Source organism: Bidens hawaiensis, unplaced genomic scaffold, assembly GCF_021521415.1.
Source record: "Bidens hawaiensis isolate Kalapana, Puna unplaced genomic scaffold, B.hawaiensis_p1.1 tig00009479_1, whole genome shotgun sequence".
NCBI lineage: Eukaryota > Viridiplantae > Streptophyta > Magnoliopsida > Asterales > Asteraceae > Bidens > Bidens hawaiensis.
The window spans coordinates 863,725-935,813 of NW_027491704.1; the positions used below are offsets into that span (position 1 = coordinate 863,725).

The 72,089-nt window shown below is 37.7% G+C and overlaps 1 protein-coding gene and 1 pseudogene across 2 annotated transcripts; both read left to right on the top strand.

The window, feature by feature from the left end:
• Positions 1-22,369: 22,369 nt before the first annotated feature.
• On the top strand, positions 22,370-52,767 carry LOC143532593 (myosin-9-like; annotated as a pseudogene). The gene is made up of 41 exons (XR_013135202.1): positions 22,370-22,522; positions 22,660-22,803; positions 23,097-23,242; positions 23,321-23,477; positions 23,577-23,635; positions 24,292-24,451; positions 24,527-24,676; positions 24,757-24,893; positions 24,964-25,110; positions 26,262-26,363; positions 26,445-26,502; positions 26,595-26,696; positions 27,710-27,747; positions 27,907-28,033; positions 28,266-28,436; positions 28,625-28,756; positions 28,844-28,953; positions 29,787-29,847; positions 30,274-30,451; positions 31,418-31,623; positions 31,723-31,842; positions 32,536-32,634; positions 32,807-32,911; positions 34,009-34,113; positions 43,762-43,863; positions 44,175-44,321; positions 44,528-44,677; positions 44,895-45,044; positions 45,272-45,391; positions 46,288-46,407; positions 46,615-46,761; positions 46,969-47,115; positions 48,349-48,411; positions 49,017-49,115; positions 49,948-50,088; positions 50,372-50,467; positions 50,539-50,649; positions 51,253-51,360; positions 51,470-51,609; positions 52,236-52,420; positions 52,503-52,767. The product of XR_013135202.1 is annotated as a myosin-9-like (transcript).
• A 2,780-nt stretch (positions 52,768-55,547) lies between these two features.
• On the top strand, positions 55,548-56,121 carry LOC143532579 (uncharacterized). Its single transcript, XM_077027598.1, has one exon. The coding sequence runs from the start codon at positions 55,570-55,572 to the stop codon at positions 56,119-56,121; it is 552 nt and encodes a 183-aa protein (XP_076883713.1). The 5' UTR covers positions 55,548-55,569.
• The last annotated feature ends 15,968 nt before the right edge of the window (positions 56,122-72,089 follow it).

Sequence of the window (72,089 nt, forward strand, 5' to 3'; positions counted from 1 at the left end):
ATCTTCAAAGGGTCTAACCCCTCGTGGGAAACAGCTATCCAACCCCCAGGTTACCAGTAATCTGCCCGGGGTCCGGTTAGTGTTTCTTCACCCTCCAAATCAATTATACTGGTGTTTCCGTATAATATGAAGATTGGCATATGAGGGCCGCAAGGATTGCACTTTGGTGATCATACTTTGGAACTGAGAACTGTGGTGGTCCAAGGTTTCTTGGTGGTTCGCCAAGGCTTCTTACACCTATTGCCGGAACTTGACATCTTTTTATCACAAGTGTTCATGCGAAAGAGCGACTCTCGCTCGTACCAATTGATACAAAACAAATTGGCAATCAGCAGAATTAGAAGATACGAAATATATGTTAAGAGACTTATGTTTAATTCATAAATCATAATTCATTTAGTGGATTTTTTTTAAATAGGAAAAAGAAAGAAAAGAGAGAGAGTTCAAATGGTTTTTAGCTTTTTGGTTTTTAAATGATCCGTCATTTAAAACAACAGACCATGAGAAGCGTCCATATGTTTGTTAGTGATTGTCAGGTGACTTGGAGGTGTCAAACATGTCCCGTCAACAAAGGACGGAATCAGTTTGAATATGCTAGGAACACATATCAAAAAGCTAGTACATCATTGGTTCTATTCCATACGAGACACGGGTTTTAAAGCTAGTTTTGTATAAATGAGCAGAATTTGTCGGGCCTAATTTTCTAATCTTTAGATTTTTCTGTAACTCAAATTCTACTAATTCAGTTGTTGCTTATACGGTGATCGTGGGACTAAACGTTTTTACACATATGATATGACCTATTCAAGTTCCAACCATCGGTCCATCTCTACCAAATTGAAGATTACGAATATTCTGAGTCAAGTCAAACATACGATGTCTGACTACCTAAAGCTATAAATAACCTTCTCTTCTTCATCCAAATTATTCATCAAGCCCTAATACTTTAACCCTTTCCCCCTTTTTATTTATTATTTTGGTTCATTGCATACTTGACGCACCATAAACATGAGACACGGAACCAAAAGTATGACCATAATTACATTGTTTCTACTTATTTTCTTAAATTTCCAACCAAATGGAGCATGCAGGCTTCTTGATGGAGAACTTGAAGAGACCTGGAGGAAGAGAGGAAATCTATTGTTGACATCTCTACAACATCGCCCTGTTCGATCACCCGGAAGCGGATGCGGTAACACAGGAAATGGCGGCAACCCTTGTGTCGGTTCCAGGAAGGTAGCCGGTCGCCATGTTTATGGTGCTAACCCGCCACCAATGACTCTTTCTGCTTCGGTTGATCACTGAGACCTGTCGATGGCGATGAGTACATAGGATTGACAACCTTACAATTCACAAAACTCTATTTTTCCCAACAATTGGTTGCCATTTTTCTTGTTCTTGTCGATTCTTTAACTCTTTATCATTAATCGGGTGTATATTTAGCTCATGTTTTGTTTAATTATTAACAGACAGTTAATAGTTATGCATGATTCCATTCTTCCAGTTCTTGTTAAAGTTATATACAGTTTGACTAATATGGAGGGTTTTTCTTTCTTTCTTTTTTTTTTTTTTTTAATAAATGCACACCAATTCAAGATTCACAATGCAAGAGAAAAGTTTACAAAACAAATTAAGGGCTTTTAATTAGTGACATATTCATCGTATATCTCTTGATAAAAACGGATCTAGTCAGTAATACATTTTATTTCCTGAAAATTCACTGATAGATTAACCATGCATGCGTTGTTCGTTCACCTAACGGGTTTTCAATGTGAAATTTGACAACTATACTTCGTAAAGTAACTAGTTGTTAATACAAGCGCGCCTACGGTTTAACAAGATAGAAGGGAGTGAGCTCTTTTATTAAGTTCAAGAGTATTACAACTTTGTTAATGTATTGTTTCATCTTATAAAAATTCAAATTAATTATGTGAAAACAAGTTATTTAGGTGTTGATAACACATATGACATACATTACTAATGAATAAAATACTTTGCTCCAAATACATTATCATGTACTAGGTTACAATTTTAATAGATATAATATAGTTCTTTGTGATGCCTTAAAAGAATTGGTATATATAATTATGTCTTATGCCTAGCGCAGGAAATCCAAGAACACCAATATCCCGCATACGTTAAATTCATTTTGGGTACATTTCCATCAACGCATATGTTAAATTCATTTTGGGTACATTTCCATCAACGCAAGTGTCGTTAACGGGACACATATGCAATATTTAATTTCAAGCTAGACCACAAATTTCAGCATAATAGTTAGCATTAAATTAACGAAGAGGGTGTACAGTCAGTGACGGATTTAGAATTTTTTTTTATCTGGTTCGCTATTTTAAGATGCTCTAAATATATAAGAACGCGTATAAAAAAATTGGGTCGGGTTGACAATTCGGATTGGTTTAACGGTTCGGGTCAAGTAAATGCTCCACTACGGTTCGAAAAACACCTGGTTCGCTAAAAAAGTCGCTATTAAATGCTCCACTACGGTTCGAAAAACACCTGGTTCGCTTGACCCGGTACTCAATTAAATAAATCCGTCCCTGTGTACAGTACATGTAATCAAACAAAAAGATGGAACAATGACCAGTTGAATTAAAGAATTGATTTAATGAAAAATTATCAACAGATTTTGTATTGTCCTTGGCTAAAACTATATGGCTTCATGGAAACTACTCTTGTCAAGCCTTTCCACCATAAGATGAAAGACTATTCAAGCTGTGATGGTGGAGAGGTGCCACCGCACCACGACCAACTTTCCGGGATCCGACACAATCATTACCACCGTTACCCGTCCAATTGCAACCATTTCCTGGTGGATTCATTGCACCATGTGGTTGCGACGATAACAAAAGGTTCCCGTTCTTCATCCAAGCTTCTTCAAACTCTCCATTAAAGTGTCTGCTCGCTTCAGTCAGTTTCAAATTTATGCACAACAAAACCAGAGATGCAATTAGGGCTAAGTTTATGGTTTCTTGTCTCATACTTCTTGTGAACCTTCAAATGCAAGAAAATAATGGGGCTGCAAAATGGTGTGAAGGTTAAAAGGGTAATTTCTGTAGGGTTTTAATTAATTGATGGATTATTGCATGCATGAAGGGGAGATATGGGGATATTTATAGAGTAAGTTGGTGATAAGGTTGGTTAACTTTGACTTGGATATTTCTTATTTTATAGTGGCTATTGGTATGAGACGTATGAGAGAACAGTCAACAAATATGGATTTGACTACTAGTAACCATTTGCAACATATCCTACCCTTAGAAATATTATAATAATATTCAATCTTTCAAAAATAAGTACATGAAAAGGAATTGGTCTATTTCCAACGATGTTACGCCGTCGTTAATCAAACTATTTGTGTTTGTTATTAAATTGAAAAGTGAACCTATGATTAGCACCACTGACTTCAAACACTGAATTAGAAAAAACAACATGGGTCAAGCCAGGCGCGAAGGTTAGTTTTGATGTATAGTGTCTTTATAATATAAAAACACGTAAATTTATTCTTTTTTTTTTTAAACTTTGAGTCCGGCACCGAATTTATGAAAATTTTTATACCCATTAAGTTTCCACCAATTAATTCAGTGTTTTCATCCAAGCTTTGTTGCTGGGTCGTCGATCATATCTTAATATATATAAATGAACTTTTAAAAGTTTTCTGGTTGCTTCATACATTTTCTTAAGCTACCGGATTGTTTTATTTGTGAATATAGCTTTACATGCATTAATTTGACCCGAATTTACGGGTATATGTCTTACCAAACCCCAATAGTGTTTAAACGGGTTATAACATCTTATTAAACTAAAAATTAATCTCGCCAAATATTTGATATGAAAATCTTATAAAATAGAGATATACTAAAAATTAATATCTATTTTTTTAAAGATATTATTTATAATTAAGAAACAATTTTATAGTAAAAAAAATAAATGGGTCATAAGTCTCACCAAACCCAGATAGTTTTTAAATTAGGTTATAACATTTCATTTATTTATGAAACACTTTCATCATCAATTTCTAAGTATATTATTAACTTCCTTGTAATAAATAAAATTAAAATCTAAAAAATATATAAATTAAAACGTATAATGCAAAGCAACCCCGTAATAAGAGAAATAAAAGCTAGTGTGTAAATATGGTTAGAAAATATGTACAAAAGGTTGGAGAATTTTTATACACCAACTAATTATTTCTATTAGCGATGATTTGGGGGGGGAGGGTATTTATTAGGGGAAAATTCTCAAAATAGACAATTATGAAAACAGATTTCTAGTTTAGGTGTTATTTGTAAAAAATTCCAGAAACAAATATTATAAATTAGGCGTAACGAGTAGTTTGTAGCAACCAATTAGAACCTGACACGTGTCCTTAAACTAACCGTAGCGAGCACGTTCACTAATCATTTACTCGTCACGACTAAATAAGTTTCATCCCTCGTAATCAACGCAGTAATTCATAAGTCATTTAGTCACGACAAGTAGATTATAAGGTTAAACTAGTTGCGACGAGTTAACTACTAATAAACTACTCGTGTAAGGAATGTAAACCGGGCAAACTAGTCGTCACAACTAAAGGACTTATGAATTACTCGTGGGCGTTGATTACGAGGCATGAAACTTATCTAGTCGTGACAAGTAAATAATTAGTAAACATGCTCGTTACGGTTAGTTTAAGGACACACAACAAGTTTTAATTGGTTCTACAACCTACTCGTCACGACTAGTTGATAATACCTATTTCTAAATATTTTTTCAAATAATATCTAAAACTATAAATTAATTTTCATAGGTACTTATTTTAGGAATTTTCCCCATTTATTTGAGGGTTAAATTTTATTATTATTAAAATGGTTTTGGTCAACTAATTATTACTATGACTTTTTTAATTATATAACATTTAGATGCGTTTGTAGGTGGATTTCCACGTATCTTTGATGCAAGACAGTCGTCACAACCCAAGATTACTTAAACGAGGTGCCAAAGTCTTGATAAAATTTTACTTACGGGTTTCTTTGTAGTTCTTCATTGTTGTGAATGCTAATATTTTGACCATTTTATAATATTATATACTTGCAATTAAGCAACTTGTGTGATAATTAATGCTGGAGTTTAAAAAAACAAAAAAAATATTTTAAGGGCAGGAATATAGTAGAAAGCACCGATTATCAAATTACTATACGTGAGAAAACAGGAAAATTGTGTGACAAAAAATAGGGTTTTTCAATCACTTTGTCTAAGATAAAATAAATTTCTTTCCTACTCAACTACCAATAAAACAAAAAATAAACAACTTTGTCAAAAATTATTTCTTCGTTATATCTGCTATGTACATGATAATACAAGTTGCATTGGGAATACGTCAGACATTCCAACGCAAAATTATAACTTTGTAATCTTTTTAATATGTTAATATAAATCATTTGACAAAGTACATTAGAAATGTGTTGGAATTCCGACATAACAGATTAAATTTGTAATTTTATGAAATTTCCGACACAACAGATTAATTTTGTAATTTTATTTTATAATGTTAAACTAAATCATAATACAAACCAAGTCAGAAAAGTGTTGGAATTTCCGACACAACATTTCAACTGCATACTTTTGTTTTTGTTAATGCGGTAAGGTAAATAGCAATATATATTGTGTCAGAAATGTGTCACAAAACTAAAACTTATACCATATTTATACATGTACAGATATATCATTTTAAATTTTCTTTTTTTAAATATGATAATTATAATTATAAGAAATTATTAAAAGGTGTCCGTGAGTGCAGAATATTACGACAAAATAATACGTTGGATTGTGTTATAATCTGCATCTGATTTGTGTCACAAACAAAATTCCAACAAGGGTTTTCCCAACATTCACATCGCGTTGGAAATGCATCGGAACAGGTTGCTTGTGATGCATTTCCGACGCAATTTGATGTAACAAACATATAAGTTTTCTATTAAAACCAATCTACAGCCCAAATAACTAAGCCCTTGTTTTTTAAGTTGTGGGTCTTTTTTGAAAAAGCTAATCTTGATATAACTGAAATTCTGCTAGCCGTGGTTTTTGTTGTAGATCAAGCACGACTATTTTAATCATTTTTCCTATTTCTTAGTTTTCGTGCCTTTCATTATTCCAAACACAAATTTTTGAGGATCAATATATAGTTCATTCATTTCAGCTTCGATATGTGCATGGCTATCTCTTTCATTGCAAAGCTCTCACGTATTAGAGCATTCTCAAATCCGTTCTCTAAAATTATGTGAGGGAGATTTGCAAATTATATGATATGGTTATGAGTGGGTGTAAGTAGAGGAGAGAGAAAATTTATATGGGAAATTTAAATTTGAGGTTTCATTGTAGATACTGTATAATTTTTTAATATTTTTATAAAGTGGTTGTGAGTGAAAGAGGGAGAAAATATGATGATAAAAGTATAAAAAATATTATTTAATTAAAAAGAAAAGAAAAAATACAATATTTTTTAATATAATTATATGATATATGGTAGGGAACGGACTGGAATGCTCTTAGTTGCCTAGTTGGTCACAAACAGGGGAGATAATAATTATACTAAAATATTTACATATAATTATTTCTGTCTAAATTTACTGAAAACCACATTTTTCACTTGTTTCATTTAGTGAAGGAAATCAATTTCTCTCTCTCTCCAAAAAGTTTTAGAAAACAAAATATAATCTCCCTTTATGGTCTACGATGATTTTTATATATGTTTTTAGCTATTTAAATCTTCAATCTAAGGAATTTAACTGCTCCGTTGAAGATCACTGACGACACAATTTGACTGTAAATTCATTATTCTAGCTAGTAGCTACCAGTATTTTACAACATATATACTGTGGGCATTTATCATATTCTATTATATAATTTAACTAAAATCATACTTTTTAAAATTCCTCTCTCTTTTTAAAGAATCACACTCACATTCCATGCTCTATTTTTATTATCTGTCTACTTATTATTTTTTTATTTATTTTTTTGTTATTATACACGATCACATAATTGGATGGATCAGTGAAGTATAGTAGTTTTATATATGAATAGTTAGTATAATAGTGTGTTACTATAACAGTTTTTTTTTAAAATAATTCAGAAGCCTTTTATTTAAAACTTTAAAGATAGGAGAGGGATGTCAATGCTCTAATAGTTATCATGATCACAACATAAACCACGAGTTTTGCGAGTGGAAAACCGAATCATGAGTTTTCTTTTATCAAATAATGCATCAAACAAATTGGTAGATGATGTAATTATTGAGGAAAAACAAGAAACAAATTGATAAGAATTTTGCATGCCTATAGAGGTGTTAACGTCTAATGCATGCAAGACAAGGCCAAAGTATCAGGCTTCATTTGCCAATGTTATATGGTACGCATGTTTAACCGGTAGTGATGGTGGCCGGGCAATAGCTCTACGGCGATGTAGACTAGCAACCTTGTTGGAATCGATACAAGGATTACCGCAGCCGCCTGTGTTGCAACATCCATTTCCTGGTGGTCTAACCGAGCGGTGCCCAAGAGGCGGGACGTGACCGCCACTTTGTAGAGACGATAAGAGAAGGTTTCCTGTCTTCATCCAAGCTTCTTCATATCCTCCTTTAAGGAGTCTACAACCTACATTTGGTACGAAACTTGTGGAGATCAAAATAAACAATACAATTATGGCTAAGGTTTTGATATTTGGTATCATCATATTTATTTTGTTGCGCTATTAAATGAGAAGAAAGTTGATGAACAGAGATTTATTTTGATGATTTGCATGAAGAAGTGGAAGTCTCTAATTTATAGGGTGAGTTGCTTGCTCCAAATGTGATTCGACTTTGACTAAGACTTGGAATTTGGAACGTTTCTTGCATTTAGGGTGACTAAATTGAATGTATCGTCGTGTATAACGAAATAGGAATTCAATATATACACTGGTCATATGTGTGCGGTGAAATTATTTATTAACTAAGTTATTGTTTAATTTTTTATTTCCAACATCAGTTATATATGTTTAATACGTTCAAATCATGTTTTTTTTTTTTTAATTCACAAAATAAGAGAGTGTGAATACTCCGAAAAATCAATATAAATATTGGTTGTTTTTTATGATAAATATCTCTTAACCTAATTTACGTACTACGTTTATTAATACCCCTCAAATTGTAAAATATGCATGATGATTTTTTTGCCGGCAAGATTGGTGGCCTATACATCCAGATGATTTTCTAGGGCAACCCTACGACATGTCTTAAATATGCATGTGGTCGGAATAGGTGGTTGGGTTAGAAGATTTTTCTTGTAGTGACTATTTTTATATGTTAATTCTCTAAGCATGTCTTAAATGCATGTTTAAAAACTTTAGTATACAATAATCAGTTAATTGACTTTTTCGTTTATACTTATGAAGTCGTGGGACTTTAATATTTAAAAAAGTATATATATACTGGTTTTCTAACAATGTCAAATAATAAATAACGTACTCAAATTAGTTGTATTTGATGTATTCATTAATTATTAAAAATATAAGTAATGTCATTACGTACTTTACTAACAAGAAAACATTAACAATCTAATGACATACCTAACCAAATCATAATACTAATTGTCTAATTATCAACCATACGTAATCTCTTATACATTTGCAAAGCCTAGCCATTACTTACTAAAATTACATTTTAAAAGACTTGGAACTGTTGGAAGGCATGTAAATATTCCATTTGATTTCTATCATCAATGCATTTCCTTTCTTTAACTTTTTCGAACATCGTTTGGAACTATCTTCAATATCCAAGTGACTCATCCAGAAACACTATTAATAAGGAAATTCATCATTGTGAGAAAACTCTATTGAGTTAAGTTTTAAACATAAGACCTTAAGATCTCAAGTTCTAACTATCACCTTCATGTAATTTAACCAAAAGGCTAACTATCAGAGGCGGAGCTTCCTTAGGGCCAGAAGGGGCCTTGCACTTTATGCCAAGCAACCCAATTTACTTTCGCCTCCTCCTCCGACCCACCCCAAAAAAACACTCTTCGAATCTTATCAAGTTTTTCTAACACCCCCTCGGGAGCCTTATATAGTGAGAAATAGTATGTGGGTAAAGAATTGAGAACCGACTTTATTACCGTAAGTCTCCCTCCGAAAGATAACTTCTTAGATTTCCATATGGCCAATCTCTTTCTAAATAACTCCACCACCGGATCCCATGAGGCCACCACATTCATGTTTGCACCGACTTGTAGTCCAAGATATTTAAATGGAAGAGGACCCGTCTTACACCCAATCATACTTGCCGTAGCCAACCTTTCCGAAGCGTCTACACGTATCCCATAAATCCAACTTTTTATGGGATTAATTTTTAACCCGGACACCAGGAAAAAACACCTTAGAATTCTGCGCAGATTCATTGCACTTTCAGCATCCCATTCGCCAACAAATACAACATCATCCGTGTATAAAAAATGATTTACTACCGGTCCGGCCGTCCCACACTTTAAACCTCTAAAAATTCCGACATTGCATGCTCGTTTCATAATACATGTTAACGCTTCCATTGCTAAAACAAAAAGAAATGGTGACAAAGGATCACCTTGCCGAAGTCCCCGATAGCACGAAAATTCCGGCGTAGGGGAACCGTTCACAAGCACCGAAGACGTGCCATCCATCAAGATTGCCAATACCCATTTCCTCCATTTACACGGAAACTTCATTTGCTCAAGAACCGAATCCAAGTACTTCCAATTCAACGAGTCATATGCCTTTTCAATGTCAACTTTGAAAAACATGCCCTGTTTTTTCGCCTTTTTCAACCATGCCACTATTTCATTCAAAATTAATGGCCCGTCAAGGATACTCCTATTAGCTAAAAATGTCGATTGCTCGACCGACACCAACTTTCCGCTCACCTTCTTTAACCGACTTACCAGAACCTTTGAGATGACTTTGTTTATGCAACCAATGAGACTAATTGGTCTAAAGTTTCCTAAGCTCACCGGATCCTTTACCTTCGGTATTAAAGCGATAAAAGAAGCAAGAACACCGTTGCTTATCCTCCCCATTGAATAGAACTCGTTAAAAATATTTATAAAATCTCCTTGAAAACAATTCCAGCACCTTTTAAGGAATCTAAAATTATATCCATCCGGCCCGGGCGATCGGTCACCTTCGCAATCCCATACCGTGTTTTTAATTTCCAAGAGTGAGAATGGACCTACCAAATCATCCGCCTCTGCATCATTCAACGAACCGATCCCGACACAAACAATCTTGGGTCGCTCCAATAATGGTTCAACAAATCTATTGGCAAAGTGCTCGAAAACTTCCCCTTTTACCAACACCGGATTCGATACCCACACCCTGTGGACCATCAACCCATGTATCCTATTCGAAGACAAATTCATATTGAGAATACCATGAAAATAAGATGTATTATCATCTCCATCCATGGCCCATCTAACCCTTGCCTTTTGGTGTAGATCTTTCTGCTTCACTAGATCAAATGTCTCTACTACAGCCACACATTCTGCCCGCATCTCCAGCTCCCGTTGTGAAAGCGGCCTTTGCTCGGCAACCGTATCCAATTCCAAAATCAATCGCTTCCTTTCTTCATAATCACCGTTTACCTCCCTCTTTCTCCTCTCCAACCAACTCTTAATTCTGATTTTTAGCCACCGAAGTTTAGTGAGTAACGCCAAATCAGTTGGGCCGTTAAATCTGAACCGAGCACATTGTGTTTCCACAAATTCGATATAACCTGGTATCTCCAACCAGCTGTTAAAAAACCTAAAAGGAATATGGCCATAATTAACCGACACCATACCAAGAATTAGCGGCCGATGATCCGAACATCCTTTAACAAGAACATTCAATGACGCGAGCGGCCACATATTCATGAAATCTTTAAAAACTAGAAACCGATCAATTTTACTAAATTTGTCACCTCTATCAGACATGTATGTAAACGCCCCACCTCCCATACTATATTCACATAACCCCGCTTGGTTTATAAACCTGTTGACAGCATCAGCATTTGAGGCGACAAACTCGGAATTCAATCGCTCCGAAGCCTCTCGCACCTCATTAAAGTCACCCGCGAACATACATAATCCAGTAGCCGACCTTCTCATCTGTAATAATTCCCCCCATAACCTCCTTCTTTCTGTAGGATCATTTGGTGCATAAATATTAAATACATTTATTTTTACCCATGTAGCTTTAATCATGCCGTTAACCAACATATACCTCTTGTGTTTGTACACCCTAGTTTTGGCAAAAATCGTTGGGTCCCAGACACACATTAATCCTCCCAATCTACCCACCGCATCTACTTTGTCGGATTCAAAAATCGTTTTGCCCCATACCTAATTGACGCAAAAAAAAAAGAAGAATCCCGCAACTTAGTTTCTTGTATTGCTAAAAAATGTGTACCATGACATGTCTTTAAACCCCGAATCCACTCCATTTTCTTGGATTCGTTTATCCCCCGAATATTTATTGATAAGATATTCATTGACAACCGACCGATCCTCTTTCCTCCTGAATTGTAACCCGAACCAACTCCACATGTTGTTCTAACTCAACCCCAATAAAATGTCCCACTTGGATTGTCTTCTCAACCTCATCCTCAATCCCCTCCCTAGCAATCGAGTCCGGCGCCACCATCCCCACTCCTTTAGGAGTTAGTTCTTTGTTTTCATCTATCTCCGCCCCCAAAGTTACTCCCCTCGAATCCTCTTCACACTCTAATGGCGAAGGATTTACGACTACACCACATCTACACCTCTTTGTTCAGAAGGAGAGTTATGTCCTTCATTGGTTTCATTCCCATCCAGATCTGGAAAAGACCTCTGTGACCAAAATTTTCATTCCTAAAGTCTAATCCAGACCCACTAGCATTACACTCACCAACCAAATCTATAACTGGGCTTGTGGACCCAGGTGTTCTTAACCTCCTGGGCCTTTTCCTTGATAATGTTAGTCTATTTTGGTCCACTTCATCTACAGGCTCACTAGCCATACAGAACTCAGCATTCAGCCTATCAGATTGTGTTTTGGAAGGTGTGTGCACACCAGCCGACTCCACTCCAATTTTTCCCACGCCCGACGCGATCTCATCACCAACCCCATGCAAACTCTCATTCCGAGGAACCAAGTGCTAGCTCACTTTATATGTAAGTTCTTCTCTCTTAGCGACAATCCTAATGTCTAACACATGTAAAAGTTGTATTTATATAAGGTTATTGTTATTGGTTGCTCACCATCGTTCTAGATTATTCGTCACATCAACACCACTTCAACTAATTTTCCTTCATTATTCAAACAAATCACTCAGCTAATGTTATACTTCATCTTCACTACTCTCCAATTTCTATTTTTTATTATACAATCTATAATTATAATATTTAAACTTATAATAATAATAATAATATTTATAAAATATAATATAATGCTTAAATTAAAAAAGTGGAAATTAGGGGTGTGCAAGAAATCGAAAAAATTGATCCCGAACAGAAAAAACCGAAAAATCCAAACCGAACCAAAACAAAAACTGACGATTTGGTTTTATGTTTTTGTAAAACCAAACATATGGTTCGATTTTGGTTTTGCATTTATAAAACCCGAAAAACCTAACCAAACGAATTTCTAGATTTTTATTTTTTATTTTTAGTAATTTACAAGAAATATAATATTCACTTATTTAATAATCAACATAATTATTTATACCTAAATTCATTATTTTTAGCTTAAAACTTTCAAGTTCAAATGGTAAAAGCCGAAACCATAACGAAAATCGAAAAATCAGAACCGAAAAAAACCTAAACGAACAGTTTCAAAATCCAAAACGTTTGATTTTAGCCCAAAACCGCACCATGCACATCCTTAGTGGAAATGAGAAAAATGCAAATCATAAACTTAAAATACTATAAATAAAAAACAAAAAAAAAGCATAAATAACTTTAAAAAAACTAGATGGGTTATATTTTTTTGGTGATTTTTCTCTCCAACATCAATGCCACGTCGAGGTCAGTTCTGGCAAGATGGTCGATATTCCGCGGTTATGATACCGAAATCTTTTCGCCCGACTCCTTTAAACGAATTTTTGCTCATTTGATCTTTGTCGTCTCGTTGCTTAGTTTCTCCTTCAACTTTATCTTCTCGATTTGCAGGTCTTTGAAGTTTGTGAATTCATTCTTCATAACATCCAATTTGGTGTTAAACCACCATAACTTGCTAATTATATCCCTCCAGCTTTCGTTTACGAAGAAATTTTTGCGATACACCGGTCTCTGTAGAATTTCATGAAATTTTATTGTTATACTCTCCCAAAAGCACGGTCCCGATTTAGCGTTACCTAATAAAATATACACTTTTTATAAACTATAAATAGTATTTAGAATATAAACAATGTTAACGTACTATAACTAATATTTAAAATATAAACAAGAAAAACAATACCCATTTTTTGAATTCAAGCTTTCACGTTTTCTTTGATCAGTGTACACATAAGGCATTTCTCTCTTCGAATGATTCAATGTGTTCCTTATCTGCCCACTTTCTCGTCTTTTTTTCTTTGCGAGTTGGGTTTGCGGTACAAACAATGTTTTAAATTTAAAGCTCATAACTTATACAATTGTTCAAACCCTAGTTTCTATTCCCTAAACAAATAATTTAAAATAATAAAACCAATGTCAAATGAGTGATTCACTGAATCACTTACCTAAAGTTGAAAGTTTATCCGTAATCCGATCGACGAAGGGGCGTTGTATGTATTTGACAAATGTTGATTACCTTAATTGATAAAGTTCCTTATTAAAAAAAATACACCTTTGTCAAGTTAAAATTTATAATATCACAATTTCGTCCAAATCTCTGCATTGACTCTTGCACCATACGTATGTTGTTTATACTTTACAGGCCACGTTCCCTTTCTGATGATTTTTCACATACCCCCTACCTGCCCACCCCAATTGTCTCAGATCGTCTTTCAATTGCAGTTGCCTCCAGTTCAGAGGGAGAGTGGTTGACCAATTGTTCAACCCTACACTTTTAGCTTCAGAAAAGAACATAAGATGTAGAGTGACATGGTGGTGATGTTGAGGGAGATCGTCATTGAATTCTTCACCATCGTTGGTGTGATGGTGGGCATGGTTGGGTGGGGCGCTGTAGTCACCGGCTATTGTTGTTGGGTTACATTTCGTAACCCTAAGTGGCGGTGGTCTGGTGACGGAAGACAAACTGTCGCCTATGGTGTCGGTATCGAGCACTTTAGCCGATCGTCATCATCATCACCCATCGTTGCCTGGCTCGATATCAAAACCCTAGGTGTCGATCTTGGTGGTGGCAATTCGGTAACGTTAATTCAATTATCTGAAGGGGTTAACGACATTAAAAACATAGGTTTGTTATTCAAGCGTTATAAATAGAGGGATGTTGGTCAGAGAAGGCGTTATCCAGCGTGAGTTGTTATATGATTTGGTCGTTTGGAATGCGATTGGTTCATGGTGCAACATCCCTAGACTATTTGTTTTTCATGTCAATGATTTGGTGGAAGTGCATAAGGTTTGTGGTGCGACGGGGAATAAAAGGTTGATTATTCATGGAATTGTCATCATTACTTGTTGGAGGATTTGGCGGGCTAGGAATGAAAAGATTTTTTCGGGCAAGAGCACTAACGTGGCAGAAATGGTTGCGGATATAAAATCTTTGGGTTTTCTTTGGTACAAAAATAGATCTAAGATAGGGGTGGTGGATTGGAAAAGTTGGTGTTTATTTGATGTAACGTGATTGTTGGTTTTGGTTTTTGGATTTCAGCGTCTTTCTCCGTCTTGGTGATAGTCGTTGGTTGTGTCTTTTTTTATTGAAAGTCAATTTTCAAAAAAAAAAAAAAAAAAAAAAATATGGCATACCATAACTAATATAACCAAACACAAGGTTTAAACAATTCGATTTCTGTTCATGAATTTAATAATCAAAAAATCAAAATACTCAAGTAATGAAGATTGCTTTAATTTGTTATTGAAATTTAAGACTTCAAATTTAGGGGTTTGATAAATTATTTAGAGTTAAAGTGCTATTTTGGTACTCGTGGTTTGTTTAATTGCGTAACTTTAGTACCGTTTTTAAATTTATTGCAAATGGCTACTTCATATTTTTCTAAACTTATCATTTTAGTACATTTTTTAACTCCGTCTATTTTTATTCGTTTAATCGGAGGCAAACTGGGAAATTTATTTTATTTATTGTTTCTTTCGAATTAAATATATACACCAGCTCTAACTTTCCCTAAATTCCCTAATTGATCAATGAAATGCCCTATTTCATGGAAATTGGCAAATGGTTTTTCACCATAGTGATAATACGAGTTGATTTAGCATAAAATGATACCTGGGTGATGTCGAATTAGTCACACCCCAAGCTAAGACGGAAATGTCGGGGTGCGAACTGTGATTCACAGCTTACAATGTACTATTATACAATATTAAATATGACAATATCTATTTAATTTATTTATTTCAATTTCAAATATGTGCAAAAGTTCCAAACATGACAAATATAATCCAAAATAATTAATACTTCCAAAACTAAAATAAAATAGAGCAAATATTATTTATGTTATTGTCTAAGGTCTTTCTATGCGTTCTTCATCATAGCTTCAAATCAATTGATAACCTGCATATGTATAGAAAATAAAAAGAGATTTGTCAACAACACATGTTGAGTGAGATAATTATCAATTTCGACACTAATAATAATATAAATAATAAATGATAAATACGCAAACAAAATAATGTGAGTAATAATCAATCAAACCATGAGCAAATAATATGTCAGTTGACGTTGCCTTATGAATTTAGCATTGGCTACTATGACTAGCATACAAATGTGATTGTCGGTTGACCATCGCCATGCGAATCGGGCTTTGGCTACTAATACTAGCATATAAATGTGATTGTCGGTTGACCATCGGCATGCGAACGGGCTTTGGCTACTAAGACGGCATATGATCATACTTACTACGATATATTATGATGAACCTCTCCGAATGCGATAACAAAAACACTTAAACAAATATCAATTAGCATTTAATTGAAATACACACAATATTTACGTTTGCGAGTTTGTGTATATATATGATATAAAAATATGAATTAGATACGCATATGTCCCATAAACATTTGAAAACAATAAAATAAAAAGGGGCATGATATCTCACCTTATTGCTTAGGCGAGTGTGCGAGAAATAAGAATAAGAATACGATAAAACGAACGAACCGTCCTTTAATGTGTTGATTGAGATAAACTGAACATACCTGAAACTTAGAAATAATAAACTATGATTAAAACCGAGAACATAGCCACTAGAATCGATCCAAATGGATGTCTAGAACTCCGGTTATGAGATATTTAACGTTGAAGCGAGCTGGTACTGACCAGAATCCGAACAGTGAGTTGGAAGTCGGGTTTTGCTCAGTAGCCTTAAAATCTCGAAACAGAAATAAAAGTTTTCTGGATCGAAAGGTGGTGGTCGACCAAAAGTGTGAGAAACTGATTGGTCAAAGTTGTTGACCAATATGCCCTTAAACGGGTTTGAATCGAATTGACCCGCCAATAACCCTCAATCTCATAAATTGATTGAGGGTTATTGACAAATGAGTAATAGTGAACAATTCATCAGTTAACAACTTACCCGAAAAATGCTTGAGTTGATGGGAAATCGAAGTCAAAGATCAGAAAATTATCAAAGTCAAACTACATCTTGTAAACTTCGAGACTTCGAGTATTATAGCAAAAACGAGGGTGTAAACATCAGTTGAATGGATGTGACAGCTGGGAGAGTAGTATTCAGTAGCATTCTAGGGTTTGGAGATGTGGTGTGATTATATAGGCAGAGATACAACTTGAAGAACAAGAAATTGACTCGTTTAGGCAACCGAATGACATATTGATGACAAAATCGGGTCTTGAGATCTCCAATATATCGATCAAATCACAAGGAATGAATCTAGACACTTTTCAATAGCAGATTAAACAACTTATAGCTCAATTTTCGTGATTGAGAGTCATTTAGGAAAAAATTTAGCATTAAACAAGAATCGAAAATAAAATTGGCTGAATTGGGCGTTCTTCGCGCCGCGCGTAGGATCAGAGACTCCTCTTTCGTTCTGTGCGAAGGGGGGTCTTTTACCAGATTTTGATTTTTTGCAGTTCCAGTCCCTGTAATTCCAAAAATGCATTTTTAAGTCATTTTGTGCGATTTTAAGAGTTTCTAAGTGCTATTTGGCATTAATGAAAGTTATAAAATTATAAACTAAATTAAAATAAATTAATTACAATTAAATTCATGATTTTATTGATACGAAAGATCCGAATTACATTCCCGAATCGGGTAAACAAATACGAAAAAATCCGAGATGTTACAGAATTGACAGGTAGCGAGCGGGCTTGATCGGAGTTCGGAACTCGACGGCGAGTTCCGATTTGCTCATAAAGAAGGCGTTGAGAGGAATTAAGGGAATGGGTGTTTTAGAAGCCAACAGACAAGTGTGCTCAGGGGTCTGATAATGTTCGATTTAGCTTGTAACGAGTTCTGGTTGATAATCATAAAGTGAAGGTTTCGAGTTTGTTTAATTAAAGTCAATGATTTGTTAAAGACATAGGTTAATGATTGTAATGGCCTTTGAATGCATTCGTCTTGCATTTGAATAAATAATTAACGATTAATAAGCCTATCCGTAAATGATTTGCGTAGCCGGAGATGTGGCCGAAGGGAGATGGGTTTTGCAGGCGGTGGGAATTTTTGGCAGTCGGGAAAACGGGAGAGGAAGGAGGTTGGGGTTGTTTAGTTTGAGGATTTGGCACCCTTAGTTCCTAGGGTTTTAAAATGTAAATACTATACAAAACTTAACAAAATATAACCCATGAATGCTGTGAGTTGAATTTGGTTTCCTTGATTTAAAAGGGTGGTTTGACTTTAATACTTTTTCGTCATTGAATTAATAACATATGAGACGTAATCAAGACGCCCCCGCGGGGGGTTAAGCGTCATGTAGAACTGCCGCATTGCAGTAGATTTACCTACTAGTTTATATACAAATCAAGCAACAAATAACCTATAAGATTTTTAAAATATTAAAAAATTAATGAAAAAGGGAATGGTGGTTAGGTGGTAGGTTCCTATAGACTTGCACGACTACACCACCATCATATACTCTAAGAAAGAAAAACAAACATATATTTTATATAAGCAATTAAAGGGAAAATTCTCAAAATAGTCCAAAGTAACAGAGAGAGTCTTCAAATAGTCCAAGAAATTTCCTAATTCTAGAAACAGTCCAAGTAATTCTATCGTCGTCGATAGGTTTGAAAAAAGTTGAAAAAATCTGATTGTTTTCAAAGATCAAATACCAAGCTGTCAAGTGTCCCACTACCCGCCTACTCTTGATGGTTTTCCTATGAAATCCGTATGAACTGATAATTTTGTAATGAAAATCAACTCCCATGAAAACTATCTCCAAAAATCATGTTTTTTTGAAATTCATCTGAGCCGATAACTTCAAATGAATTTCGTCTTCGAAGATAATTTTCAAAAAAACATGCACCACCACCACCACCACCACCATGATCTCGACTTTCCGCCCACCACCCCACCCACCGCCACCACCACTCCCACTTTTCCGGCAAACCCTTCAAATAGGCGACCGCGATGATGTGACTGTTGCCGGGCTCCATTTTGGAACCCTTGGCGACGGCAGAGATCGAGGGCCGTTGGCCACCGGCTGTTTTTTATGTTGGCATCGGAACCGCGGTTCGCTGCATTCTTAAGGTAGCAAACTACTTTTTAAGCACTAAAGTTTGTCTTTACAGAAGCTAATAATTATCGATGCTCCACAAACCTAACATCCATTTGCTATAATCTTCGTCTACCAACAATTGACTTCACCGATTGGGTGTCTTTGCGTCAATCATTGATTAAAGAGCCTCATTTTGGTTACTTTGATGTTCTTACTTACTAATCGATGTTACATATTGAGATTAATTGATTTGGGGCATTAAGTTTCAATGTTGTTAGTGTTCGTTGATTAATTTAGGTTTAAGTTACATGCATTGGGTTTCCTTAATCTATATGCAGATTTGTTTCAGTGCTCATTTACTCTGGCTATTACAGGTTCTTCCTATTATGTTTGATGTTGGAACCAACAATGAAAAGTTTCTGTAAAAGCATCGATTAGTAATGGAGGTGATGTTTGCCGGAAAAGTGGGAGTGGTGGCGGTGGGTGGGGTGGTGGCCGGAAAGTGGAGACCATGGTGGTGGTGGTGGTGCATGTTTTTTTGAAAATTATCTTCGAAGACGAAATTCATTTGAAATTCATCGGCTCAGATGAATTTCAAAAAAACATGATTTTTGGAGATGGTTTTCATGCGAGATGATTTTCATTCCAAAATTATCGGTCTAGACGGATTTCATTGGAAAACCGAAAACCATCGGGGGTAGGTGGGTAGTGGGACACTTGGCAGCTTGGTATTGGATATTTGAAAACCATCGGATTTTTTCAACTTTTTTCAAACCTATCGGCGCCGATAGAATTACTTGGACTATTTCTGGAATTAGGAAATTTCTTGGACTATTTGAAGACCCTCTCCTTTACTTTGGACTATTTTGGGAATTTTCCCGCAATTAAACCATCGTCTTCTTCCTTTAATTTCTACTTGCAATTGCAGAGCTTTCTAAGATGGCTGAAAAAAATCTTGACACTTCATTGTTCTTTTCTTTTCTCTTTAGTTGCAAAGGTTTAAGGGGCGCGATTGCAAACCTTTATGGGAGCACTCGGGATCTGCACATATGTATGCTGCTAAAAAGAAAGATTTCAAAAGGGTGACTGCCCACCCATGGATGGCAGATTGACAGTGAGCTGGCCCCTGTTTATTATAGAGGGCAATGATAGAAAATCAGCCGGTAATAATATATAAACGGATAGACTACGGGTTACTCAAGATACAGAAAACACCACTCAATTAAACCATAGTGCAACCTAGCACGCGTTTAAGATACATAAATCACCATCCAAACTTGTAATTAGGTTCCAAATAGAAAACCACACAAGTTGCCAAACTTGAATTGACAATTTTTTTTCAACACAAACTCATATGCCCGTTTTTCATTCATCCATGGATATTAAAAGCAAAACGGTTACAGCCCATGATGCTAGAACTTAGGATAGTGAAAGAACTAGTTTGAAAGTTTAATAACTTAAGAGCATTCCCAATAGGTTTTTAAAATTTATGTAAGTGTATTCTTCATTTTTTAGAGTATGGTTGTGAGTGATTGTTAGTAGAGTATAGAGAACATTTACTGTTCATAGTTAAATTTGGAGAAACACTGTTCACTCTTTAAAATTTTTTAATATTTTTTTAAAATGATTACGAGTAGAGGATAGAGAAAATATAATGATAAAGACATAAAAATTATTATTTAACTAGAAAAAAGAGAAAAAATATAATAATTTTTAATGTAATATTAGAGAGATGAATCGGGAATTAAAACAAAGTCACTCCTCATTTGAACCAACAATGAGCCGTGTATAACCCATTGGCTTCAGGTAAAAGACTGAATTACCCTTGAATGTTTTAACTGAAAAAAGGCCAATATAATATTTATATAGTTATTGATAACCGATGTATGAATAAGGCGCGAAGGGACAACCACAAAGAAGCTCCCCCAAATCAGCAGCGAAATTGATTCATTTCAAACGGCTCCGAAACCCTAGGTAGGCTTTCCAATCACAGATCCATTCTCCATCTCATCATCATCGTCGTACGCTTGCCGGATTCATCCTATCCACTTTTTGCCGTCAATCGATCTGCATTCTCGATTTCAAAACCTAATTGCTCGTTTCACGAGTTTGCTGTGTGATTTGGATTTTGGATGTGAAATTTGGAGGATATGTTTTCTGATTATAATTGACGAATATATGGTAATTAGGTTTATGTTGATGTTGTTGTTAATTAGGGATATTTGACACGCAAGCGCAGTTTCATATATCCGCCTTCTGTAACGATGGAGGAATTTGTTGTGACGGAGCGCCTCGTCTGATACATACATGGTATGATATTATTATTATTATTGTTATTATTATTATTATTCTTGTTATTGTTATTGTTATTGTTATTGTTATTGTTATTCTTATTATTATTATTCTTCTTCTTATTATTATTATTATTGTTATTATTATTATTGTTATTGTTATTGTTATTGTTATTGTTATTGTTATTATTATTCATGTCTTGTTATTGTTATTGTTATTGTTATTGTTATTGTTATTATTATTATTATTATTATTCATGTCTGTGTTACATTGCATTGGTTGTAGTATCTTTCAACACAGCAAACACATTTTATTCCTTATGTTTATTCTTGATGTGCAATTTCATAAACAGTTGTAGAGCATGCTTTTCTCTAAATTTGAAATTTAATATACTTTGAGATCATAGGCAATGATAGTTAGCTTTAATTAGTTTTGCTCTTCTTGGTAGCTTTTAGTATAAATTTAGGGGGTAACTTTATGAAATAGCAACAAAGTTTAACTGTTGTTCTAATTACGTCACTCATTCATTTTTATGTTGTTGTCCCGATTAGGTCACTCAAGTTTCAGCTTATGTTCTAACCCTAGGTTTTTTACGTGTAATAGGTTCCCATGCCTACATGACATGTAATTGGTAACTATTTTTAATTTTAATTTTATTTATTTTATCAGATATAACTCAAGACTTTTACCATCTTACCTTTTTAATGCTTTAATAATAAGACTATTTACAAAAAGAAAAAAAAACATAAATCAAGGAACTCATCTTTATATTTTGGAATGTTATGTATGAAGTTTTCCCCAAATTTATAGAGAGCACATTGGCTTGCTTCATTAATATTATAGAAACCAAGTAGTGTAGAATGCTATGATCCTTTTGATGGTGGATGTGAACAATATTGCTAAAACTTCATTATATTATCTTAGGACATGAGGACCAGATTCAAATTATTTGATCCATATGATAGACCATATATGTTATTTTTTCACTATTTTTTTTCATTATTGTAATACATGATTAGTGATTCACCTAAGACAACATTAAAGATTTGAAGTTATACTTTACTTCTTGATATTGACTATTTGGATGATTCTTATTCATTAGTGAACCTTAAAGATTTGAAGTTTTGCTTTACTTTTTGATATTGACTATTTGGATGATTCTTATGTTAGATTTCATTGGTGGGTTCAATTTGAAAGTATGATGTAGTTTCTAATAAATGTGTCCACTTGTTAAGGTTAGAATGCTTGTTCTTCATATGATTTTGATGATTCTTTGAATCAATATGCAGGAGACTACTAGCAAAGTCAATGTAGGCTCTCACGTATGGGTGGAAGACTCATCAGTGGCTTGGATTGAGGGAGAAGTATTAATAATAAATGGAAAAGAAATTGAAGTCCAAACTACTGATGGGAAGAAAGTAAGTTTATCTCATGCTTGTGTCAAGTGTTAATGAGTTCATATTTTTACATCACTCGTTATTAGGCAGACCTTTAATTATACAAGTTTAGGTTCATGATTACTTCTCCCTTTAAACTCTCTATATGATGTCTACAGGTTGTTACAAAAATATCCAAGGTACACCCCAAGGAGCTGGACACTCCTGATGGTGGAGTAGATGACATGACCAAACTTTCTTATTTACACGAGCCTGGCGTTTTGCATAATCTATCTGTCAGATATGAACAAGATAAGATCTATGTAAGAGGATGTCCAACTTCATTGTTTATTTATTTTCAACTGTTATGCAATCCAGTGAAAGAAAACTAGAGGTGAGAATGTCAACTCACTTATGAATGGGTCGATTTGGGTTTTGTTTTATTTCAAATAGGTCAAATTAAAAGCGCCAACACTCTATTTTTAATCCACATAACCGCCTAATTGTTTTATTCAAATACTATTCTTTTTTTAATCATATAATCATCCCATTTCATACTGTAACAAAAGTGACCCATTTCAACCCATAATGTTGTGTTGTACTGACATTGTGACAGACTTATACAGGAAATATCCTCATCGCCATTAACCCATTTCAAAGTTTGCCTGAATTGTATGATGCTAAAATCATGGAAAAATACAGTGGAGCACAATTTGGGGCTTTAAGTCCTCATGTATTTGCAATTGCAGAAACTGCTTTCAGGTAATTTTCCATTCTTTTTTGCGTTTTACAGATCATATAAAGGATCATGTAGACATGTTTACTTGAAATGGAGCGCAGGGAAATGGTTGATGGAGGGAAAAGCAACTCAATTCTGGTTAGTGGTGAAAGTGGTGCGGGTAAGACTGAAACTACTAAAATGCTTATGAGATATCTTGCTTATGTTGGCGGTCATAAAGGCACTGAAGGAAGAACAGTTGAACAACAAGTTCTGGAAGTAAGATTGCATAATAACTGCAACTCTTTGTTGTATCTCTTTAAACAATCCAATTAATAAAGTATAAAAGCAATTTAATATCACATTTTATATTCGCAGTCAAATCCAGTTCTGGAAGCATTTGGCAATGCAAAAACTGTTAGAAATAACAATTCCAGGTGCAAAACAGCTTAACTTTATGTTACAAGAAACTTGGTACTTGTACGAGGTGGTAAAATGGACGGGTTATGTAATGTGTTAAAACGAGTTTTAATCAGAACAGGCAATTTTTATAGGGAAATTTACCAAAATAGTCAAGTTGACCAAGAAAATTCACAAAAAAGACATTGAAAATTGGGGCTTAGCCGGCGTCTTTTAGTGTATTTGCGGCGACTAGGGGCTTTTTTTAGTGTTTAACAGGGTTCTAGATGCTCACTATAGTGTTTAACTGGCTGCCAGTGTTTTTTTAGTGTTTAGCCGGCGGCTAGGGATTTTTTAATGTTTTGCCGGTGCCAGGTTTTTTTTTTCTCTTTTAGTGTTTATCAGACGCTTTTTTAGGGCTTATCTGGCGATTAGGGGCTTTTATTGTCAAATTACTATTTTGGTAAAAGAGTTGACCAACTTGACTAGTTTGGTAAAGTATGATTGGTTTAATGTATTAAGTATGATTATGAGAATCACATCATCAACATATTGATTCAAAAGGTTTTATGTTGTTAAAACACTTCGACCTTCCAGTTTTTACCAAGTGGGTTTAAATTGCCACCTCTAGTACTCATTCAATATTATTTGCATTGGCTTAAAATATCTTGATCAACCCATTTCTATGCTGCAGCCGTTTTGGAAAATTTGTTGAGCTTCAGTTTGATAAATTCGGAAGAATATCTGGAGCCGCCATCCGGACATACCTTCTAGAAAGATCTCGTGTTTGTCAAGTATCTGATCCCGAACGCAATTACCACTGTTTTTATCTACTTTGTGCAGCACCTCCAGAGGTAGTTAGGTTATGTAACTAAAACTTTAGCTAATAACTTAAAGAATGTTAACTAACTGTTTTCATTACATTCAAGGAAGTTAAGAAATATAAGATGGGAGATCCTAAGTCTTTTCACTATCTCAATCAATCAAATTGCTTTGAACTTGTTGGTGTAAGTGATGCCCATGATTATCTTGCCACTTGTAGAGCCATGGATATTGTTGGAATTAGCAAAGAGGAACAGGTTTTACATCTTCTAATGGAATTGTTAATTATCTTTCTTCAAACTGAATCGTTAGTTATGTTTCTTTTGCGGGTTTTCAGGATGCAATATTTAGAGTTGTGGCTTCAATTTTACATCTTGGTAACTCTACATTTTCCAAAGGGGAAGAGGTTGATTCAGCAATTCTGAAAGATGAGAAATCCAAATTCCATCTGCAAACGACAGCCGAGCTACTAATGTGTGTTTCTTTCTGTTTATGTTTTTTTTGGTGGATACATGTATGTGTGTTTATATGTTTGTATGTATAGGTGTGATCCTCATGCATTGGAAGACGCTTTATTGAAGCGTGTGATGGTGACTCCGGAAGAAGTTATCAAGAAAAGCCTTGACCCGGAGGGTGCAGCTCTCAGCAGGGATGGTTTGGCTAAGACCTTATATTCTCGTTTGTTTGATTGGTAATTTCAACTGTTCACGTTTCACCGTATTAACCAACTTGTAACTGATTAAACCGAAATAACCGAACCGGACCCGGAGGGTGCAGCTCTCAGCAGGGATGGTTTGGCTAAGACCTTATATTCTCGTTTGTTTGATTGGTAATTTCAACTGTTCACGTTTCACCGAATTAACCAACTTGTAACTGATTAAACCAAAATAACCGAGCCGGACTCAAAACCGACGGTTCGTTTTTTGAATTTATGAAAACCGATTTTTTCGGTTCAGTTTTGGTTATGCCTTTATCCATCACCGAAAATAACCGAACGCACTGATGAACCGAACAGATCTACATTACCGCAACGACTTTTTGGCTTGAAACAGGTCGTATTTTAATATGAACAAAATGGGATACGTTGGATTTACCTAATAAAGCTGCATCTCTCCGAGGATATGGTTGATGATAGGACTTCTTGGAGACGTAGAATTAAGGTTAAGGACTTCTAGGGAGATGATATAGTTTGTTTTTGGAAATATGTCTTAAGAGTCATAACCTTACCTCCTTAGTATAATTTGTTTTTGTTACTATTATTGTTTATCTTGCTACTAATACTGCTATTTATTATAATTATTCTATCTACTTTTTTTTCTCGTTAGTACTAAATATTACACTTTCCCAATAGTCTATTTTATGCGTTATTTACTATTCTACTATTATGTCGTTTGTTTTTGGAGCCGGGGGTCCCTTGGAAGCAGCCTCTCTATTCCCCAGGGGTAGAGGTAAGGTTTGCCTACATCCCACCCTCCCCAGACCCTACTAATAGTTTTGCTATGTGTGGGATTTACTGGGTATGATTGTTGTTGTTGGATTTACCTGCAAACAATATTTTGTTCATTTTAAATTCTAATAAATAGTCAATACAGTATCTGTGAGTGTAAGAACAGTACTTTTACAATATAGATCTAAATATTTGAATAGAAAGATATATGAGTCTCAATATTTTTATACAGTAATAACTAATATAGTAAACCGTTTGAACTCCCCATTTTAGCCTTATTTTTTATTTGACCAATTTGCGAAAAAGCACTACCCGAATTGGACCCATGCATAGGTTATTAGTGACAAAATTGCCACCTTTAATGAATTTGCATAATATATGTTTCATTTTTACAGGTTGGTGGATAAAATTAATGTGTCAATTGGGCAAGACCCGAATTCAAGTTCACTGATAGGTGTTCTTGACATATACGGCTTCGAGAGCTTTAAAACCAACAGGTATGCTTTACGCTTTGGAACTTATAGTTATTAATGTAATTGTTTCTACATTGACTTGATTTTCATTATTAAATTGTGCAGTTTTGAACAGTTTTGTATTAATTTTACTAACGAGAAGCTGCAACAACACTTCAATCAGGTGTGACCTATGCTCTTTTTCCAAATTGTTAATTTTCTATTTGTAAGCGCGTATTTGTATTAATTTCCATATTATTTGTCCCCTTCAAACAGCATGTTTTCAGGATGCAGCAAGATGTATACAACAAAGAGGAAATTAACTGGAGCTACATAGAGTTTGTAGACAACAAAGACATTCTTGATCTCATCGAAAAGGTTCCTTTTTTTTACATTTAGTTTAGTATGATATTCTGAACTTTTCCTATCATTATGTACACAATATTTATTTAAGGAACTTGTGAAAATATATAATTTGGCTGAACAATTTGCTTTATAGGGTCAGGAATCAACTTGACCATCCTTTGTATTTCGAATGCGTGGAGATTTATTAATACATACACACACATATATACATAGGATCAGGATCATGTGAGAACTTTTTAGGAATTGAGAACTATGAGAACCATTTTGGACCACAAAAAACCCAAAAATAAAAAAAAATCATAAAACAAAAAAAAAACACAAATAAAAAAAGTAAAAAACCAAAATTCTTATTTATCATCCCGGTTTCATAAAACAAACACGAAAAAAAAAATTCTCGGTTTAGCTAAATTATGCATATATGTGTAATATGTACATATATGTACACATATGTTTTTTATTTACATATATGTATAATTTAAGGTAAATGATAATGTACATATGTTTACATTACGTAACTAGAGATTAAATGAAATTATACACATGTGTATTGGTATAATACGAATTATTATTTTTTTTATGAAACCGGAATGAAATATAAGAATTTTGGTTTTTTTACTTTTTTAAAATTTTGGTTTTTTTTTTGTTTTATAATTTTTTAAATATTTTTTTAGAAGTTTTTTTTAGTGGTCCAAAATGGTTTTCAAAGTTCTCAATTTGCCAAGGGTTCTCTTAGGATCCTTACCCTATATATATATATATATGTATGTATGTATGTATGTATGTATGTATACATACACACACACACATATGCATGCATGCTTTTATATCCGTATATACATTGAGAGAGAGAGAGAGAGAGAGGGAGGGAGTAGGAGGTTCATTAGACAGGAACAATGTTGGTAGCAAGATGAGTCCAACAAACTAAATATCTGCAATATATGCAATACACACACACATATAGTTTCTTTCTAACTGAAAAACCTTAGATATTATGCGTTAAACTAATGTTTGTGTTCTGTTTTCAGAAACCTGGTGGGATCATTGCTCTACTTGATGAAGCATGGTGAGCAACATTATGTTTATGCTATTATGCAAATTTGATGATATCTCTACATGCACCTGTGTGTGTTTATATTCATGTTCTTTATGCATTTACTTAGATGTACACAATATAGAGTACATATTATATCGTTAGCTCACAAGTGACTAATTCTTTTTCCAGTATGTTTCCCAAGTCAACTCCTGATACATTTGCGCAGAAGCTTTATCAGACATTCAAAAATAACAAACGTTTTATCAAACCAAAATTGGCGCGCTCGGATTTCATCATATCTCATTATGCTGGAGAGGTAGTCCACAAATTTTAAGATCTCCTAGGAAAGAATTTTATGATAAAAGTCAAAATGGGCTGGGTCCTTTTCAGATTTTGTAAATAATTAATGTATTAAATATGATAAAAACTACTTTTAAACCGTTTAACCCATATGAAAAATTTTATTTCAATCACTTTTAATAGCGGTTTGACTTGTTATCAACAATACAGTAAAAGGTTTAAAGCATATGTTTTGTGTCAATATTCAGGTTCACTATCAGTCTGATCAATTTCTAGACAAAAACAAAGATTATCTTGTTCCTGAACATCAAGATTTGTTGAGTGCTTCCAAGTGCTCTTTTGTATCAGGGCTTTTCCCGCCACTACGTGAAGATGCAACCAAATCATCAAAGTTCTCATCAATCGGTTCACGCTTTAAAGTAAGTTTGCCGTTACACATACAATGTAATAAACTATGACTTATGAGGCAAAAAGTTCGCTTCTAAAAAAATATTAAAAAAGTGAAGTAGAAATAGAAGATAAAAGATAGAGGAAAAAAGCTTAGTATGTAACCGTTTCACATCTTTAATGTGAGATTTTCAACCAGTTTCTTTATTAATCAATGCAGCTACAACTTCAACAATTGATGGATACTTTGAATTCCACACAGCCACACTACATTAGATGTGTGAAGCCAAATAATCTTCTTAAACCTGCAATTTTTGAGAATCTCAACATCATTCATCAACTACGTTGTGGGGTGAGTTAAATAGTAAATAAATGATTTTAAGCTCTAGTTTTACTTCTTAAACTCATATTCAAAATGGGTTTCTTGCATTTCATGAAGGGGGTTCTAGAAGCTATTCGTATCAGCTGTGCTGGATACCCAACCCACAAAAGTTTTATTGAATTTGTTCATCGGTTTGGTCTTCTTGTTCCAGAGGTTTTGCGTGCCAAGTAAGCCAAATACTTCTATAAGAAAATTGCGCAAATGGTTAGTTTGACAATATTGCAAGTTTGATCCCTAGATTTTAAAATTTGCAAACTTAGTCCAGACATTTGGAGAGAGCTGCAGTTTAGTCCCCGTCATTAATTCCGTGTAGTTTTTAACGAAAATGTGATGTCATATGCCATTCATGTGAGGGTAATTGTGTCTTTTTTAAATTTAGGACCATATTAAAATACTCTTCAAACTCCAAAATTCCTAACGTCGAGTTCATTACCTTCGATGCACTAAACCTTTGATTTGATCCAATCGAAGGTGACGGAATTGACGTTACGAGTTCTTGTGTTTGAAAAGTATTTTATTAGGGTTCCAAATTTTGAAAAGAGACAATTACACTCACATGACATCACTTCTCCGTTAAAACTAAGAGCATCACTAGTTAGGAAATGCCAAGAACCGCCCGCTGCTAGCTTCACGTCAGCACCATCCCTTCCTCTCATCACTTCTTCTTTCTTCTCTCTCCTCTACCTTCTCTTCCCCCTCACAAAACCGTTCGCCTCCCCGGATGGTTGGCTCTCTCTCTCTCTCTCTCTCTCTCTCCCTCTCATCTTCTCCATTACCAGACGGTGCCAACAAGGCATCATTGGAGATGCTCTCTGGGACTAACAATAGGGAATAACATGCAACCCTCTCAAAAATATTTGAAGTAAGTTTGCAACTTTTAAAATCTGGGGACCATACTTGCAATATGGTCAAACTACAGGGACCATCTGCTCAATTTTCTCTGCGGTTTAATATTTATTCTAAAAAAGGTAGATTTTATCACAATCACTTATTTCAACAGTCATGATAAGGAGGATGCATGCAAACAGATTCTGAACGATGCTGGACTCCAGGGATATCAGGTAATAAAGTCATTGGTTTTTCTACAAGCAAGTTGGCTTGTTAACGCTCTGTTTGTTTAACTTTAATCGAATAAAAATTGAACACGAAATGAACAAACATTACTTAGTTAAAACTAATCAAAAGTAAATGTGAACAACAATGTGCTGGGCTTAAAAACTTATTAAAACTAGTCTATATTGTAGCGGGCCTTAAAAGTTAAATGCATATATTAATAACATAAACAACGAACGCTCACGAACATAAATGTACGAATGAGACACGTGTTCATGTTCGTTTGCTTATTAAACAAAGTTTAACAAATTTTCTGCTGAGCGGTACACTGAACGCTCAGTTCGTTTACAAGCCTAAAACAAGATTTATAATTTTAACAACTGTGAATCTGTTTTGCATAATTCGTCCACAAATGTGTATTTATGAGTTTGCAGATTGGAAAAACAAAAGTTTTTCTTCGAGCGGGTCACATGGCTGTATTAGATGCACGTAGAGCAGAAAGGCTTACCGCTGCAACCATTTATATTCAAAGAACAACTAGAAGTTACCTTCTTAGAAAGCGTTTTCTTGCAATGGCGAATCTTGCACTTGCATTGCAAACTCTATGCAGAGGTTTGTCTTTTCAGTTAAATCATATATGAAGCATTGACCTAAAAGTTGGTGATCCGGGTTGTTATTGACCTCTAAGGGTAAAATGGGTAAATTATATCAACTTGTTCAACTGGAATAAATGGAAAGTGGCATGCAGTTTATTAATGCTTGCATCCTTTTAATATGCTTTGTTCAAAAATTTGGTTGATTCTTTTAATAACTTAGTCGATACAACCAGCTTTATAGTGGTTCACTACCTAAATTTTTCCTCTTCAAATATAATCTAAGTAGGTGGATTTCTAATAAGACACATAAAGTTTACTAACTAACTGATAAATTAGGCAAAAATATCCACCCCCTTTTATATGTGTGAATAAGACAATAGAAGTTTAGGGACTTTATCCAAACACATGCTTGGAGTTAGTTATATATAAAGTTCAAGAAATGGACAAAAAATTGTTTGTGGGCGACCCAACTCAGCAAGCATTCAAAAGCACATGTTTAACTTTAACCCGTTTGACCTATTACTTACCTATCTTTCCCTCCTCTAATGTTATTATACACTATTTCCCCCCTTTTTTAATATTTGGGTGACCCAAGAGGCGCGCATCACATGATGCAGTGAAGACTGAAGAGCTTGCATCACGTGCATCAAATTTAATTGAACAAATCCAACCATTGAATGAGCAATGGGTTTAAGTTTTTGAACAAATTAAACCATCAATTGAACAAAACTGGCTCAAGATGATGAAAATATCTTATATTTCAGTGTTTAAAAGTTAACATGTTATCCAAAAAAAATATCTGTTAGCATCTTTTTTAAATAATGAACGCCTCTCATACGTGATGCGCGCACTTTGTGCATCACACATCCGCTTTTGGGATTAAAATGCATTGGATCGCCACGTGACACCAAGATATATGATGCTATGTAGTGTATTTAGCTTCATTACCCTTCATATACACTTTTTGGATGATTTCTACTAGGAAAGCTTGCTGCTAAGATGTATGATGATATGAAAAAGCGAAGCGTATCAACTAGGATTCAATCTAATTTTAGGCGATACACATTGAGGTCATCCTACATTAGACTCCAACATGCGGTTGTGCTCATCCAGGCAGCTCTGAGAGTGATTGCGGCTCGTTCTGAACTTGGACACAAAAGGCGACATAATGCAGCTATTAGATTAGAAGTCGGTACCTGACACACACACACACACACACACACACTTCTTATAAATCTGTATGGTTTTAATTTTTTTTTCTCTAATGCAAGTCAGATATTGTTGTAGGCCAAATGGCGTGCTCATAGAGAGTATAAACAGTATAAGAAACTGACAATGGCAACGGTTGCCACTCAATGTGGATGGAGGGGGAGAGTTGCAAGGAGAGAGCTTCGTAGATTAAAGATGGTATGTTTCATTTAGTAAAGGGTTGCCATTCAATGTGGTTAGGCCTGTAAACAAACCGAACGGACACAAATGGAGTATGCTTGTCTTTGTTTGTTTGTTTAACTTCAATTGAACAACCGATCAAATATGAACAATTAAATGAACGGGTTTTCTTGTTGGTGTTCGTTTGCTAAGAAAATGGGTGTGTTTGTATTTGTTTATGCTCTTAAAGAACTTAAACAAACATACATGAACGTAAATGTGCGAACGTAAACGAACGAACATAAACGAATTTAAATGAACGAACTTTCATGAACATAATTGAAAGAACGAGACATGTGTTCATGTTCATTCTTTTAACTAATTGAACTAACATTTTTGTTAATGTTTGTCCCTTTATTAAATAAAAGAACATAAACGAACTTCCTACCAAACGGTTCACTGGCGCTCGGTTCATTTCAGGCCTACTTGTAGTATAATGAAATAAATGAATATATTTATTCAAACTGTGCCTAATGGCTCAGTGCTACTTATCTTTAAAGTGAATATATTCAGAACTTTTCTTAATTTAGTATTCTGATCAACCCTTACATAAGATGTTGAAGACATTTAGAAACTCTAGTTTCTCATTGTTGTTTTTTCTAATCCTCTTGATATAAAACTGATTCAGCATCAGTCATGACATCATTAGTTGCTTATCCTTAACATATGTAGGCTGCAAGGGATAATGGTGCACTCCAAGAAGCGAAGGAAAAGCTTGAAAGACAAGTGAAAGATCTCACACAGCGTTTAGATCAACAAACACGTCTAAAGGTAACACTACTCTGCTTTAAAGATAATCTTGAAGTGATAATGCTCATAGCATGGGTTAAGTCACACAAGAAAGTAATTCTGTGTCATTTGTTCTCTTTTATCACGTGGTCAAAAGATAAGTAGATACATCATGTAATCTTTTCCTTGAAATAAATGTTACTTAATCACACAGAATGAATTGGAAGAAGCATTGCATGCCAAGGAACATGAGGGTGCAACAAAGGGATCTGGCATGGAAAAGGTTGATAGTTTAACTGCAGAAGTGAACAAATTGATGGTAATTTTGGTTTTATTTCTTTTGCTTTAACTTTATCTTAACGGTAGAACTAGATGCACAATGGACTGGCCCATAGTTAACTAAAACGCGGTACGCTGCGGTACGGGAACGAAATATGGGTACGCAATTCGCTCAAGGTGACGTATTCGGTACGGAGGGGGGTAGGCTCATTTCGGTACGAGCCGGTACGAACCGGTACGGTGTACCATAAAATCCGGTTCGGTATACCCAATTTAAAACAAAAATTACCAAAATACATAATTACATATTACCAAAACATTAATTCTATAGCAGATAATCAAATGTCATATCCAAAGCTAAAATTCCATAACATATTATCCAAAAGAGATTATCCATATTCCATAACAGATTACAATATTATGCATAGTTCCATACGAACCATAACAGATTATCCAAAACCATTTAAGAAATTGAATACAAAAAACTAAAATTGAAGAGGAGAAAGGTAAATTGAGGATTTAATTTTGGGGAATTGGTGAATTGATGATATAATGTGGTGTTTTGGATCGATAGATATAGATGATATAATGTGATGATATAATGGTCTGAAGACTCTGAACTCTAAAATCACCTTGGAAATTGGTAGGCTGGTGGAATCAAAGAGGCTGTACCCATTTCCCACAAAAAACGTAGTTGATCAGAAGCGTGCCCAATTTTGACGGAACGCTAAAAATCAGGCAACCTTAATCGATAGGAACACTAAAAAAACAATCGGAAACACGATTTCATTATCGTATTGATTGATTAAATTTCCGAATTGGATCGACGTACCATCGGAATTGGTACGCGATTTCATTAGCGTTCGTTATGCTATCGTATTGCGTTTCGGCACACTGCGTTCCAATACGCAATTCGCACCTCAAGGAGCGTGTTCGGTAACTATGGACTGGCCACTGGCCTAATAATGAATCAAAACATGTGACCTTTAAGTTACTGAGAAACATTTCTTGTCCAAAACTATAATAATATTAACTAATAATGTTTCAAATATCAATACATAAACTATATTGTTATAAAATAATCTGAATTTTTGTATAAAGCTCTTTAAGAGTTTGCATGTACATATTGGCGTGCAGGATTTATTAGAATCAGAGAGACAACGAGCTGATGAATGTGAGAAGAAGTACTCTAAAGCCCAGGAAACAATTGAAGTTATGAGGTCAAAAGAAACTCATTTAAAGGTACTTAAACTTCAAGACTCTAATTGCTCTTTTTTTATTCCATCATAAATTTATAGCATATGTAAACTGGTATTGATTAATATGAAAAGCGTGTGTAACTACAAGATAAGCCCTCTATATATAGAGATGGAGAGGGGTCTACAAGTAAAATACTAATTACAGACAAGGACCTACTTTACAAGCAAGGACCTATACATAAATATAGGTTACATGCAAGGGCCTGGATATAAATAACTAATTAACATTAACACTCCTCAAGTTGGAGCATAGATACTAATCATGCCCAACTTGCTACAAATAAAATCGATTTGAGCTTTTCGGATAGGTTTGGTGCGAATATCTGCAAGCTAAAAATCAGTCCTCACATGAATCGACTGAATGGATGGTGCATATTTTTTGGTGCCAACTATTCGATCTCTTATTAGGTGACAATCAACCTCAATATGTTTCATTCTTTCATGAAATACTTGATTCTTGGCTATATGTATAGCTGATTGACTATCACAGTATAATCGCATCAAGTCATTTGAAATAACCCCGAATTCTCTGAGAAGTCGATGAACCCATATCATCTCATCTCTGATGTTACATCTGCCATGGATCTATACTCTGATTCAGCACTAGATCTGGATACCGTGTGCTACTTCTTACTTTACCAATATACAAGATTTCCTCCAACAAATACACAATAGCCAGTGGTAGATCGTCGTGAGATCGGACAACCTGCCCAATCAGCATCAGAAAATCTAGATATCCAACCATCTCCATACTCTGTAAAAGCACCCACCCGATAGTGACCTTGATCAGAATTCAAGATTCCCAAACTTGGGGTTTTGAGGTACCTCAAGACACGAAGAGCAGTAACCCGGTGTCCGGTGTATGGTGTGGCCATGACCTGACATAGGATACTGACAGCAAAGGAAATATCTGGTCGTGCGACTGCTAAATAATTAAGTTTCCCAACCAATCATCTGTATCGCTTAGGATCCTTCATTGGACTTCCGTCCTTTGGAAGGAGCTTTCTCGTTGGAAGCATTGGGGTTTCAGCGGGCTTGCAACCAGTAAGTCACACTCGGTCAACATGCCAAGAACATACATCCGTTGTGACAGAAGTATTCCTTGCGGAGAACGGGATACTTCTATGCCAAGGAAGTACCGAAGTCGACCTAAGTCACTAATCTGAAACTGAGACTGAAGAAACTGTTTGAGTTCGGTAATCCTGACCTCATCCCTTCTTGTAATGATAATGTCATCCATATAAACCACAACAATAATCCTTCAGCCATTCTGGTGTTTAAAGAATACGAACTGATCATATGTGCTACGAACCATCCTAAACTCTCCCATAGCACTAGAAAAACGGCTAAACCATACCATAGGAGACCATTTAAGACCATATAAGGAACAATGTAGCCTGCAAACTTTCGAGGCCTCCTCCTCGACAATGAACCCAGGTGGTTACTCCATATACACCTCCTCCTCAAGAACACCATTGAGAAAGGCATTCTTGACATCAAGCTAATGGAGCAGCCAATGATTAATGGCGTCGAGGGCAATACAAATGTGCACTGACGACATTTTGTCAACCAAGGAGAAGGTTTCGTCATAGTCAATGCCATAGGCTTGAGAATAACCCTTAGCAACCAATCGGGCTTTCAGGCGATGAAACGAACCATAAGGGTGTAATTTAACCGTGAACACCTAATGACAATCAACAATACGTTTTCCATAAGGAAGTGTTGCAAGATCCCATGTATGATTAACTCTGAGAGCCCCTATCTCGTCTTCCATAGCCTGTCTCCATCCCGGATGTGTTAGGGCTTCTGTCACATTTCTATGAATTGGGTAAGAATCAAGGTTTGTGGTATAGGCACAAGACTCATGAGAGAGGTGAGAATAAGCAACATAATTCTGAAAGGGTAACGTGTGTGGTTTCTAGGTTCCTTGCGAAAGGCAATAGGGATATCTGGCAGTGGTGCACCGGGAGGGTCATAAGCATGTGTAGCAGGGGTAGTATCAGGTAAGGGTGTCGCATCTGGTGTAGTGTAGTGCTGGGTGATGGTGTATCAATTAGGGATGTGGGTGGCTCAGATGCGGGCGGGCAGAGTAACTGAGGGCATACTAGGGTTATGGCCAGTTTGTGAATCAAGTGTCTCTGTCGTTTGATCCTTACCTCGTCGAGCATATGTGAAAGTTAACGGTGGGGGTTCTATTGGTAGGCTAGAAGCTGTAGGGACCGAAACGGCGGCGTTAGAGACCAGAGGGGTAGAGGGAACTGACACGGGAAAGGCAGGAACTGGAGCATTGTCGCCCGAGACCGGAGGAATAACCGACAGAGGAAATGTGGGGATAATGTGGGACTCGGTTATATCAGGACCAGGAACCAAATCATGAATTGAAGTGGAAGAATCGAGAAAGTAAGGACATGACCCATGAAATGTAATGTCAGCACTGGTAAAGTATCGCTGAAGAGAAGGGCTATAACACCGATACCCTTTCTGGACACATGAATAACAAAGAAAGAGACAACGAATGGCTTGAGGAGCAAGTTTACTAATGCCTGGACGATGATCATGCACATATGCTACACACCCAAAAATCTTAGGTGTGAGTGGAAAGGGGGTTCCTTTAGGGAACAAAACAAAAAACGAAGTTTGACAGAGAACAGACGAGGGCATACGATTTATGAGATAACAAGTCGTAAGAACAGCGTCACCCCAAAATCTATCAGGAACCTGAGACTGAAACATGAGTGTGCATGTGATACGATTCTTGCGTTTGGCAACGCCATTTTGTTGAGATGTGTACGAGCAGGAAGACTCATGAACATTGCCTTGCGTTTTCAAATAGGTAGAAAGTTCATTGGAGAAATATTCGGGTGCACAGGGTGCATTATCAGCACGTAGGTTTTTAATAGATGTGTTGAATTGATTTTTGACATAAGAATGAAACTCACGAAAATTGAATTAATTTCACTACGAGTTTTCAAAAGATAAACCCAAGTAGCATGAGAATAATCATCAATGAAAGTGATGAAATACTGAGAACCCAATGTGGATTTAACACGAAAAGGACCCCATACGTCAGAATGTACGAGTTCAAATATAAAATCAGTGCATTTCGACACTTTTGGAGGATAAGAACGTCGTTTATGTTACCAAGTTCACATGACTGTCAATGAAAATTAATAGGAATAGAAATATCTGGTCTCATTTGCCTCAGAACTGCTACAGAGGGATGGCCTAACCGACAGTGAGTCTCCCTGACAGCGGAATTACATAAGTTTGTTGTAGGGTGTGATAGTGGCGACATACGATAGAGACCTTCTGATTCAAAACCGTTACCTTACCTAGTTCCCGGAAGACATAGTTCTTAGCCAATAATTATGCATTGAATAGATAATCTTGTATATATTTAGAATATTCTGCATTGAATAGATAATCTTGTATATATTTAGAATATTCTGTTTCTTAGAATTGGGCTAGGTTTATTATTGTAATCTCCCTGTGTAAGGGATGATATGTTTTTGATCAATTCATTCAGAAATCTTTTACCCTAATCTCTTTTATGGTATCAGAGCCATAATCTCTGATTACCTCTGTCGATCTCTTCTTTTTTTTTTTCTCTTTTTCTTTCTCAGCCAGCCTTCCCTTATTCCTGCCATGGCCGAATCCTCCACACCAAAACCTTCCCCCTTGCACCCTGCTTACTTGGTTTCCAACATTCAAACAAAGATTCGAACTTTGGATGGAAACAAGGTAACATTCTTCGTGGGTTACACTTTTTCGTCTACATGCTGTCACCTACAAGGTGCTCAACCACATCGATGGAACCCCTGCTCCGGTCTCTCCAGCTGCTGATGTGGAATCATGGCAGGAGCTTGATACTCTAGTTTTGCAATGGATTTACAGCAACGTTTCTGACGATCTGTTAATCCGGATTCTTGATACCAAAACCACCGCCTATGCGGCTTGATTGAAACTAGAAAAGATATTTTTAAGTAACAAGAAGGCCCGCGCAGCAGCGCTTGAAACCAAATTCTGTAACCTCTCGTTAGCAGCCTGTTCATCCGTAGAAGATTATTGTCAGCGCCTCACCGACTTGTCCAACCAACTTGCTGATGTGGACCAACCTGTTTCTGAATCCAGGTTGGTTCTTCAGTTGGTTCGTGGTCTTCCCGAAGAATACAACACCACTGCTTCTCTTATCAATCAACAAGAAGTCGATTGGGATCAGGCCATCACTATGCTGAATGACGAGGTGATCCGGCTTGATGCACGAAATGGCTCCACCACAACAGTCTTGGCAGCCCCTCCAGCTCCCACACAGCAGCAACAAAACCCTGTTCAACAACAGCAACCTCAGGCTTCTAACCCTGCCACCTTTTCTTCTCGCGGTCGGGGCAGGGGCCGGGAGTCTTGGAACAAACGTGGCGGAAGGGGCCGCGGTTCTGGTCGACATCAGCAATATTCTTGGGCCGGACAGCAGCAAGGTTATCCAAATTGGGCTTGGTGGACACCTCCACCCTGCCCTTACCCGACCCAACAGCCATGGCGGCCCCACAATAACCAACCATCAGCCTCTCCTCAGCCTGCACACCATGCTGCTCCGTCATAGTTCACCGGACCGCCTGACTTCACACCGGGTTTTGTTCAATCACCTGCATCTGGGTATAATGCACTTTGTCCCTCTGATTTAAGCGCTACCTTCACTAACATGCAAGTCAATCAGCCACAATCCTCTTGGAACATGGATATCATGGATACGGGAGCAGGATCTCACCTAACTCAGGAACCAGGTAAAATTTTATTCCCTAATTCTTCTCCTGTTTGCGGTAACATTTTGGTAGGCAATGGCAATTATCTACCAATACTTGGATCCGGCACAGGCCTACACACCTTGCCCAACCGCACTTATATCCTGCCCAATGTCCTGCACAGCCCCCAAATAATTAAAAACCTTATTTCTGTACGTCGTTTTACTCGTGATAACAACGTTTCTATTGAATTTGACCCTCTTGGTTTTTCTTTGAAGGATCTCAAAACTAAGAAGACTCTATCTAGACATAACAGCACCGGGGATCTCTATCCATTCACGTCGCCTCAACTCCCGCCTCAAGCTTGTTATCTTGTTTCTACTTCACTTCCCTGGCATGATAGGCTCGGTCACCCCAGAGCTCAAACTCTAGATGTGTTAGGTCGTAATTTTCATATTTCTTGTAATAAAGACAATATGTCTAATGTTTGCAACTCGTGTCGAATTTCAAATAGTAAACGTCTTCCTTTTTATTCATCAAATTCTTTTACTTTTGCCCCATTTGACATTGTGCACTGTGATCTTTGGACTAGTCCTATACCTAGCAAATCAGGGTATAAATATTATATGGTGCTTATAGACAATTTTTCCAATTTTGTTTGGGTCTACCCCCTTAAATACAAATCTGAAACCTTCCCTACATTTACCAAATTTCACCAACTCATTCTAACACAATTTCAATGAAAAATTAAGACTTTCCAATGTGATTTTAGGTGGCGAATTTGATAACCATGCCTTCAAATCTTTTGCAGATCAACATGGCCTTTTATTTCGGTTTTCCTGCCCCCAAACCTCACCTCAAAATGGTCGGGCCGAGCGGATGATTCGTCGACTCAATGACATCATTCGCACACTTCTCATTCATGCCAATCTTCCACCTACGTTTTGGGTGGAGGCTCTTCACACAGCCACATATCTTCACAATATTTTGCCCACAAAACGCCTAAATTTTTACACTCCCACTTTTGCCCTTTATCTCCGCCATCCTGAATATGAGCATCTCCGTGTGTTTGGGTGCGCCTGCTACCCAAACCAATCTGCCACACAACCCCACAAATTACACCCACGATCTGTCCGATGTATATTTCTCGGATACCCCCCGGATTTTCGTGGGTACAGGTGCTTCGACCCTACCACCGGTAAGGTTCACGTCTCTCGCCATGTGACATTTGATGAAAACACGTTTCCCTACACCATTCCCCAAAACTCTTCATCTTACACATTCCTTGATGATCCCGTTCCACTAGGGTTCAATTTTCGAACTCCGATTCCACAACCATCAGTCACGGCTACATACCCGATCACCTACTCTCGCCACCCACGACCTCCCACTATACCACCACCCACCTCTGCCGCACCATCTTGCCATCCACCAATGGCTGGTGCTTCTACTCAGCCCTCATCTCAGTCCTCACAGCCTACGGCTGTAAATTCCCACCCCATGACCACACGGTCTAAATCAAAATCCACCACCACCCACTCGGCCTTTACCACCTCCCATATCTCCCCTGTCCCTACCTCCTATACCACGGCCCTTGCCGATCCAAATTGGTCTAAAGCTATGCAAACCGAATTTACTGCACTACAGGTTAATAAAACATGGGAACTGGTTCCTCGTCCCTCGGATCGTCCAGTTATTCGCTGCATGTGGCTTTTTCGCCATAAATTTAAATCCGATGGGACGCTAGAACAGTACAAGGCTCGTCTGGTCGTTAATGGGAATTCTCAGACAGTTGGGATTGATTGTGATGACACGTTCAGCCCGGTTGTTAAGCAGGCTACTATTCGGACAGTTTTGTCATTAGCCGTTTCGAGGTCATGGCCTATACATCAGTTAGATGTTAAGAATGCATTCTTGCACGGGGATTTACATGAAACAGTTTTCATGCACCAGCCACCCGGATTTGTGGATCAAAGATTTCCTCATCATGTGTGCCACTTAAAGAAATCACTCTATGGCCTCAAACAGGCACCTAGAGCATGGTACACTCGGTTTGCAAATTACATTACCTCACATGGTTTTATCAGCAGCAAATGCGACAGTTCTTTATTTATTTATAATCAGGGGCCTTCCAATGTCGCCTACCTTCTTCTATATGTGGATGACATAGTTTTGACAGCTTCAAATGACACTTTGCTGGCAAGCATCATCAACACACTCTCGAGAGAGTTTGCTATGACTGATCTTGGTCGTCTTCATCATTTTTTAGGCATCAACGTATCTCGCATTCCAAATGACATGTTTCTCTCCCAATCTCAGTATGCCAAGGATATTATTGCTCGGGCCTCCATGACTGATTGTAAACCGTGTACCACACCTGTTGATTTGGCAGCCAAACTGAGTACTACTGATGGCGATTTATTTGGAGATCCAACCCTTTATCGTAGCTTGGCAGGTGCTTTACAATATCTCACGTTTACCCGCCCTGATATATCATATGCTGTGCAGCAAATCTGCTTATTCATGCACGAACCACGGGATTCCCATTTTGCGTTTCTCAAGCGGATTATCAGGTACCTACAGGGAACTCTTGAGTATGGCATTCGTATTGTTAAGTCACCTACACATTCTTTGACTGCTTATTCGGACGCTGATTGGGGAGGGTGCCCGGACTCTCGAAGGTCCACTTCCAGCTATTGCGTCTTCCTCGGCGATAATTTGATATCCTGGTCCTCTAAACGGCAGCCTACAGTTTCAAGATCAAGTGCCGAGGCTGAATACAGAGGAGTCGCTAACGCTGTGGCCGAAGCAACTTGGATCCGCAACCTGTTACTGGAACTGCATACTCCTCTTCGGCAAGCTTCAGTGATCTATTGTGATAACATATCAGCCGTATACTTGTCTAACAACCCGGTACAACACCAAAGGCCGAAACATATCGAAATCGATTTACGCTTTGTGCGTGACAAGGTTCAGGTTGGTGACATACGAGTACTCCATGTTCCAGCAGCTTTTCAATCCGCGGATATTTTCACCAAGGGCTTGTCAAAGCAGCTCTTTCAGTCGTTCCGGTCCAGCTTGAGCGTGTGTCCTCCTCCCGCTCAAACTGCGGGGGTGTCTTAGCCAATAATTATGCATTGAATAGATAATCTTGTATATATTTAGAATATTCTGCATTGAATAGATAATCTTGTATATATTTAGAATATTCTGTTTCTTAGAATTGGGCTAGGTTTATTATTGTAATCTCCCTATATAAGGGATGATATGTTTTTGATCAATTCATTCAGAAATCTTTTACCCTAATCTCTTTTAATAGTGAGTTGGGTAAAAGGTTGCAGAACAATTGTTTTGTTTGGTAATCTGACTAGTGGAACAAAGGCCTGTAGGAAATTTAGGAACGAAAAGGATAGAAGACATGTTTAGGTTTTTCGAGTTACTGATGGATCCTATGCCATGAACGAGGCATGAAGATCCATCGGCAAGACGAACCGGTGCATGGGAAACATGATGCAGGCTAGATTACCTCGATTCCCAGTCATGTGATGTGTGGCTCTGGAATCGATTACCCACGATGAGTCAATGCTTGAAAACTTACCCCGATGTGCCGAGTTGGTTTGAGGTCCCAACGAATGAGAGGTAAGCAATCGCTGTAGCGAATCATACTTATCGTTAGTAAATGTATAGGTGTATTTCTCTTCCATTGTAAAAGAAGGAATTGGGAACAAACACTAGTAATGGTGAACTTGACAATACCCAACGAAGTCAGAACTAGGCAGGTGATTTTAGACAATATTTATGGAACTGAAACGCATAGTGTGGACCAGAATTGATTTAGGTTTTAAATAAAACTTGTCGGAACAGTACTGTAGGTAAATAACAACCAAGTGCTTCAGAAACAGAAAATGGATGATAAATGTAACCTGGGAAAATACGATCAGAATGTAGTGACGGACGGTGGCGGCTGATGGCAGAAGGTGGTGGCGGCAGATGGCGGAAGGCGGTTGCGGAGCAGGAGGTTAGTCGGAATAATTTTCTGACAGTGCAGGAAGAAAAACCGGCTGCAGGCGTCGTCGCACGCTCCTTCACGCGCCAGCGCGTGGGGAGTGGCAGCAGATGGCGGCGGCACATGGTGGCGCGTTAGTGGTTGTGCGGCGGTGATTTTTTTAGGGTCGGCAAGTTGAGGGGTGACGAATTCAGTGGTGGTGGAGGTGAGATAAATGGTTTGGTCGAAAAAAATGTTATGTGAACAACAGGTTATGAACGTGATGAACAGTAGCAGGTCTTGAACTGGAATAGGAGTGACCAGGTGATAACCATGATATGATATTAGAACTTCTAGAACTTTAAACAGGAATAGATATTCAGACAGGGGTTTGTACCAAGAGCTCCCGCTCTGATACCATGTAAACTGGTATTGATTAATATGAAAAGTGTGTGTAATTACAAGGGATAAGCCCTCTATATATAGAGATGGAGAGGGGCTACAAGTAAAATACTAATTACAGACAAGGACCTACTTTACATGCGAGGACCTATACATAAATGTAAGTTACATGCAAGGGCCTGGATATAAATAACTAATTAACATTAACAGCATATATGTATACTGTAGGTATAATATTTTTTTTTTTGAAAACAAGAATGAGATGTATTGAATGATGAAACCAAACTAGAAATATATTAAAATACTTGATAAGAAATGAAGTTCTAGTTGCATCACATCTTATCAAACATTGTTTATATAGTTATTATGATTGCATATAGGGATCATATGCGAAAATCTGAATGGTGAATGATGATCTTAAATTCTTTTACTTGTTTCTATAAGCAGCAAATGTTTGATTTCAGATTTTTAAATTCCTCATCTTGTATACATTACTGGCATGTAGGCTCTATTAGAATCAGAGAGACAACGAGCTGATCACTCTGAGAAGAAGTCTGCTGAAGTCCATGAAACAATGAAAACGAAGTTGGAACAAACTGAAAAACGGGTATGCCAAACTTTATAACTACAAATCTACAATTGCTTTTTGGGTCCACCATAAATTAATTAATGGGATATATGTTACGTATAAGTAAAGTTTATTGCAAATAATCACAAGATTTTTTATATCATGAAACTAACCTAGCAATATATCAAACCACATGAGAAGTGAGATATAAGCAGTAAGTCATTTTGCTCCCATCAATAGAAAAGTTTATCTCATGCTTATGTAAAATTACTAAAGGAAATGTAGACAGATTAAAGAATCGGGTCTGTGCTTAATGGATCCTTGAATGCAAACTTTTTTTTATCATGCAGGCTGAATTGAGTGACACATCTATTGTTAAGGAACGTGAGTTTGCAATAGATGCATCTATTGCAGCTTTGTCCATTGCAAAAGAAGCCATTGTTTCTATGAAGGACACTGATAATATTAACAGTTTAACCCCAAAAGAAAACCTAAAGGTATGCTGATTAAATATAATTTTTTATTTCTTAGAAATTAGAGTAAACTATTCAAACCACTAGAATGTGGTATAGAAGTGTCAATTTTGGCCCTTTTAGGTATATATGTCATGCTTATGTAATTAAAAAGGAAATGCAGATGGATTAATGAATCGGGTCTGTGTTTAACCTTCTAATCTTATGTACAAATTTGTTTTATCACGCAGGCTGAACTTAATGACGCATTCATTGTTAAGGAACGTGACTCCACACCGGAAGCATCTAATACAACTTTGTTCATCGCAAAAGATGCCATTGAATCTATGAAGGACAATGATAAAATTAACAACTTAGCCCCCAAAGAAGAGAAACAAAAGGTATATAGATTAAATAATTCTTTGTTCCTTCAAAAATTATAGTAAACCAATTCAAACCACTACTAAAATGGGGTATAGAAGTGTTGATTTTGGCCGTGTTACTTTTACATTTCATTCTTATGTAGTAATTAAAGGAAATATAGATGGATTAGAGAACTGGGTAAGTGTTTAATCTCAATACTCTGAAGTCCCAATATAAGTTTATTTTAACATGCAGACCGAATTGAATGACACGGTTATTGTTAAGGAACGCGAGTCTGCAACAGAAGCATCTGATGCAACTTTGTCCATTGCAAAAGAAGCCATTGATTCGATGAAGGACAACCCTGATAATAACAGTTTAACCCCAAAAGAAGCTAACCAAAAGGTATGTAGAATAAATATAATTTTGTTTCTTAGAATAAACCGATTTAAACCACTAAAATGTGGTATAAAAAGTGTCATTTTGGCCCTTTGACTTTCATGTTTCATATGTATGTAATTGTTAAGGAAATGCAGATGGATTAAAGTAATGGGTTTGCGTTTAACCTGAGATCTTAGATATAAGTTTATTGTATCATGTAACTCTAATTGAATGGCGTGTTTATTGTTAAGGAACGTGAGTCTGCAACAGAAGCATCTGATGTAACTTTGTCCATTGCAAAAGAAGCCATTGATTCGATGAAGGACAACCCTGATAATAACAGTTTAAACCCAAAAGAAGCTAACCAAAAGGTATGTAGAATAAATATAATTTTTTTCCTTAGAATAAACCAATTTGAACCACTAAAATGTGGTATAAAAGTGTCATTTTGGCCCTTTTACTTTCATGTTTCATATGTATGTAATTGTTAAAGGAAATGTAGATAGATTAATGTTATTTTGTGTTTAACCTGAGATCTTAGATATAAGTTTCGTGTATCATGCAAATCTAATTGAATGGCGTGTTTATTGTTAAGGAACGTGTGTCTGCAGCAGCAGCATCTGATGCAACTATGTCCGTTGCAAAAGAAGCCATTGTTTCTATGAAGAACACTGATGACAATAAAAGTTTAACCCCAAAAGAAGTGAACGATATGGTATGTTTATTAGATATAATTTTGTTATATTTAATAATTAGAGCCAACTGATTCAGACCACAAAAATGTGGCATAGGAGTGTGATTTTTGGCTCTTTTACTTGTATATTTTATGCTTTTGTAATATTTAAAGGAAATGTAGATGGGTTGTGCTACGCAATCAGGATCAAATTATGTAGTAATTTGGAAGATCAATGAATCGGATATATACGGACGGGTCAAGAAATTGGATAACAATATATATAAACACAATATATTGATAAAAGATCATGGCTACCCGACATTGTTTGTTTACAAATCAATAGTATTTCTAGTAAGAAAATGACACAATTAACCAAGACACCTTTTCAAGTGGTGGTTAAATAACTACCCATAACTAATATTTAACTAACTTAATAATAAGACTAATGATAAAATAAAACATACGGTAGTAATGATATTTTATAGTCAAGATTATTATTTAATAGTTTAAATAATTGGGTGTGTTTACCACATATTCTTAAATATATTTTTTATTATGCTTGTGGAACTGAATGGCACATTCATTGTTAAGGAGCACGTGTCTACAACCGAATCTGATTCAGCTTTGTCAATTGCAAAGGATGCCATTGTTTCTATGAAGGACACTGATAATGCTAAAAGTTTAACGCCAAAAGAAGAGAACCAAAAGGTAATGCTGATTAATATTACCTTTTTTCTTCCAAAATTTAGAGGAAACCGTTTGAAACCACTAAAGTGTGTCGTAGAAGTGTCAATTTTGGCCTATTTACTTATATATTTCATGTTTATGCCATTATTGAAGAAAGGTTTTTGTATTAAAGAATTGGGTCTGCGTTTAGCCTCAAATTCTTAAAGATGGATGCATTTTATCATGCTGAACGAATTATATGACACGTTTATTGTTAAGGAACATGAGTCTGAAGCAAAAGCATCTGATCCAGCTTTGTCCATTGTGAAAGAAGCCATTGATTCTATGAAGGACACTGATAATACTCCCAATTTATCTCCAAAAGAAGATATCCATAAGGTAATGTTGATTAGTTAAAATTCTTTTCTTCCAAAACTTACGATAAACTGATTCAAACCACCAAACTGTGATCTAGAAGTGTCATTTTTGGCCCTTTTACTTCTGTATTTCTTGTTTGTGTAATTGTAAAGGAAATGAAGATAGATTAAAGAACCGGGTCACTGTTTAATTTCAATAATCTTAATATAATTTTATTTTATCATGCAGATTGAATCAAATACAACCGTTGTCAAGGAACGTGAGTCTGCACCAGAAACATCTGATGAAACTTTGTCCATTGCAAAAGAGGCTATTAATTCTTTGAAGGACACTGATAATGTTAACAGTTTAACCCCAAAAGAAGAGAACCAAAAGGTATGCTGATTACGTATAGTTTTGTTTTCCTTTGAAAGTTAAGAGTTAACGGACCCAAACCATTAAAATGTGGAATAAAACTGTCATTTTGGCCCTTTTACTTACATGGGTTAAGTTATCGTACAATAACCCTTATCGTACAAAAACATACGCAAATCACGCTCAAGCCAAAAACAAAACGCTCAAAGCCAAAACACAAAAAAACGCTCAACTGAATTCCAAACCCTAATACGCTCAAGGTTAAAACCAGTTACGCTCAGGTCAAAAATTGATTCAATTGAAGATCCAGATGTGTTTGTTTGGATGAATTGATGATTAATTTGATCAATTTCGATGTTTAATTGATCAATTGCTAAAACAATTGCTTAAAACAAACCTGTGAACAAAGGAGAGCATAGCTGCATTTTTCTAGCGAGTTGCCGGACACTCGTTCGTCGACACCGTTGAAGGTGACAGAGGATTGTTGATGCCGGCCAGTGGTGGACAGTGGTGGAGATGGATTGACAGAGGAGATCGATAGTGATGGAGGAATGTTTGATTTAGGGTTTGTGTTCTTTTGAAATCCACGGATTTAGATGTCACGTACGCTTTTGTACGATTAGTATTATTGTATTCTATCTTTTATCTTACTTACATATATCATTATTAAAGGAAATGTAGATGGATTAAAGTAATGGGTTTGTCTTTAACCTCGGATTCATAGAGATATAAGTTCATTACATCATGCAAACCGAATTGAATGACACATTCAGAAATTTATATCTAAGAATCTGAGTCAAACACGAACTTGTTGTTAACAGATTTATTCCACTAAACTGTGGTCTAGAAGTGTAATTTTTGGCTGTTTATTCATACTTTAGTTGATTCAGATTATGTTTTATTCTAGCACGTCAAATGTGTAAAATATAAGAACTTACTAGAAGCTGGTCAAACTGGTAGGACAAAACGCATATGCATTGTATGTCTAATGCATAAAACCTCGTAAATTTTTTATTCAAAAAGGTTATTGTTGAGATAACAGTTTCTTTATAATATTTGAGACATTAATATTTATATCAATTTGGAATTTCTGGTCAAAAAGTATTTCAGGTCAACATGACCCGGTAGTTTGACCTTTAAAAGTGTAACCCATTATCACTTTTTTAACAAACATATAAACAAATTAAGTTTTTATAACGAGAAATATAAAGTTTACTTTTCATGCATACTGAGTTGGACGAATTGCTTGTCCAGGAACATGAGTCTGACGTGGCAATGTCTGCATTGAATAAAACCCCAGAAGTTACACATGTTAAGGTAAAATGTCCCACTTTTTATTTAATTCTAACTTTCTTAATATCTTTTTTAGCTTTCATTAGTCGTCTTGTAACTATCTCACTCATTTGTATAACTAGTTTAATGTGCCATGCAATTAATAATGGATATGTAGACACATAAAATTGATTAATGCATACCACTTGTCAGTCTTTTACTGCTAACATTTTAACAAACTTAAAAAGACATTTTGTTCGTATAAGCAGAAATATAAAATTACCTTATCATGCAGACAGAAATGGAAGACGTGTAGCTCGCTGAGGAACATGAGTCTGCAATGGAAGCATCTGATGAAGCTTTGTGAACTTGCAGTAATGTAAAATACTAAACTATATACTAAAACTATTTACAAGAAAAAAAATTAGAAAAAAAAAACAAAATAAAAAGTTGGGCAATTTCAGTATCAGCAGGTGATGATCAAAAGAACTGCTGAGCATAAAATAAGTGGGCCCGAATTTTACCTCAAATTCTTGAATGCAAATTAGGCTGCTACCAAGTGGTGTGGAATGTCATTGTGATTGATTGGCAGAAAATGCAAAGACATTGTATTTACATATAAAAATATATAAAATTAAATTATATTGCAGACTGAATTGGAAGATGAGTTGCTTACTAAGGAATACAAGTATGAAGCTGAAGTATCTGATGAAACTATTGACCGTTTTTATGAACTAGGAAATTGCAAGGTAATGTTGCTTTAATTAAATTCTTTTCACTCTACAATGTGGGTTACCTAAATTGATTTACTTCAAGAACATCTAGGGTAATGGTTTTGTCCGTATTTTGGTTTGATATATAATAAATATATTAAATTATATGTACATATATATATATATATATAACAATTTGCAAACCATGAATAGTAACTTGACCAATCACAATTTGCCATTTTTTAAGTTTCTTTTTCACCCCTTAACACTTTCAAAGATTTTTTCAATTTTTTCTAAGCGTTAGTTTTACCCATTATACTATAAATAATATAGATACTTAACCCATTTAATTATTTAATAATATTTCAGTTATCTTTTTTTTTTCTCTAATAACCTTTCTGCATTCATCTTTGAAAATCTTTTAAACGTGCAACCATTATTCTTTTTTTTTTTTCTCAACATTCCAATATAAATTTTATTGAAAACAGAGGTGTATTCAAAATAACATAATTTTTGGTATTGAAAACGACTTTCGCACGTGCTTTGATAGGTCAGATTGTAGATATACATGTACACAATTATGGCGGCATTGTGCGGGTCAATTCCACCGATGCTTAAATTTTTTTCTCAACATTCAGATATAATTTTTATTGAAAACAGAGTTGCATTCGATATAAATTATCTTTTGGTATCGCAAACGACTTTTGCACATGCTTTGATAGGTCAGATTGTAGATATACATGTACAAAATTCCCACATCATGCTAGACAACTCGAACTAGTTAATAAGTATGATAAATTTGATTACATAAACTATCTTCCTATTTTGATCTTTAAATTGCTCCTCTCTTATACTTAATGGCATGCAGGTAGTATTAGAATCAGAGACACAAAGAGCTGATGACTTTGAAAAGAAATTTTCTGAAGCGTTAGAGACAATTGAAAGTATGCGTTTAAAGTTAGAAGAAACACAAAGACGGGTACATCAACTTGAAGAAGCAGAAAGAAGGGTACTTCAACTTCAAGACTATGACTGGTTTATTCTAGCCCATTGTAAAATAGTTGCAAATATGTACATTGTAGAGATAATTTATTGCAAGTAAATACAAGTTAGATAGATATATATATCAAAGCACATGGTAAGTGACGTAAATAAACATGTGAATCAAATATTGATTCGTAATTATAGCCTCAAATGCCTGAATACATAGTGCTAATATGGATTGTAATTGCGACTTGTCTGTAGAAATATTGTGTTTGTATAGTTAAAATTGTAGTTATATTATTATGTAGAATGAATTGAATGAAGCAATGCTTGCCAAGAAACCTGAGTCTTCAAAGGACACTGGAGAGACTGCAAGATCAACTACAGAGATGGATAATCTTAAGGTAATACACGTGTTAGTTTAATTAATACATTTATGTGAATTATTCTTATTATTGTATATATTGGCTTGCAGGATTTATTAGAATCTGAGAGAAAACGAGCTGATGAATCTGAAAAGAGGTATGCTGAAGCACTGAAATCAATGGATATTATGCGTCGAAAGTTGGAAGAAACTGACAGAAAGGTAAGCTCACTTCATGATTTTGAAACAATGAATAGTATAATAATATATAGTTGCTAATAACGTTATTATATACCCCTACGAACTTGGAAAATATCATATATGCCCTTACAAGTAGTTAAAATATTCTATACACCCAGTTTATTAAAAAGAGTTTATAAATGACCATTTTACCCTTATTTTTCTAAAACATTTGAAATTTTATATATGTCCATCTTTAACTTCAATTTTTTTATTTACCATTTTCTAACTTACTTTTTCTTTTTAATTTTTACTCAATGGTTTTCTCAAAATATTATATGTAACTTTCTTTTTACAGCATGCATATACATGATATAGGAACGAAACAACTTCCGCTAAAAACAAACATTAAAAAGAACAGACGTAAGACAGTCAATATTCATTAGTTTTCCATGGGTACCAAAAAAATAGGTTTTAAACAAATATAATGGAAATAGGTAGAACGGTCGTTAAGTAAAAATTCATTGAAGTTGGGTATATATATGAAAACTTTCAAGTTTTAACGGTATATATTATTAATTCTATCTTGTTAGTTTGATTGTTTTATCAAACATTAATATACATAAGATTACCTTATCTTTCAAGGAGCACGAGTCTCCAATAGAAGCATTGTCTATTGGGAAAAAAGCAAAATCATCTGTTGAAGATATTAAAAAGATTCAAAGCTTAACTGCTGATCTGGAAAAGTTTAAGGTAATGTTAGTTACAATGATGCATTTAACTGCAATGGTCCTTTTCAACCATATTTTCAACGTTATATAATTTCCATAACAGTGATCTTATGTACTTGTAATGTATGCAGGCTTTAGTGATATCAGAGCGACAAAGAGCTGATGAATTTGAAAGAAAGTACAATCAAGCTCTAGAATCAACCGAACTTAAACGCAAAAGGTTGGCAGAAAGCGAAAGAAAAGTCCTTCAACTTCAGGATGCCTTAGATAGGTAAGATTTATTCTCTGGTTAAGCCTGAATATGTTATTTATTTTTATATTATAGTATATAACATTATTGTCTGTATTATAAAAGGAAAAAAAAACTTTCATAGCTTGTAGGGGCATTAAATTTTTAGGGGTGTAAACGAGCTGAGCCAATTGTGAGCTACTCGAGATCGGCTTGTTAAAAGCTCAAACCGACCTGAACCTTAACGAGCTCGAGCTTTTACTAAGGCTCATTTAATAAACAAGCCCAAGCTTCAAATATCGAGCTCGAGCTGGCTTGCAACCTAGACTAGCTTTTATATATAATTTGTATTTAATATATTTATATAAACATGTGATAAAAATAATTAAATAATATATATTATATGTAAAAATTGTAACTATAAATATATATCTAAGTAATTATTAAAGTTATATAAGTAAAATAATCGATTGATTAAAAAATAATAAACGAGCCCGAGCTCAAGCTTGACAAACTACTCGCGAGCAAAGCTCGAGCTTTAGAAATGCAACTTTAAATGAGCCAAGCTCGAACTTTAGAAATGCAGCTCTAAATGAGCCGAGCTCGAGCCCTCTTGAATGTGTGATGTGGCATTTAAACTAATGCGAGGTGTATCTAGTGTGGCTCAGGGTGACGTACTGCATGTCCGACCAATTTTCAGAGCTAAAAAGTATATTACGCACTTCATCCAGCTGCTTAAGTGTAACTTCAAGTTTCATTATCAGAAACGCTTATGGCGACACTACTTCTGCTTCTTCCGCTGATATTACATCAAGTGATTCGGATGATAACAACTAATTCATTATATATATAGGTATTCATTTTCTTATGCTAGCTACTTACATTTCAAAATATGCAAGTTATTTAATAATAATCAGCCATTATTTCATTCTCAGGAAAACGTTGTCATCTTGCAATTCCTATATGTTGGAGCACCAAGAAGATCGAAAATAATAATCGGGTCACTTTGGGTAATCGACGTCTGGGTGGGCTCAAATTTTCACTCTAATAAGTTTGCGTTTTGGGCTGTGATGTTTCTATCTCGAGCCTGACCCGAAATGTGAATCAGATCTTTATAAATAGCAAACACTAGTTTTAAATATGCTTCTAAGCCAATTTAAGTAGGATTTGTAGATATTTCAAATAATTCGAATAAGAATCAAGTAGTATTAATAATAATAGTCGTTTGTTATTTGGAATACAGTTAGAAGTATTTAATATTTAAATCTGATCAAAGCATAATAAGCAAGGGTGGGAAAGCGAACAACATTAAAGTAGGTCGAAGGACTGAATATGTAGAGCAGTAAAGGAATCAGAAATCAAGTAAACGGTTCAACGGAAAGTTTGTTTATCTAAGAAAAGGACAAACATGTCAAGACTATTTGTTCATTTACTTTAGTAAACTTTCGTTTACGACTGATTATTTATGTTCGTTTGGTTTCGTTTATTATTTACATTTGTTATGTTTGTTCATTACGTTCGTCATTGTATGTTCATTGCATTTTTATATAAATTTATTTTAGTTATTAATAATACTAATCGATCCATTGTGCATCAATCCATCTCTCTAATCAGATTTCAGAACCAAGAATTGACCAATCAACCACCAAACGAAAAGGAGCATGTTTATTATGGTTCATTTGTTTTCATTCATTTTGTATGCGAGTGTTTAACGCCCTTCATGTGATGCACCCATATAATGTATGTATGTGTGAACCCTCAGGTGGGCAAAAGTGAAATTGCACTAATTTTGACGTTATTTTACTAATCTCGTGAAAGTAACGTTAAAGGTGGCGGAAGGTTAATCAGGTATCATGTGGAGGCGTTGATAGCCGAAAGACAAGGGTACACGCACCAATCGGCCGGTGTCCCGGTGGTTGAGTGTTATGTGCCTTGTGTCCAAGGCTTGATGCAAAACTACTATCGAGCCGGGGGTCTTACCGGAAGTAGCTTCTCTATTCCTACGGGGTAGAGGTAAGACTGTCTACATCTTACCCTCCTCAGACCCTACCATAACTTGCTATTGGTGAGATTTACTGAGTACGATGATGATGATGATGATGATGATGATGATGATGATGTTTTCATTCATTTATGTGAGTTTTAAATAATTAGCAAGGGGACATAAACAGACACGTTCATTTTTGTAACAAACGAACTTGAACAAAAAAAAATTATTTGTTTAATTGTTTGTGTTTGTCAGGTTATTCGTCTAGGTTAAATAAACGGTCAAACACAAACAAACCATGTTCGTGTTTGTTTGGCTCATTTGCATGCCTGTGAATATGTAAATATAAAAAATCTTTCCAAACCATCACATAAACCAACCATTGGTGTCTCTCGGTTAGCGGCCCATCAAAAAACCGTGTTGGACACGAATCAAATAGTAGGGTTGAAAAGCAGTTTGTAACACTGTACCTTGAGACCGATGAAACCAATATCGGAGTGGTTAAAACCGGGACATATTTCCTCCTTTTCTCCTTATAAACCGGTTTAATCTTGAACTGGTTTGAGCCAAAACACAATGTTGACCAGGTTTGACTAAACCGGACCGTGCCCTGACCCGATGTATACACCTCTACTCACATGTAGTTAATAATAAAGAGCAAGGGCCCATTTATGGGCCCATATGATCAAGTGAAAGACACATCATGAATACAAAAGTAACATCCTTAAAATAAAGGTTTGTTTGAAATTCTCGACTTAAAACCTTAGGAGCATGTTAATTGTTAACTATCTAGGAGGCTGTGTTACTCGTTGTTTTAAGTTACACTAATCTTAGAGAGTCTATATTAAAGTCAAAGGCACGTTCCACAAAGTTTATGTAAGACATTTGTGCTTTAGTTTTTATGCAAAGAAACCGATTTTTTTGCATGTAAAGGTGTTTATTGTTCAAATCATACTCAAAAAGCTGAACTATTAACCAAATGTTTATGAATTGGGTTTGCGTATGAACTTATTCTAATTGGTGCCCGATCATTTTCCCTTCCGCTCACTCTGTGGTGACGACATGTCATCGCTATAGATGGCGAAAAAAAAAAGACAACCCCGCCTTATAGCGACGACATGTCAGCGCTACATGTGGTCTATGTCTATGATATATATCGTCGCTATAGGGCTTGTTGTATCAAGTAAGATTTCTTGTAGTAGCACCCCTATTTTCGCAATGCAACACTTGTTTACATTTAGTGTTCGGCATACAATTAGTGTTCTGTATACAAAAACTCCGGACTTCAGAGCGTCCATAATGAAAAACCTTTACCAACTACCACATCGGATTCTAACTTTTCTTCAAAAGTTATGACTTGTGAACTATATATATGATAAATATGACAACATAGAGTGCTTAATTCTCAATTCACTAGAGGCATGGTAACAAAAGGGGATATCATGTGTGGGTAAAGAAGTTTTATAGGTAGTTGACGGAGAATGTGTTTAGGAATCTAGGGTACTTTAGTGTCTTTATGAGGTTCTGAGTGGAGTGATTGTAGTTTTAACACTTGTGATCATTTTTATTGTGTTCTTGTACGTGTTCATTTTTGCTATTTTGTGTAATTCATTTTTACCTTTTATATTAATGAAAAGAAAACATTAATTGCTTCCTTGAAAAAGTTGGGCATAAAAATTATTCCTTTGCACCTTCTCTCTACAATGATATAATAATGTATTAAAATTCTAAAATGTGTATATACCATTTAAATAATTTCACATAAATTATTACATCTTTTAAACAGATAATATATAATGTATACAAATATATATGTATTTATACAAACACCCCATAACATCTATATTTAGCATCACGGTCAGTTTCTCTTACATTCACCATAAATTAAAATAGACATTGAATCTAGCCTTTTCATCATATGTTAAGTTCATAAAAGACTCCCCTCTCTCTCTCACACAAAGGCACACTCCATCGATCACCACAAGCTAGTGTACGTCATCGATCACTAGTGTAGAATGGATCACAAGTTCAAAAGCAAATGGGAAAACAACATCCTCTTTGATAAAGATTATGGGTATGATCCAATCTCATGGCGTCAAAGAAGCTTCATGTGTAACTTTTGCAAGAAAGAGTACAAGTCTGCTCAAGCTCTTGGTGGTCACATGAATGTTCACAGAAGAGATAGAGCCAGACTCAGACAGTCTTCACCCACTCTTGAACACCCAAACCCTAACCCTAATACATCGCAATCATCATCATCCCTCATGTGCTTACCCTTAAAGACATTTCAATCTTCTCTTTTGTCACTTGATCTTTCCTCACCATCTTTAACCGTGAACAATGAAGAGAAACAAAACATGTTCCCATTTGTACCGCATTCGGCATGGAACTTTCTTGGAGAGATGAATAATAATATAAACATTGATCAAGAGTCTGTTGTGCAACAAAATGAAAGTACGGTTTGGAAGAAAAGAGAGTGTTTTAGGGTGGAAATGGAGAAGAGTATGCTTAAAGATGGAAAGACTGAGATGGGTTTGGATTTGGAGCTTCGACTCGGTCGATCTTGATCCATTCTATAACATGAGTTAAGCATTAATTATCGTGTTCGTCATTTAAGTATTTGATCAGGTTATTAATCTTCTAGGGTTTATGTTTTTATTTTGTGTGTTGAACTATGTATTTACTGTTAGATTGATCCATGATCTGTTTGCTGGAGATTGAATCTAATGGAGGATATTAAATTTAAGTTTTAGTTTATTAAATGAATGATTTATCCAAATCAAGAATGATGAATCTCCATAATGTGTTTGTTGATGTGAATTTGCAAGCAACAGATGGTGGAAAATAATTATGTGGCCTTTGTTGAGCTATTTCAGAACCGGCATACTCATAGTTGTACTTCAAAATTCAAATCACGAGCTTCATCATGTTATAATGAGAAAGTTTTACCTCTTAATTAAACAAGTTTAATTACATATATAGTTTCAAAAAGTAATTTTAATTTAAATTTGGTGAAGTTTAATTATAAAACTATTTACACTCGTAGCTCAGAAACTTTTGGTACAAGGCGAAAATTGGTTAGGCTAAAACTGATGGGTTAAAAACAACAAATAACAATGAAATAATTAACAAGTAGGTTATACTAATTATTTAATACATTTATTTGAAAAAAAAAAAACACAGCCTATAAAGTTGTGAAAAATGTTTATTTTATAGCTTAATATTTGAAACTGGTATTTAATAAATGTTTTAGTATTAATGATGATTATATACGAAAATAATATAGAAATAAGGTTTATAAATTCATAAGAATTATATTTAAACATGTAAAACAAGAACTTATAAGACATAATTTGAATTAATTAGCTAGACCGGTATCTAGAGGTGGGCAAATAAACCGGTTAACCGAACCGACCCGAAAATTGAACCGAAACCGAACCGGTTTGAAACCGATTATGTAGAAACCGGTTTGGAACCAATTGAAACCGTAGGTTCGGAACCGGTTTGTAATTTTCTCCACCAAAACCGGTTCCAAACCGGTTAACCGAACCGAAACCGGGCAAAAACCGGTCAAAACCCGAACCGAAACCAATCAAAACCCGAACCGAAACCGATCGTAACATTGTAAGAAACCGGTTTCAACCCGAACCGAAACCGATCATAAACCGGTTTTGACTTTTGTTGACCAAACCGAACCGGTTTTAACCCAAACCGGTTTTGAGTTTTAAACCGGTTTGTGCACCTCTACCGGTATCTATCGTATACGTTAATTCTGTTACTAAATGATATGTCGCTAATACTCTGTTAAGTTGTTGCGTTTAATGCTCTACTATTAATGTTTATATATGTATTGTTTATCAACTTACATGATACTTATGACATTATAATACATGAAATAAAATAGCAAAAATAGGGATACTTAAGTGAACTAAGTGATGATCGATCAAATGTCAGCACATGGAATTGCATGCTTCTTGAGGCACATCATGATACTGAGTGATCAAATCACATAATTATATAAAAACTATTACATTAGAATTGAATAGAAATTTATGTAAATAAACTAGTGGCCGGAGCAATAAATTTTATCACTATATGAAACTGGTATATATATATTTGTTGGGTGGCAAAAAACCTTGGGTGGGTGAATAATCTTTTTATGCAACTGGATTTAGCGACCCAAATCGATATCATCGCGACCTGTGTGTGTCCAACACTCATTTACGACCAAAGGGTTAACCTATATATCTAGCGTTTTGTTCCATCGAGGTGAGATACGATATAACACAATCATTATTTGAAAAGAAAAAAATAGTTGTGATATAGGGATACCATGATAAAAAAAATTAGACATGTAATATATAAGCTGAACAAGAATAGCTAAGGAATATACATAGATCTAAAGAATCTAGCTAAAAGTTAAGTTTACCACAGGCATCATAATCGTACTCTTAGGTTGTTTTATGACCATCAATTGTATGATCTGTTAAAGTTAAATGTTAATTAGTTATAACATGGTAATATTTATCTTTAGGGCTATATATTGTTGGAATTCTAAAGACATATTAGGACTACAACACGAAACTTATACAAGCAGATTCACACTTAAACTAACTAGACAAAGAGAAAAGACTCGATTTAAAAAAATCGTCCGCTTAAAAAGGGCATAAATTGGGCTATGTGTGAAATTACATGCCTTAACTATTCTAAGAAAGCATTTCAACGGACCAAATCATGTACGTGGTAATGTTTACCGATGGTATGTCCCAACTCATGTTAATCAAATTCCATGTCCATCATATGGAGCCCCGATTTCGTATTAAATAGTTTCTCTCCAAATTTACAAGTTTGATTTATCTCCTTATCTATGTAAAAACGTGAGAATTTTTTATTTGAGAAATTTAAGTGTTTATATATTATAAGTCACTTTCATAACTAGAAAAGTTAACTTTAGTTTTCTCAAGTTTGTTTCAGTTTACTAAATTTTGCTTTACCCTATAAAATAGAGTTTGATGTAATAGTTTAGGCCTCCAATATTAAATTATACCCAAAAGTATTTTTTTTTAATATATTTATAATAGACTTTTACGAACATAGATAAGTGAAGAGGTAGGTCCCAGCAGGGCTCAGTTGGTCCCGCATGACTCACCTTGAACAGGGATGTCTGCGCAAAGACCATCTACTCCCGCAGGACCCACCATGCTCAGAGAAGCCTACGCGCAGTATGCAAGCTGCATACGCAGGGAAAAGCCTCCCAATGGTAAAGTAACCCGCCTGTTCCCGCAGTTGCGGATACAAGCCATCAGGGAAGGCTACCCGCACAGCATAGCTACACGCATAAGGCTTAACACTTACAAATATTCAGTGTCACCTGAAAGAATGAGCAGAGGCGGGAGGGGGAAAACTCCCGCCAAAATGGGCCAGTCTGTATGATGGAGGATCTTTTGCGTGATACCTGACGAGGTAAAGACAAAAGATCTGACCAAGAATGCGACAGCTCACTGACAGCAGCGTGGCAGACAGCACGCCACAGCACTGTGACCAATAGCCGCCGCCTGCCCACCAACTCCTGCCAGACCACGTGCCTAGCCTGCAGTTGGTAGAAGACGAAGAGTGCACGGCACGCCTGCTCTGTGTCAGCCGCTACCTATCCACCACTCACAGGTAGGGCACGTGCATAGGTTACAGTTGGTAGCGTGTTGGGCCGGCTAAACCCCTTGGAAACCCACCTTCGGCTATAAAAGACAGCAAATGGTATTATCATTTCATCATCTACTATCTCGTATAACTTACTTGATAATTGCTCTGATAGTATTCATATACTTTTATATTTAAAGAGCAATATAGACTGATTCTCACGCCGGAGGGTGGTCACAAGGAGGAACCCCCCCCCCCTTCTCAGTGACGAGCTTACGGTGTCTGTTTTGCAGGTTCCTTGAAGTACAACTTACTCTGCTGGACCTATCCTTCGTGGGAAACATTACTTAGCCCCCAGATTACCCATAATCTGCCCGGGGTCACTTAGTGTTTCTTCATTGGCGCCATCCGTGCATAAAGCTAGAACTACATCTTTCTCCAGTTTTTCAAAACTTCCAAGATGACTAGAGAAATTCCGGTAACCACAACCCCAGCCACTGGGGTAAACACCGGCAACACAATGTTTACAAACACTACCCCAGCCACCCAAGCTGGGGCAAGTGAAGTACATTTTACGAACACTACCCCAGTCACTCATGTAGGGGCAAGTGGAGTAAATATTCCACTGGGATTCACTGATGCCCAGCTGGAAAAACGAACTCGAGCCCCTCGCCAAACACTTGATCAAGTGAAGGCATGGGCCGAGGCACGTCAAAGAGAATTTCAGGCTGAGTTGGACGAACGCTTGCGTTCAGTCCAACAAGCTGAGGAATTCGGTAGTACTCGCCAGCACCTCAACATGAGTAGTGAGTACGAGTACTCAGACGCCGAGAGGGAAGACTCCGACACCGACGCGAACCCTCGCCATAGGGCGAAAGGGAAGCGTAAGGAAACGGATCCCCAGCCAAAAAGGAATTTTGGGGAAGCATTCCAACCAGTCACGGAAAAAAGCTCGCGTGACTTCTCCAAGGCCTTTAGACCTACTGCCACAAACGCATGAAGGTCAAAATTTGCAAGGGACATTGCAGAAGCAATCGCCCCGAGGAGTGCCAAACAAATGTCCAATATTGGCACATACGATGGTATATCCGACCCAGATGACCATCTGAACAGGTTCATTGCGGGGGCAACCGTCAGTAACTGGACGGAACCCACGTGGTGCTACATGTTCCAGATGACTCTGGTAGGAGCAGCCAGAGCATGGTTCGACCGTTTACCGGTCCACCACATTTATGACTGGGCAGACTTCCAGAACAAGTTCAGTCAACAGTTTAGTCAACAGAGGAAGGAACGACAACAGGTACAGGGGTAACGGACGAAAGCCCGTCGACATTAGCATCAACATGGTCCATGGTAAGGTCAGAGGAAGAAAGAGACCGATAACCGAACCATGCGCATGGAAGGAAGCAGAAGTGCGCTTCCCGCGAGTGCCGGGAGGCCCAAACAAAGAAGGCCCCATTGTCATTAAAAGCCAGCTGGGGCACTACATCACCTCCCGCACCCTCGTTGACAATGGCGCATCGTCGACAGTGATGTACAGGCAGTTCTTCGACAAGCTCGACGATGAAGACAAGGAACGCCTGGAGACGGTCTACGCTTCAATGGAAGGGTTTGACGGCAGCATGAACACTCCCTTGGGCATCGTATCTTTCCCCGTCACTCTCACCGATGGGAATTATTCACGCACGGAGGATGTGGATTTTGTTGTAATGAAAAAACCACATCATACGTATGACATCCTATTCGGGAGAGACGGGATGGCAAGATTCAACGCCGTGGTATCCTCAGTCCACGGCATGATGGGATGGCCAACAACTGAAGGCGTAGCGATGATCACGGGCATTCCCCAGGTATGCATCGCATCTGTCTCCTCTAAACCCAAACCGAAGATGGCCAAACAAACCATCACTGAACCTGAACAGTGGGCATTCAATGGGAAATATCCCGATCAGGCCGTTACCATTGGCCCGACAATTGTTGATCCAACACGCACCTTACTCAAGCGCTTACTGCAGCGAAACGCAGACATCTTCGCGTGGACACCAGCCGACATGACTGGTGTACCCCGGGGTAAGGCAGAGCATAAGCTCAAATGCGATCCGGCCGTTACGCCGATCGTACAAAAGCGCAGAGTAATGGGGCCCGAGCAAACCAACGCGTGCAGAACCCAAGTCAAGGAACTCCTTGATGCGGGCATCGTGCGCGTTAGCAAATATCAAACGTGGGTTGCAAATCCCGTAATGGTACCGAAGAATAACAAACAATGGCGCATGTGCATAGATTTCAAAGATTTGAATAAAGCATGCCCCAAAGATTGTTATCCGTTGCCAGAAATTGATCTCAATGTGGATTCGGTGGCACCATTTCGCCTTAAATGCTTCTTGGATGCGTATAAGGGGTACCATCAAATCCACATGGCTGTAGATGACCAGGACAAAACCGCCTTTCGGACGCCCGATGGCACATTTTGTTATAAAATGATGCCATTCGGACTTAAGAACGCGGGATCCACGTACCAACGACTAATGGACAAAGAGTTTCACGCCCAAATTGGGAGAAACTTGGAAGTCTATATGGATGATTTGGTCATCAAAAGCCCCGAGCCAGAGGCGATGTTGAAAGACATTGAGGAAACTTTCAACACACTCAGAAAGATAAACATGAAGCTCAACCCGAGCAAGTGTTCATTTGGGGTGGAAGAAGGGAAGTTCTTGGGAGTCATTATTACTAAAGATGGCTTCAGAGCGAACCCTGAAAAGGTCGAAGCCATTGTCAAAATGGAATCACCTACCACCATAAAACAGGCTCAAACACTGAATGGACGACTAGTCGCGCTTAACCGCTTTTTGGCAAACCATGCGGATAGGTCGTTCCCATTTGTGTCAACGCTAAGAAATTGTTTAAAGAAAACGCACTTCCGCTGGACACCAGAAGCGGAAGCAGCTTTTCAGGAGATTCGATCACGCCTGATCGAACTCCCAACACTCACAGCACCACAAGCGGGGGAGGAGTTAATCCTATACCTCTCCGCAACAGATAGAGCAACCGGGGCAGTCCTGCTTGTAGAACGAAAAGGCATCCAGATGCCAATCTATTATGTTAGTCGCGTGCTGGCAGACGCGGAAACCCGGTACTCTACCCTGGAAAAACTGGTCTTGGCACTTATTCACGCTTCACGCAGGTTGAGACGATATTTCCAGGGTCACCCAATCACTATTCTCACCAACTTCAAACTCTCAAATGTTCTAGGCAAACCCGAGTTATCGGGACGTCTAGCCAAGTGGGCAATTGAATTGGGAGAATATGCGATTCAATACAAGCCGAGACCAGCCATTAAAGGCCAGGTCCTGGCTGATTTTATTGCAGAAGTCCCCGCTTCACGGGAGAAAGAGTGCCAGGAGGAGGTTCAACCCTCCCCAGCACACGAAATCAATGAGGTCTGGCGACTCTACACTGATGGAGCAGCTAGTAACGAGGGTTCAGGCGCAGGGTTAAAATTAACAAATCCAGCAGGCCAGGAATATACTTATGCTATTCGGCTGGATTTTCCAAGTACGAATAACGAGGCTGAATATGAAGCATTCCTGGCCGGATTGAGGATTGCGCGTAAAATGGGTGTAAAAAATTTGGAAGCCCATGTAGATTCCATGCTAGTGGCAAACCAAATAAACGGGACGTACACGGCTGTGAACGACACAATGGCCCTGTACCTTGCCCAGGCCAAAGCCATCATGCGCGATTTTAATGATTGTAAAGTGATACACGTCAAGCGCAGCGAAAACAAATCTGCGGATGCGTTAAGCAAGCTTGCATCACTGGCCTTCACCCACTTGGGAAAGGACATCCGCGTGGAACTCCTCGAAACACCATCAGTCCCGCACAAGGAAATTTGTGTCATCCAAACCGGTACAGAAACATGGATGACCCCAATAATAAAATACCTTGAAGCAGGAACTTTACCAGAGTCGAAGTCACAGGCAAGAAAACTACGCTGTAAAGCACTGAATTATCAGCTGGTCAATGACATCCTTTACAGACGTAACTTTCTTGGCCCATTGTTAAGATGCGTGGACAACCAAGATGCCGACTACCTCCTAAGGGAGGTTCACGAAGGCATCTGTGGAGTACACGCAGGCCCCCGCGCTGTGGTAGCCAAGCTAAACAACGCGGGATACTTCTGGCCGGGGATGCATATGGACGCGTTGGCATACATCAGAAAATGCAGATCTTGCCAGCTTTACGCACCCAACACGCATCGCCCGAAAAATGAACTTGTTCCTGTCACTTCCTCGTGGCCATTTCAGAAGTGGGCCATTGACGTGATAGGCCCATTTCCTACAGCAGCTGGGAATGTTCAGTTCCTAGTGGTAGCCATTGACTACTTCACCAAATGGATAGAAGCGAAACCTTTAGCCCAAACAACCGCAAAGCATATCAAAAAATTTATTTGGGAATTTATTATTTGTCGTTTTGGACTTCCACAGAATTTGGTAAGCGATAATGGCACCAACTTTGCTGACAAGAAGCTACAGCAGTGGCTGAAAGAACTTCAAATCACCCACACCTTTACCTCAGTGGCACACCCGCAAGGTAACGGTGAGGTGGAAAGAGCAAATAAGAGCATCGTCGAAGGCATAAAGAGAAGACTCTTGGAACATAGATCCGGTTGGGTGGACGAGCTTCCACACGTCCTTTGGGCAAACAGAACGCTGAAGAAGACCAGTACGGGAGAAACCCCGTTCAGTCTCACTTATGGCACTGAAGCCATGATCCCAGTCGAAATCGGTTTACCCTCACCAAGGGTCTTAATCCAACCAGAAGACAATGATGCGGAAAGACGGTTAGACCTTATGCTAACCGAAGAGCGCAGAGACTTAGCCGCCGTGCGTGAAGAAAACTACAAACGACAAATGCAGAAATACTACAACACGCGGGTAAAACTCTGCAATTTCAATGAAGGAGACTACATACTGCGTAACAACGAGGCTTCGAACCAACAACGCCCAGGAAAGTTGGCCCCGATTTGGGAAGGGCCATACGTTATCAAAGAAGTTCTGGGAAAGGGCGCATACCGGCTCGAAAGGCTCGATGGCACTCCCATCCCTAGAACATGGAATGGAGCTCAATTACGCAAATGTTATATGTAGATCAATTCCAACTTGTAAAGAAAAGGCCTAGAGCCACTTCTAATGGAAATGATTCTCCTTTCATGATGTATTGATAGCTTGTAACCTATGAACTTCCCTTACGGGAAGAAGTAGTTGCGTGTGGAAGGCGGCAATACCCGCATAAACACAACGCCAAAATGTTAAAAAGTTCTAAGGAAAACCTACACGCAGGTCAGATGTAGGTAAAGTTTAGCCATCCTTGTAAGTGCAAGTGACGGTCTTACCCGCACAATCACAAACAAGGAAGCCAAACTTAACTTACCATCTACCACGTTAAAAGGTTAACTTATGAACACTTAAAAAAGGATAAGAAAAACCTACACGCAGGTCAGATATAGGTCTAAAGTTAAAGCCATCCTACTAAGTGCAAGTGACGGTTGCACCCGCACAATCACGAAAGAGGAAGCGAAAACTTTAGTCCATTATCAACCACGTTCAAAGGTTTAACTTAATGCCTTAGAAATTTCGAAAAGGAAAACCTACACGCAGGTCAGATAGAGGGTAAAGATTAGCCATCCTACCAAGTGCAAGTGACGGTTTTACCCGCACAATCACGAAGGAGGAGGCGAAACTTTAACCCATCATCAACCACGTTCAAAGGTCCTTATTCTAAACACTTGGAAAATTGCTAATTCAAACTAAGTATGCAAGTCATAAGTTTATAAAGCAAGGAACCCAAGGAAGGAAATAACAATCTTATACGCAAAAAGATTAATATTTCACAATCTATTACAAGAATGGCTGGGTAACTACCCGCCTAAAAGAAATCTATACAAAGCCAAGTCTATCCTAGCAGTGGGAAAAGATCTTCAGGATCAGGCTTCAGGGCCACCTCCGCTTGGACCAGCACCGTCAGAGCGCGGCTGCCCAAGGAAAGCCTTAAGGATGTTTAGCCCATCATCAGCAGCAGCAGCTTCATTCACCTTCTCCACCACTGGATGCGGGAAGGAAGCGTACTGGTTCACAGCTTGGTCATAAGCAGCTTCAGTATTAACATTGAATAAAGGGAAGTTGGAGGGCTGAAAGCCTCTCTCAGCAAACCCTAGACCAAGCAGGAAGCCAGTCTTCTCCCCATCCTCATGAGAAGCGTTGAGGGCTGCGCTCATCGCATCGTCATAAGAGGTCTCTGAAAGGACCCGACGCACAACCTACAAAAGAATACAAATTAGAACATTTTCTAATTACGAGCGGAAAGCGTAAAGAAAAAGATAAAGATACCTGAGGCAACGCTTCTCGAAGCAGCCATTGGAGGGTAGCTTGACTTTCTTTGTAAGCACGTTCGGCTCCGCTTTTATCAAGGTTGGCAAGTTGAACTTCCTTGGCGGCAGCCTCTTCGACGCTTTTAAGTTTCCTTTCAGTACGGTCAAGCACCCCCCTCTGGTCAAGGATCTCCTGCAGCTTCTTGGCATCTTCCATTGCCAAGGCGTCATGAGCATGCTGAAGAGCCTTTAATTTGCATTTAAGCTGCTCATTCTCTTCGCGAAGCGGCTCAGCAACAGCTTCAGCCTTGGCAGCCCTCTCAGTTGAGTTTCGCGCAGTCTCCTTAGCCAGCCGAAGCTGTTCATTCACAGCTTGGGCAGCCTTGGAGCGGGCCTCGAGTCGCGCCTGGACTTCAACCTCGAGGGCCTTGAATGCTCTCTCCTTCTCGGCGGCAGCAGCGGCCAACTGCCGGTTCTCCTCCCGCAGAGCCCGCGTCTCAGATATTTCTTTGGCGCGAGCTGCTTTTAACTTGTCGTTTTCACGACAAAGCAGCTCGACGCAGGGCTGCATCCGGGCTTGGAGAACCCGAAGCTCATTGGTTAGCCTACCCTCCTGGTAGCTAGCCATGGCTTCCCCCAACGCACCATGAGGAGCAGCATGGCGAGCCCAATCCACGCACTCCACAGGGGTGCGAAGGGTTGTTCCTCGGCGTATGTTCCATCTTGGAACATACACTTCATTGGAATCCGATACTGCAAAAGAAACAAAGACAGTTAGGGAAAGATGACAAAAATATACAAAGGAAAAAGAACCCTACGTACCTGTAGGGTTAATAACAGGCCGATAGCCGCCAAACCCATCACCTGAACCTAAAGGAAATCCATCCAACAGGTCAGGCAGACGGGAAGGTGGCATAGATCGGCGGGAAGCCCGGCGCGTACCTGATGGTCCGGCCCGTCGGTGCCGGTGGCGCAGGTATAGTGGCAGCCGCTGTGGTAGCCATTGTTGGCGCCACCTCCTCAGCAACAGTAACCGCCGGCTCCGTGAAAGATGCTGTAAAAATTGCACTCACGGCCGGCGGAGACACCTTCTCAGCTGGAACAGCCTCAGGAAGGCTGGAACCAGCGGAGGCAGGCGCAGACGCCTGGGTCGACGCCTCGGGAAGGCTGACCGAGCCTACCGTCATTGGCGGGGGAATACTTGCTCCAACTCCACCCTGGAATGCGTCAACATCCGCACCTGCACAAGCAAATGTGTTGAATTTATTTGAAACAACAAATCTAGACAAGAATTATGGGGGTACTTACGGGGTTTCTTGAGCTTGAACATACGAACGAGTGGGGGCGAACCCGATGGAGCCGGCCTCTTGACACCGGTAACCGTCGTCGTCGCTGCCTCCCCGGAGGTATCACCTACAGCCTCCGGAGCGGTGGTCTCCTCACCACCGGGCTTCCCCGCCACCTCTGCATTATCTGACTCCGAGTCAGATAGGACTACCGGGTCGGCCGTAGAGGCCACCTTCTCCTTGCCTTTCCCGACGGCAGCCTTTTTCTTCCGCACCAGTGGAGGACCTTCTGCGGATTCCTCAGAAGAAGAAATGTCAACTCCAGCAGCAGGCACAGCATTGAGAGGTTCAGGATAGAAGATAGGCTTACCTGGCCGTCGGTGGCTCAGGATCTCTTGGCCTGGCGGGTAAACCTCCACGAACCGACCCGCGGTCTGCTCTAAGATGGGCAACTCGTTCTCGTCCAGAGCACGAGTACCCATCCGCGCAGGACCATCTTCCTCCCGCGGATTCAGGAGCGACTGAAGATCGTTACCCTCTGAAATCAACAAGAAAGTTAGAAAAAATCATAGTCAGCAAAAAGAAACAAGACATACCATAAGGGACAGAGTTCGAACCATATTCGAGGACGATCGGAACCTTATCCGCATTCGCCGCCTTCCACACCCGGCTCATCCCCAGCATCACCATCGCCGACTCCGGAAAACGGAAAACCGGGGACTGGACCCGGGATATCTTCGAGAACCATTCCGCCTCCTCATAATTGAGGGCGGGAAGGTTCGGAAGCGCCTGGCCATTCTTGAACTTCATAGCGATGGGGATGGCGCGAGCGGATATGAAGAAGAACTCTCTCCTCCATGAGCGAAGACTCCGCTCGGTGGTACAAATCTTTAAACCCTTGATACGGGTTGTAAGAGTGTACCACCCTTGGATGCACCTCCATGTATAGAAGGTCATCAGGCGGTCAACGAGGGGCTCAAGGCCCAGTATCCGGCACACCCACTCAAAGTGCCGGACCTTGGCAATGGCCATGGGGTGCACCTCTGTCAGGTGCACACCGTGCCTCTCTAGGACACGGTACACAAACTTTGTCAACGGAAACCTAAGGTTCCCATAGACAAAGAATGCAGCATAAACCCCGATCTTGCCACTAGGGGCATCGTACACAGTATGGTGGGGCTCAGGAAACTCAGGCTCGAGAGACTCGAGCATGAACTTCCTGACGATATACTGGTACAGCTCGACAGGAAGAGAACACTGGCATTCGCCAGCAGTCTTCTGATCATCAGCATCGTGAGAAGACATGGTGGAAGAAAGAAGAGATTTCAGAGTAATGCTTTACTGAAAAGAGAAATTCGCCGGAAATTACTGGAGAAGAAGAGATGAAAGTGGAAAGTGTGAATTGCAAATAACCCTCTCCCCCTTTATATAGTAATCGCAATTAATGCGATGAAATTAATACGGAAGAGAGAGAAGTCAAAGGTGCAATGAAACTATGACACGTGGCAAAGGCAAGCTGGCAACAGCTGTCAAAAGGACGTGTGCCAGAGATTTCGCGGCTACGCGCCCGGAATCCCGTGCCCACGCGCCTGAAAAAGCAACTGGAATGACCACATAATGTCATGTCGCCATAACTTCTGGCACGTCCTGACACAGTCAGAAGAAACCGTCGCACGACGTTTGAGGTATTGGGTTGTTATCCATCCACCAACTCTTCAAATTTCAAAATTTAAAAAATTTGAAGACTAAGGTTCAAAAAAGTAAGCGGGAAAATACCCCTTACCTTGGCAAACAAGTAACCATAAGCCGGGTGTGGGTACAGTGTAAAGGCAAAACCCTTCACATACCTAACACCCGCAGGGAATTGAAGCCAAAATATTTGGCAACCAAGTAACCATAAGACGGGTGCGGGTACAGTGTAAAGGCAAAACCCTTCACATACCTAGCACCCGCAGGGAATGGACGCCAGGAATACCTTGGAAGTAAAGTAACCATAAGACGGATGCAGGTACAGTGTAAAGGCAAAACCCTTCACATACCTAGCACCCGCTGAGAATTGAAACCAGGAAGGATCTGGGCAATGCTTGTGAAAACGGAAATAATATCCCCGCATAGCGGGAACATCGAGTACTACGTTGTTTGAGGCTCCAAGATGGAATTGGTGGTTTAAACATAATTGATCACTATGTTCAAAAAACTACCAGAACCACAGGGAGAATCCGCACAACTAAGACTCAATGCTCCTGACTTGCGAGGAGGTTACAGACCTACCCGCATCATACCCAAAGACCAAGCAGGAAACTCGGGAATTTCTGCAAGTGACAAGGACTTCCGCGGGAAGAACCCCCATGGAAAACCTTACAAAAACCCCTTTTCAAAACCCTTTGCTTAAGTCCAAAAGTTCACCTCACTTTATTAGACATTCGTGAAAAGAACATTGGACTGGGGGGACTTGAAGAGGTAGGTCCCAGCAGGGCTCAGTTGGTCCCGCATGACTCACCTTGAACAGGGATGTCTGCGCAAAGACCATCTACTCCCGCAGGACCCACCATGCTCAGAGAAGCCTACGCGCAGTATGCAAGCTGCATACGCAGGGAAAAGCCTCCCAATGGTAAAGTAACCCGCCTGTTCCTGCAGTTGCGGATACAAGCCATCAGGGAAGGCTACCCGCACAGCATAGCTACACGCATAAGGCTTAACACTTACAAATATTCAGTGTCACCTGAAAGAATGAGCAGAGGCGGGAGGGGGAAAACTCCCGCCAAAATGGGCCAGTCTGTATGATGGAGGATCTTTTGCGTGATACCTGACGAGGTAAAGACAAAAGATCTGACCAAGAATGCGACAGCTCACTGACAGCAGCGTGGCAGACAGCACGCCACAGCACTGTGACCAATAGCCGCCGCCTGCCCACCAACTCCTGCCAGACCACGTGCTTAGCCTGCAGTTGGTAGAAGACGAAGAGTGCACGGCACGCCTGCTCTGTGTCAGCCGCTACCTATCCACCACTCACAGGTAGGGCACGTGCATAGGTTACAGTTGGTAGCGTGTTGGGCCGGCTAAACCCCTTGGAAACCCACCTTCGGCTATAAAAGACAGCAAATGGTATTATCATTTCATCATCTACTATCTCGTATAACTTACTTGATAATTGCTCTGATAGTATTCATATACTTTTATATTTAAAGAGCAATATAGACTGATTCTCACGCCGGAGGGTGGTCACAAGGAGGAACCCCCCCCCTTCTCAGTGACGAGCTTACGGTGTCTGTTTTGCAGGTTCCTTGAAGTACAACTTACTCTGCTGGACCTAACCTTCGTGGGAAACATTACTTAGCCCCCAGATTACCCATAATCTGCCCGGGGTCACTTAGTGTTTCTTCAATAAGGCAACAGAGAGTGATAATAATTGATGCATAAACTCGATCACTGCATTCATTTAAGATTACATATAGTAAAAACAAACAACTTGAACCTAGAATCAAGCAACTACATGGCCCATGATTCCATGATCAAATAACTCCCAAACTATGGTACATGATCCCATGATGAAATTACTCAAAGAAGACACTGATATCCTCAAATGATGAAATTAAATTGCCATTTGATTAAAACTATCATAATGAATTTTGTGTTTGTACTTTGAAGTACATTTTTGCGATTGTTGATCATATGAGCCAAATATTACTAAGTTACTTACATATAGACATCATTCATTGATGTTCATAAGTATATAAGTGTTCGAAACCAATTCAGTGAAGTAAAAAATATATACAGTTAATCTCATAAAAGAAGTTCAAAAAGAAATAAAAATATGAGTGGAATTTAGCATGCAAATTATAGTAAATTAAATGTTCAAAGTCTGAAGTGCAGTAGCATTGAGTCAATGGAAACACTAGAATAGGGGGGATAGAAAACATAAGTGTCTATGAATCAATTAATGTATATACTGAGATCAGATCTGATGCTATATCTTTTACATGGAAAAGAACAAGTAAGGCACTCTCCATTTGAAGGCATAGTTATGTCATACCCACATGCATGTCAAAAAATTACATAATACATAATCCCCCCCCCCCAAGTATACATATAAACTTTTATTTTAACGACGTTTAGAAGTACCCTTAATACCCATGTAAAGTCTTCCTGAGACAGAATGTTAACCGTCTATACACATCTATGTCATTGTATCAGAAGACCAATTGCAAGTATAGATATAAACTAATAAGCTTCAATATCAAACAAGAAGTCCTTTACTACTATTTAAACCATCATTCAACATTTCAAGTATGTCAGTCTTGGTCACTTGATATGTTAATGTAGGGCTTTCTCTTATATGAATTTGTGTACATGTTATCCAAGAATGATGAAATGCAAACAAAGGATTTGAATAATTTGTTTTGAATTGCAGAAAGAGATGATATGGGGTAGGGGGATGATGGTTCCAACACATGGATGCACCTTTCGCTAGTTCCCAACGATTGTTATAGGGTTTTTGTCAGTCAGTTTCATGATGTCTTTTTCCTTATATGGCAACAAGACATTTTGTATCAGTTTCATCATGCATGCTTCTAACTCTCCTAATATGCTATATATGCTAAATCATCATTTGTTAGTTTTCTCTCTCTATATATGCATAGAGAGAGAGGGTACCTAGGGGGGGGGGGGGGTAGGGAGGTCCCTACAACAGGTGAAATCAAAGGTATGAAAGTGGGGGGTTTTGGGAAGAAGAGATGATGGTGACAAATGTACATGTTTTAACGTAAAGACAATTGAGAAGTATGGGATAAAGGGGTTTTATTGGTTAGATGTCACCCACCACTCACCACCATCTCTATACTCTATACTTCACCCTTGATTATTGGAAGCTATATTAGATATACATCATTTTCATTTCATTAACTAGGAAGTCATAAAAAGAAACTAAAGCTGGTATTCATGCAAGCTTATGTATACATGCATACATATTATTTATGGAAGGATAAATGAAAAGATATAAGAGACATTAAAATCTACAAACACTATTTGTACAATTGAACACTAGATGTTCTCTCTCTCTCTCTCTCTCTCTCTCTTTTATGTGAAAGTGTATCAAGAAACAAAAAAATAAATGGTTCAAATATTTTACCAACATTAACCAAGTTTATCCATTTATCTATTAATGTAGTTAATTCTGCTTTAGTCTAATTACTTTAATATTCACTCAAATTTCCTTTATGTTATAAATTAAGTGTTGCAGGTATTA

Coding starts and splice junctions, on each gene's coding strand:
- LOC143532579 (XM_077027598.1), top strand. CDS start 55,570: ATGGATCACAAGTTCAAAAGCAAATGGGAAAACAACATCCTCTTTGAT.